A 72,089-nucleotide genomic window follows, 5' to 3' on the forward strand; every position below is an offset into this window, starting at 1 on the left:
ACTGCAGACCTAAATTTTTAACACCAATAGTATTTAAAAAATGTTATTCAATAGTAAAGAAAAACTGCAACTTTTGTCACAGAGTGGTGTGAATAAAATCATTTGCAGGCAGTGCGAAAAAGCGTACACTGGTCAGTCAGGCAGACCTGTGGCAATTAGGCTACGTCAAAGTGAGAGACGCTGGAAATTAAGGGACAAAGATTCAACATTTGCTGATAATCTTTTGACAGAAAACCAGTTGTATGATGTAGAATGTGGAGTTTCACTTTCTGTCAAGAAAGGAAGATAGACGACGAATACTGGAAATCAGCAAACATATGACAGCCTAGTATTAAATGATCAGACTCAATTTCCATTTTCCCTCTTGGCAAATTGTGTTTCCGTTACAAATACTACAGTCAAACTGTAAATTCATCTTATTTCTTACCATCTGCTAAATGTATCTCCACATGAAAACTATGTTTACCCTGTTTTTAGTTAATGTAATTATTTCTATGTGACAAAAATGTAATGTTTTCACATGTAAACAGTCTGTTATTTTTGTATCTTCTGTTCAAATAATATCTGCGTATGTCGTACAAAGATATTGTACGATGCTGCCAGTCTTATTTGTGTGCTTGTTCGCGCTTTGGTCAAACAGCTTCGTCAAATACCTTTTACAGTGTAATACGACCCTTATAGTAACTCCCAGTCGCGTGGTCAAACGATGTCGTATCTTTCCGTCTGTTGGGTAACTAAACGTTTTGTAGTTATTCATAGTATTTGAAGCGTCACACAGTCGTCCTACCAGAACTGCCCGTAGGTCGTTGCTGTTACCATCTGCTGCCGGGACAGAGGCCAATGCAGATAAAAGTGCGAGGCGGAACGTGTAAAAGACGGCGGGGTTTTCTGGTGGCGCAACGCCAAAGGCGGCCGGTGGTCATTGCACGGGCCACAAATAACCGTTACCACACGGCTTACACTCTCGCGCTTTCCTCACTGTCGCTTCGAGGCCAGCCCCTAGCTACGTGAATGCTGTTGTCATCTGAAATCGAAAAAAAAATTTACTTACACGAACTGTTTTACAGTTCAAGGTTTTACCTGTCAACAACTTTAGCCAACAATGCCTCATTACAGTTACCTTGTTTGTTGTATTACATACAGTACGACATTACCTACGATTATAACAGGTGGATACATGTTCCCTAGCGGTATTCTATCAAACACGAGAATGAAAGGAGTAAGTCAAGCAGTTCATGGCTAATCGAATTTCTAAACAGAAAAAATTAATATCATCACTTTGGATACTTACATCGGTAATGTTATCGCACACTCTACACCTACATCTACATCTACATCTACATTTATACTCCGCGAGCCACCCAACGGTGTGTGGCGGAGGGCACTCTATGTGCCACTGTCATTACCTCCCTTTCCTGTTCCAGTTGCGTATGGTTCGCGGGAAGAACTACTGCCGGAAAGCCTCCGTGCACGCTCGAATCTCTCTAATTTTACATTCGTGATCTCCACGGGAGGTATAAGTAGGGGGAAGCAATATATTCGATACCTCGTCCAGAAACGCACCCTCTCGAAACCTGGACAGCAAGCTACACCGCGATGCAGAGCGCCTCTCTTGCAGAGTCTGCCACTTGAGTTTGCTAAACATCTCCGTAACGCTATCACGCTTACCAAATAACCCTGCGACGAAACGCGCCGCTCTTCTTTGGATCTTCTCTATCTCCTCTGTCAACCCTACCTGGTACGGATCCCACACTGATGAGCAATACTCGAGTATAGGTCAAACGAGTGTTTTGTAAGCCACCTCCTTTGTTGATGGACTACATTTTCTAAGGACTCTCCCAATGAATCTCAACCTGGCACCCGCCTTACCAACAATTAATTTTATATGATCATTCCACTTCAAATAGTTCCGCACGCATACTCCCAGATATTTTACAGAAGTAACTGCTACTAGTGTTTGTTCCGCTATCATATAATCATACAATAAAGGATCCTTCTTTCTATGTATTCGCAATACAGTACGTTTGTCTATGTTAAGGGTCAGTTGCCACTCCCTGCACCAAGTGCCAATCCGCTGCAGATCTTCCTGCATTTCGCTGCAATTTTCTAATGCTGCAACTTCTCTGTATACTACAGCATCATCCGCGAAAAGCCGCATGGAACTTCCGACACTATCTACTAGGTCATTTATATATTTTGTGAAAAGCAATGGTCCCATAACACTCCCCTCTGGCACGCCAGAGGTTACTTTAACGTCCATAGACGTCTCTCCATTGAGAACAACATGCTGTGTTGTGTTTGCTAAAAACTCTTCAATCCAGGCACACAGCTGGTCTGATATTCCGTAGGCTCCACCGAGCGAGGTGGCGCAGTGGTTAGACACTGGACTCGCATTCGGGAGGACGACGGTTCAATCCCGCGTCCGGCCATCCTGATTTAGGTTTTCCGTGATTTCCCTAAATCACTCCAGGCAAATGCCGGGATGGTTCCTCTGAAAGGGCACGGCCGACTTCCTTCCCCATCCTTCCCTAATCCGATGAGACCGATGACCACGCTGTCTGGTCTCCTTTCCCAAAACAACCAACCAACCAACCCTAGGCTCTTACTTTGTTTATCAGGCGACAGTACGGAACTGTATCGAACGCCTTCCATAAGTCAAGGAAAATGGCATCTACCTGGGAGCCTGCATCTAATATTTTCTGGGTCTCATGAACAAATAAAGCGAGTTGGGTCTCACACGATCGCTGTTTCCGGAATCCATGTTGATTCCTACATAGTAGATTCTGGGTTTCCAAAAACGACATGATACTCGAGCAAAAAACATGTTCTAAAATTCTACAACAGATCGTCGTCAGAGATATAGGTCTATAGTTTTGCGCATCTGCTCGACGACCCTTCTTGAAGACTGGGACTATCTGTGCTCTTTTCCAATCATTTAGAACCTTCCGTTCCTGTAGAGACTTGCGGTACACGACTGTTAGAAGGGGGGCAAGTTCTTTCGCGTACTCTGTGTAGAATCGAATTGGTATCCCGTCAGGTCCAGTGGACTTTCCTCTGTTGAGTGATTCCAGTTGCTTTTCTATTCCTTGTACACTTATTTCGATGTCAGCCATTTTTTCGTTTGTGCAAGGATTTAGAGAAGGAACTGCAGTGCGGTCTTCCTCTGTGAAACAGCTTTGGAAAAAGGTGTTTAGTATTTCAGCTTTACGCGTGTCATCCTCTGTTTCAATGCCATCATCATCCCGGAGTGTCTGGATATGCTGTTTCGAGCCACTTACTGATTTAACGTAAGACCAGAACTTCCTAGGATTCTCTGTCAAGTCGGTACATAGAATTTTACTTTCGAATTCACTGACCGCTTCACGCGTAGCCCTCCTTACGCTAACTTTGGCATCGTTTAGCTTCTGTTTGTCTGAGAGGTTTTGGCTGCGTTTAAATTTGCAGTGAAGCTGTCTTTGCTTTCGCAGTAGTTTCCTAACTTTGTTGTTGAACCACGGTGGGTTTTTCCCGTCCCTCACAGTTTTACTCGGCACTTACCTGTCTAAAACGCATTTTATGATTGCCTTGAACGTTTTCCATAAACACTCAACATTGTCAGCGTCGGAATAGAAATTTTCGTTTTGATGTTAGGTAGTCTGAAATCTGCCTCCTATTACTCTTGCTAAACGACTTCAAGATTTGCACACGCCTTCTAGCAGTGCGACTCAAACATGTCTTACGAGACATTGTTTCCCACGAACAAACATCATTAGGCGGCGATCGTAATATACAGACAGCCTTCGGTGAATATCGAGATGTGATCGCTGTGGCAACACACTCGCGACTGCCAGGCGCTTTAATCTCCATCGCCTTCAAACAAGCGTTTGACCGCGTCAATCATGCGTTCCTCAGCGCAGTGATGGACCGAATGGCGATTCCTCCGACGTTCACACACGTGATTATGAGTCTCCTTCGTGGAGCAACGTCCAGGCTTCTCGTCAACGGCAGAGCTACAGAACCAATACGGATTGAACGCTCAATACGGCAGGGTTGCCCTTTGTCGACGGTGCTTTATGCCATTGCGATGGAACCACTTCTTTGCGGATTACAGCGACGTTTGACAGGTATTCCACTACGGGATCATGTGTTCCGCTGCCGAGCCTACATGGACGACTTGGCCCTCGTCGTACGTTCAGCGGCCGACGTACAAGCTGCGATGCAGTGGATTACCCGTTACAGGGAGCGCTATGAACGTCGCAAAATCACGCGCCATGAAGATCGGACGCGGCATTCCCGCAGACAGCGTAGTCCCCTTTCAACTGGTGGACACCCTTCGCTGTCTCGGGTTGGTGTACATGCGAGACATTCGCCGCACCTCGGCGATCAATTTTCGAGCGCTACTGCAACGCCAAATTCAAAACCACATACAACGCCCGCTGAATATGTGCCAGAGAGTTACTTTCGTCAATACCCACCTGGCAGCCCGGATACCCCATATCGCGCAGATTCTGCCCATCACTGCGACAATGGCAGCCAGATTACAGGCGGCTTTCGGGTATTTCGTATGTTCTGGACACATCTTCAAAGTCCAGTATGAAGCTCTCGCCTTACCAAAGCGGGATGGTGGCCTCGATCTGGTTAATTTGAGAGCCAGGACTACGACACTTTACACCAATACTATGCTCCGGTTGTGGAAAAGCCAAAAAACTCGCACCTGTTTCGAGACGCCCACCGACGTCTCTGGCATAATCCCACCTCGGATGTCGCATATCGGCCGTTTCTTTTTGGAATTCAGCTACATATGCACCGAGCTCCCCAGGACCAGGAAGACGACCACCCGCGACATCTACCGCCTTCTCCGAAAGTTCCCACCTCGAAACCCCGTCGAAACACGTCACCCCCAGGTTTCATGGCCTACAGTTTGGAAAACGATCCACCAACCATACCACACCACTGACACCACCGCGACGTGGTACCTTCTCGTCAACGGCAACGGCAACGGCAAGTATACAGCAACTGCATCGCATCGCCCTAGTAGACTAACCCCTGTGCCTCAAGTGCAATGTCGAAGATACAGATTTACATCGTTTTGAGTGTAGGCCAGCAGCAGCTGTCTGGACCCTGGTACAGAAGATTGTGGCTTTCTACCTTCGAGTATCACCACATCAGGTGTCTCCTACGATGATGATATATCCCGACACAACCTGCTTTCCATCGTCTAAGTGGCACGCCATCACATGGATCAGTGGCATGTCTATCAACTACCTCTTCCGGGACGACATCGTCGATCCGGCGGACTTTTGGACACGCCTCCAAGTACGTCACCACACCCTTCGCCGACATCGACACTATCGGGCCACTTTGGTGAACTATTTACAGAGTATTTTCGTCAACGCGCCTCAGAGGTGGAATCTCGGCGAACTGTGCCAGCCAAGACCGGATGATCCCAGATTCCCCTCCTAATGGTCAATGACAGAATGCACGTTGTTCTGATGGCGCGCCAAAGAGCATGGCGCGGAAAGTATTCCTAATTTCTTTCACTTCTCTTTTCTCCTCCTCTTCTAAGTTTTATCCCCCTTACACATGTTTGTCCGTTTATCCTTTTCACGCATAGCTCTCTATCTGCAACCTATTTGTTTTCTTCTCCTGTGCTCCCCCGTAAAAATGAAATAAAAAGAAGTTGGGTTGCTGCTGATGGTGAGACTGTATACGCATTTACGTTTAAAAAAATAAAAATAAAATGAAAAATACAAAGATGGATGTTGTGAAAAAATAGCCTACCTATTTATGTTTTACGTTTTCAAGGAATATTGTGTTATTTTATGAAGAACGTCGCCTTTTATTTTCGTACACTAGAGGTCTTTACTTGTTTTCTCATTACCTGTAACTTTTTGCTCATGTAGTAGGTGTTTGTTCCCTTTGAAAAAAAAAAAAAAGGATGGTGGAGGGTAGAGCACTTGCATTTATTTAACAAAAAAGTGAAAAATATAAAAAAAGTTGGTAGAGCACTCGATAAATCGAAAAAAAGCTGGAATAGCACTTGCTCGCGAAATATTTTTTTTTAAAAAAAGAAAAAAAGAGCCTCGGTCCGGCACACAGTTTTAATCTGCCAGGAAGTTTCATATCAGCGCACACTCCGCTGCAGAGTGGAAATCTCATTCTGTGCAGGACGTTCAGCTAGGTATCCACCCTTACAGAATGCATAGAAAATCATATTGGTGTAACGGGGTGATAAGAACGGATGGTATTTGATGGCATGCAACCGAATGCGAAACAGTCTGTCGTGGAAACTTACCGTGAAACTGGCTAACCTAATGCGATAATATGTTTTATGGACACTATAAAACAAACATCCATAGACTGAATTTGTCCCGTGGCTCTATGTGGTATGAATTGCAATGTCACACGCTTTTCAAAGAGGGATAGTTTGCTCTAAAGATGCATGATTTTTATACGCTGACTAGGAATGGAGCAAAACAAGTTATATTTATCAGCTATTGGCCAAAAGCAGTGCTCATATTGTAGTTGTAGTTCTCTTACGCCCACTTTCCCACTATTGCTTGCTGTGATGTAAATATTCCCTACTGCCCTTGCAAAGATCACGCGTATAAGGAGAATCGTAGGGGGCAGAGCACCTCCAACTTCTCGCAGCACAATAAATAACCTTGCAGCCAATTTACCATCCAGGTTAACAGTCGGCATAATTGCATACGAATACGTTAAGGCATGGCTGTTAGTTGATTTTGATACAATTCTAACTCTCCAATTCCCAGGGTTCAATTCAAGTGCATTTCCTCTTCAGATCCGTATTGGTCACGTATTTACATGATGTGCATCATAGCATATATCAGCATCCTTGAAATGCGTGAACACCAGTTTTTGAAAGAAGTGCGCCTTGTCCTCCCTTGAATATCCGTCGTTTTTCTTATGCAGTACACGGTAATACCGCTGCGTACTTATTCGAAATCTGTTCATGATTAAGTTTTTACGATTCTGTGGATGATCTTCCATCTACGTAATTACGTTTGGTGCCCCTTCCTTGGACAACGATTGTCCTTCACTATGTTTCACTGGAGATGGGATTTGTGGCTCCCTGTCCGACAAGGATCATGAACTTCATGTCTCGACACCTGTTTCAGTATCATTCACTTGTTAAGCACATATCGATATCACTGTACTCCTGTTGTACTCGTACATTGTCCGCACAGTCGAGCATATACGACACCACAAATTTCACTGAATCTTCTTGCAGAAACGCTAATATTTCATCTGCCACTTCTTTCTCACTCTGTGAAAGTTCTTGGTTCCTTTCTGACGAAATATCAACTTCGGCAACTGTTTTTGTAGATAGAATGCAATGTTTGCTTTGTTTATTGTTGCCATTTCGCTGCCTTGTATGAGCAACCGAGCGAGGTGGCGCAGTGGTTAAACACTGGACTCGCATTCGGGAGGACGACGGTTCAATCCCGCGTCCCGCCATCCTGATTTAGGTTTTCCGTGATTTCCCTAAATCGCTCTAGGCAAATACCGGGATGGTTCCTTTGAAAGGGCACGGCCGACTTCCTTCCCCATCCTTCCCTAATCCGATGAGACCGATGACCTCGCTGTCTGGTCTCCTTTCTCAAACAACCCAACCCTTGTATGAGCACCACTAGCAGCAGTGTAGCACTGTAGTGAATTACTCACCGACTACGCAGTTCAGCTACGCTTCGCAGCCTAATGCTGTGCTCACCATTGGATACCTCCAGTCACGCCCCTTGTTGCCCTAGCAGCCAATATTGTGGCCGCATGGTAGACAGTGTGTGGGGCGTCGAGTGCCGTAGACACCATTGACCTCTTTCGACGTCGCACTCGCGGGACTCCTTGTAACAGTTTCTTGCTTGTTAATTTTAGTGTTAAAGGTATCATTTCACTGTCACACCTCTGTTGGGTTCGTACTCTAACTTTTCTTTTTAGCATGTTTCTTCTAATCACTGCGTTATTATTTATGTTCTCATATTACTTCTGCTGTCTTTTCAACGATTACTTCTGCCACTTACGCAACTCTATTTCCGAATAAAGTCTATCATTCTTCTATACCTCCTTCCTGCGAATGAAGAGACACGTCGGTTAAGACGCTGGACTCATATTCTGTATGGTTTAAGTCATCGCCAGGCCATCCATATTCAGATTTTCTCTCTTTCCCTAAATGCTCCAGGCAATTACGGATTCTTTCATTGGAAAGGTCACGTACGGTTTCCTGTCCCATCCATATCCGATCTGAGATTACGCCCTCTCTGTCTCTAACGACCTCGACGCTGACATGAGATTTAAAACTAATATTCTTTCTTTGTCTTTCGTGCCTACTTTGTAAACTGTGTAGCCCTCTAAGCTAGTTTCCGTATTTTTTAAATCTGTTTCTTGTGTTATTTACATTGCGATCAATTGGGGATTGTTTTGTAGCTGTCACATTTCGATATTTAGTCTTTGATTAGAATAAATAAAAATACATGTATGTGAATAAAAAAAAAGATCGTAAGATGGTGATGTCTGTGGTTTCGAAACTATAAGAACAATGGTGCTAGACGCCTCTGATAACATTTACTGGTTGACGGCTTTGGACGTATTTGAGATTGGGACTGAAATGATTTGGTAAAGGATGTGATATGAGTATCGGAAAGGGTCGGAAATGGGTTGCAGTTATGTAGGGAAAGGGTGACGTACAACCCCAGCAATTGTATGCACAACCCCAGTTGTCAATCACATCGCGGACCCCCGAGGGATTTCTAATTTTTATTGCTTTTTTATCTTGCTAAGATTTTACATTCTGTAGAGAGTCGTTCCAGCCATCTACAAATGCCAATATATGTTTGTTGAACTGACAGATCAAAGTCATAGGGCAGTACAGAACAATAAGGAGGCGCTGCGTAGTCCTGTGCTGCATTATTGCGTCACCAATCAGAAACAGTGGGGGAGAAATCATGGGCCTGCAGCCCACGTCTGCCTGTTGAGGGATGCTTCTGAGGTTCTCTTCCTCTTGCATACTAGATCTCTTTTCATGGACCTTGGTTGTGTTACAGAGCAGATGGCATTACGCTGCCTGTCTCTGTGTCACTCTTGTGACATGCGTCTGCCGTTTGCTCTGCTATTAAACTTTATGGGATTTGTTTCGTGATTAAAATCTTCTCTCCTTACAACATTATTTGAATTACTCAGCACAGTGTTTTGCTTTCTGTTTGTTAAGTATGAGTTGTTAATAAGGCTATGAGCTTTCGGTACCCATACCTGGCTCGTTAATCTATTGTGGGCTTTCATCTGGACGGTCAGTGGCTGATGGTCCCAGGTTAGCTTTTGATGATGTTTTAGTCGAAGGTATTGTGGAGCTTTACTTGGAGCAACTGGACGATTGTGAATTTCTCCAGTTTTTCATCTTACGTCTTAACAGTGGAATCTTTTTGTCTGGGCTTACATAGTCGGTCACCACTAAGGATTCTCGTGTTGGCTCTATTACAGTGAGGTATCTGTTGCACCACACAGAGTTGGCACGCGCTTCCTCGTTAGCCCCTGCTTCTGGAGCCACCTCTTTCGTTGGCCAGATCCCAACACTCATTTTGCCACACCACGTAGGCGTAGTGAATCGTATGTCACGGTTACGATATAAACAAAAAGGTGTATCTGCAGATTCATTTTCTCGGCACCAATAAACCGTAAGTACTTTAATTTCTATTATCATAGTGGGAAACAATTTACTTGTGTTTATACAACCATATCCAAACCATAAAAATGTAGCAGGTAGTGAAGGTCAAATTTGGCGCTACACGTCGCAAAAGTATTAGAAGTTATAAATTCCAGTTGCGGGGAGTGAAAAAGAAAATGTAAACCACGTGCAATGAAACATGCATACAAAGAAACATGTTGAGTAAGAATTATACATAAGACAAAGTTAGATACCGCCCTGAAAACAATAAGATACACATTACAAAACGTAAGTCCTGAGAAATTATGTGATTTATTCAAATGTTTAGAGAATTGATGACAGTAACAAATACCAGTACAAAGTAACACCTGCATTGTGTCCCACCGGACCTATACTTATAAGTGCAAAGCAAAATCCTCTCCCACAAAACAGAAGTGACTGTCTTCATCCGCCCCATAAACACACCACCCCGTCCTAACAAGTCCCTACGTCCCACTTTCTCCACAGAGAATCTATTTTGTGACAACTGTCCTCCAAAATATCCATCTCACTGAGCAACCCCGTATTCTTCATCTATCACACTGGCTGCCCGTTTCATATTTCACCTGTATGCCAATGCCACGTTCTCCCAGAACCACTGCCACTACACTTTCTCCTGCTTTTATTTAATCCAGCTCCCCCTGTTCCACGCGTAGCATCTCCAGTCCTATAGTATACAATCAGTCCCATTACCCCAGTCCTTGGACGAAATCTGAATCTTTCCTTTCTCCAAGCCCCTACACTAATTCATTTTTTCTACGTTTGATTATGTTCCATGGAATCGTCTGCCCAGAGCTGATCATCAGTCCCTCCTCCCTCAAAAATCATACTACAGCTAGAATAAGGATAACATCATCAGCATCCAGCTTATTATCGCCGCCATAACAATCACTTAATCATCACCACAACTAAATGTGGTTTAGATGTTTCATGTTTATATTTTTCAAGTTTTATGTATGTTTAACTATATAGTACTTTAACAAACTGCACGGCTGAGGAGCAGTTATTCTCTGCTGCGAGCCTCACGCACATTGCTATTCTTTGGCAGGAGGGGGCAGGGGAATGGTTATGAAATAATAAGAAAAGAAGCAATAACCAAATGCGGATAAAAAGACCAGCTCAAGAACATGGTTAATACAATACAATAACTATGTATGGTGGGCTGAATTAAGTCAACATCAGCGAGAAATTATATCTTTAGCATAAATACAAAATCATGTAAACAAAAAAAATTACATTTCACCATAGTTTCCAGACAATGAGCCAAAATAAATGTATCATCTTTCATTGCTACGCTAATTCCCTATCACTTTTCCCTTGAGTACAAGTGCGATCAAATGGGGCTTGGAACAACGCCGCTCCCGAAAAAGAATCAGTTGCTGTAATTACTGCACTGTTAAGACTCGCTCTCTGCTTCCAAATTGTTATCAGCCATAATTAAGCTAAATTGGTAAACTTAGGACGGTAAATAATATGCAAACCAAGGCTAAATCCTTAACATCAACACGAAAGGAAGCCTTCCTGACTGCTGGATGCATCAGTGTTCGAAAATAGTTATGTCAAGATCATCTTCTGTTGTCAGCTTACCACTACTAAGCATCTGTATGATATGTATGTATACGTAACGTCAGTTAAGACCTTCGGCCCATCCGAACAATTAGAAGCATGTCTTTCTTTTCTTTTATCGTTGTCTCATTCCCCTCGCTTCACATGGGCAAAGAGGAGCAACTAGAGGTACAAACATTCACTCTTCAGCCAAACTGGTGTTAAATACAGAAAATGGAAATAACATGATTAAAGAGATGAAACATCTACCTGTAAAATGTAGAAAGACTGTTAAATTGATGTTTTTCACTGATGGAATTTAAAAAAAGTAAACTGCTGAGTTTTTTGTTATGAAGTCCCTATATATAAAAGGCAGTGTCTCGACTGGCTGATTGACTCACTCACTGACTCATCATCGCCCAGCCCAAACCACTAAGGACAAAAATTTGAAATTTGCAGAGGGTGTTGGTATAAGATCAACACTTATACTGTAGGCGTCGTTAAATAAGGGACTTTTCAAAATTCCATCCCTGAGGGAGTGAAATAGGGGATGAGATGCTTTCTGAAAACAAGGCAATTTTGAAACTAGACCTACGAAAATCGGTATTCGATTTATTGGTCAGAAATAAAGTTATACGTGGTTCACAATTTTTTGAAATTTAAACCTAATAGGGGCAAAATAGTGGGTGAAAGTTTTTCAAAATTAATCATTATTAAAGAACTACTAAAGTAGTTTTAAAACTAGATCTACGAAAAGTAGTATTTGACTTCTTTGTTAGAATAAAAAAGTTACATGTTACATTGTTTTTGGAAATTTAACCCCTAAGGGGACGTTTTATGAAATATTTCATTATAAAAGCATTTTTAAAGCTAAATTTATGAAAATCTGAATTTGGCTTCTTGGTAGAAATAAAAAATATGTATTTTACTGTTTTTGGAAATTGAATTCCTAAGGGAGTGAAAAGAGGATGAAAGTTTTTATGGAACTATTTCATTGTACAAGCATATTTGAAGATAAATCTGAACATTTTTATTGGCTTTCCTGTTAGAAATAAAAAAAATACGCATTTCACTCTTTTTCAATACTCAACCCGTTAGGTGGTGAAATAGGAAGTTAAATGTTTTATGAAAATATTTCACTGTGAAAGCATTTTTAAAGCTATATCCATGATAATTGGTATTTGGCTTCTCAGTTAGAACTTAAAATACGTGTTTCACTGTTTTTGGAAAGTCAATCCCTAAGGCAGTGGTATAGGGTCAGACTGGTTCGCTGACTCACCATTGTCCAGCACAAACGGCTAAAGATAGAAAGAAATTTGAAGTCTGGATAGGGTGTGGATCTTGTTATGTAGTCCAAGGCCAGGAGGGATTGAATGAAATTACACTCCTAAAGGGTTGAAAGATGAGATGAAAGGCTTTTTCAGAATACGTCGCTATTAAGGTAATTTTGAACCTAGGACTACGAAAATCGGTATTTGATTTCTCAGTCAGAAACAAAAGAAATACGAGTTACAGCAGTTTTGGAAATTCAGCCACTAATGAGGGAAAACAATGGATGAAAATTTTTAAGAAAATATTTTGTTATATTAAAAAAATGTAAAGATAAATCTATGAAAACTAGTATTTCACTTCTCGATTAGGTATAAAGAAATAAGTGTCAGGGGATGAAGTTTCTATGGAAATAACACCATAAGAAAACAAAAGGAATGATTAACAGAAACCTTGGACCCCACCTACCAAAATCTCTGTTTGGTCAGGAATACTTTCGGCAAAGATCATGCTTCTATGACCTTCTTTAGTGTGAAAAGTTTAGAAGGTGCTGCAATTTGTGAACAATATAAAAATTCGATTAAAGAAAAACAAACAAAAAAAACAAACTTTCAGACCATGCAGTGTGCGCGAGCGAAGCCGTGGGCACTGAGTGAGCAAAAAAGTAAAATGAAAAGATGGCACTGCAGGGAGAAAACCTTGAAAGGAAACGTTTCTGGGAAGGTACAGAGCTAGGAAAGGTAGTTTGGAAGTTCTGTGGGGTCATGGATTGTACGTGGTCAGGTGGGTTGCAATGTAGAGATGAGGATGAGGGTATATTGTGAGAAGAAGGGGGGGGGGCGATCGGGGGTGGATGACAGGTCAGAAATATAGTTGGGGGGATAGGGGTGAGGGCCGCTCCATCGTACGAAGAGGAAGTGGATAGAGAAAGATAAAAAGTGGAGTGGAGAACCCTGATGTCGGGAAGGCTTGGAAAACAATAATTAGAGCTGGCAGGATAGATAAATACTGGAATGAGTTTCATTGTCTGGGAAAGGAAATCGGTTGAAATTTTTTGGGAAAGGGTTGGTTGGTCGGATATCGGCATAAGCGCGGCAGCACGTCAGAATATTAAATTAGAATGATAAGAAGAGAGATACTGAACTAGAGTCCGTGGAAACTATAGGATGTACGTGGATGTTTCACATGAGCGAGGACTGGTGGGAATTCAATGATGTGGCAAAGGATGCATGAGTGGAACGAGAAACGGTTGTTGAAGGGAAGGCCGAGTGCATTGCTTCACGAAGAATGCCCTCGACGTGTCCGGATCGTTTATAGGAACGGATGTCTCACTTTGGAGAAGCGAGTCAGCGACACAGCAGGCACGGACACAGCTGGGATGGCTTTCCGAGAAAGCTGCCGTCTCAGCTGGCACGTCCGGCCTTTCGTGACAGCGTGGTTCGGGCGGTGTTCGCAGAAGAGCGGACTCCTATTCTCTGGAACGTCACGTCCTTGCCAAAAGCGCCAGCTGTCGTTTCGCGTGTACGCATAGCCGCGGAGTGGCAAATACATTACTGTGATACGAGTTGCAATCGTTTTCTACGACTTAAAAACCATTGTGGTGATCAGAACTGCGAAAAATACCATTATTGTGTTGCTTGTTGTGTGACGTAGGGTATTTCTACTTCGAGTTTTATTTTGTTAGAAACATAAAAGCTTTTTAATAAAAGTGTCACGTATACCTACAGGAGGTAGTTGGGGTCAAAACTAGAAAAAGTTGTTGTAACTACACATCCCGAAACCAATTCCTATTGCTATATTGGCCAACCTGTCCTTTAATTACCATCTGTCTGTTAATAGAAATAGATAGCACAGTCCGTGCTGCGTGCGGTTGCCACGCATCCTTACACATCCTTCAGCCCTTCTTCGCAGTAAATAACGCGCTCTTTCAAATAAACGTGGCTCCATTCGTATTGCGTCACACGGATTGGTCACACGCTCCTGTAACGCCTGTATATTGTCAAACAAATGCTTAGTATTTTACTTTTGATCTTTTCCTCTTTGTTCTGCTTGCTGTGGACTAAAACAAAATTTTGGTGTGACTAGAAAACTACAGAAGACTTCAAAACTGTCCATTTCCAGCTACATTATCACCTACTCTTATTCCGTCTGCAACATTTCTATCCAACTGTAAACTGACGAAAGAGAACGCTGTCAATGGACTGTCACCATTTAATGCAGATTGAAATAGTAGTCAATATAATTAGCATTATAGCTTTATATGACAACAAAACTGAGGCCAAATCAGACGTTTTATATTGACAGATGTTTCACCAAATATAAGACCGCATCACACGTCTTTATGAAGACAATACAAAATATAGATATGAAATCATTGAGAACAGATAGGCAACACAATTATTTGCTGCACGTTTCCACACATACCGAGGTTGTCAGCTGTGCGTATCACAAGTCTGAGAGTATCAAAAAAATGGTTCAAATGGCTCTGAGCAATATGCGATTTAACTTCTGAGGTCATCAGTCACCTAGAACTTAGAACTAATTAAACCTAACTAACCTAAGGACATCACACACACCCATGCCCGAGGCAGGATTCGAACCTGCGACCGGAGCGGTCTCTCGGCTCCAGACTGCAGCGCCTAGAACCGCTCGGCCACTCCGGCCGGCTGAGAGTATCGATGGGAGGACGACCAACTCCATATAGCTCAGTGACAGCAAACGGTACGGCGCAAATTACGGACCTACGGTTTAACATATTCTAAGTTCGATTATAACAAATTTCCTTAAGACTGAAAAGTTTCTATCTACAAATCGGTACGCATTTAGAAAGAATCGTTCGTGCAAAGGTCAGCTTGTCCTTTTTTCACATGATATCCTGCAAACCAGGGATGAAGGGTAGAAGGCAGATTCCATATTCTTAGATTTCCGGAACGTATTTGACACGGTGCCCCACTGCAGACTGTTAACGAAGGTCCGATCGTATGGAATAGATTCTCAGCTACGTGACTGGCTCGAATACTTCTTGAGTAATAGAACCCAGTACGTTTTTCTGGGCGATAGATCATCATCAAAGACGATGATATCGGTAGGAGTGCCCCCAGGAAGTGTGACAGGATTGCTATTGTTTTCTGTGGATACGTAAATGATCTGACGGATAGAGTGAGCAGCAGTCTACGACTGTTTGCTGATGACGCTCTAGTTTACGGGAAAATGTCGTTGAGTGACTATGGGACTATACAGGATGACTTAGACAGAATGTGAATATGCTGTGATTAATGGCAGCTCAGCTTACTCTAAGTGTAGAAAAACGTTTATTTAATACAGATGACTTGGCAAAATAATTCTGTAATGTTCGAATATAGTGTTAGTGGTGTGTTGCTTGAAACAGTCACGTCGATTAAATATCTAGATGTTAACGCTGCAAAGCGGTATGAATTGGAACGAATACATAAGGTCAGTAGTAGAGATGGTGAATGTTCGGCTTCGGTTTATTGAAATAATTTTAGGAAAGTGTATTCCAGCTATAAAACAGACAGAATATGGAACATTGTTCGATACATTCTAGATTACTTATAAGGTAATTGGGATCCCCACCATTTCGCATTAAAGGAAGATATCGAAGCAATTCAGAGGTTGATTTGTCACCAGTAGGTTCGATCAACACGCGATTATCAGGAAAACACTTCGTCAACTCAAACTGGAATTACTGGAGGGAAGACGATCTTTTCGCGAAACTGTATTGAGAAAGTTTGGAGAACCAGGCTTTGTGGCTGAAAGAGCACGAAGACAAGATAAGAGAAATTGTATGTCCGAAAATCTGTTGTTTCAGATATAAACTCCATCCCTACCATTCATCTGCTTTTCCGAAAATGATCGACAAGCCTCCGAACATCATCCTCCAGCCGACTTACGAGTACTGAAGGGCCAAGCTGATCATCCAGTTTGGAGAAACAGGCTTTGCGGCCGAACGATTTTATGGCCATCGACGCAAATTTCGCATAAGGAGCACGAAGACAAGATAAGAGAAATCGTTTGTCACTCGCTCCACTAGCGAGTGTAACAGGAGAGGGAATGACTAGTGATAGTACAAGGTACCACCGGAGTGCACCGTTTGGTAGCGTCCATAGTACGTATGTTGATATAGATGAAAATGAGAGAGAGGCATGAGTTGCGCTTCCGACTAGTAGTACGAGTTTATACATTACTCGTTTTATTCCGACGTGGGGGTGACCGGCAGGACGATGTGGACGACCTAGAATTTTTTTTTAACGCAGTGTAGTTTTGAAAAATGTTAAAAGATTGAGCACATACACATGATATTACCAAATTTGAAGATAGCGAAGATGGTTCGCAAAATGAACATTGATGAGCTGGATGATCAGTTTGGCTCATCAGTACTCGTAAGTCGGCTGGAGGATGATGTTCGGAAGCTTGTCGATCAGTTTCGGAAAAGCAGATGAATAGTAGGAATGGAGTTTATATCTGAAACAACAGATTTTCGGACATACTGATTTTTTTAGCCTCCACTTTAACCTGACTGTTAACACCGCTCAAATAACTGGTTTCTGACATAATCGATCTTCAGTTTTTCATTGTTGTTATGAGTATTTCCAGCAATAAATGTAAACTTCGAATGAAGACTGAAAAGTTCTAATGAACGTGAAGGAGTAGGAAGCCTCGGTCGATTATAGGTATATCGATCGAATTTACGTTCTCTTCGAAGAGACATTGTGGATGTTTGCTTCTGAAATGAAGTCACTAATTTCTTATATCTGCTCACACTATTAATTTTTAAAGCAAATGAAATACTGTACTGCAGTGCGGAATGGCAGCGCGGTTGAAGGCGCCATGTCACGGATTGCGTTGTCCATCCCGCCGGAGGTTCGAGTCCTCCCTGGGGCATGGGTGTGTGTTTTGTTCTTAGCACAAATTAGTTTAAGTTGGCTTAAGTAGTGTGTAAGTCTAGCGACCGATGACCTAAGCAGTTTGGTCCCTTAGGAATTCAGACACATTTGAACATTTTGAAATACTGTACTTCATTCCTACTCCACTTCGTAAAATATTTCCAAACTAGGCATGGTGCCATTCTGCAATACAACCAATGCCCGAGAACGACAGTGAGAAACTACTTTACACTGAGGAGAGAGAGAGAGAGAAGTCATGGGATAGCGATACGCATATATACAGATGGCGACAGTATTGCAACAAGATATAAGAGGATGCAGTTGTCATTTGTACTGAGACAGTTCATGTGAACAGGTTTCCGACGTGATTGTGGCCGCACGACAGGAAGTAACAGACTTATACCGCGGATGGAACATCCCATTTCGGAAAACGTTAAGGAATTCATTATTCCGAGATCCATTATGTCAAGAGTGTGCCGAAAATACCCAAATTCACGCATTATCTGTCACCACCGGCAACGCAGTAGCCGACTCCCTTCTATTAACGATCGAGAGCAGCGACGTTTGCGTAAAGTTATTAATAATATCTTCGAAAACCACATAATTGATACACTTCTCAATAGAAATAGCACAATAGAAAAAAATAAAACTGAACAGAAGAGAAAGATAAATAAAATAGTTCCGGCATAAACGGATTAAAATGTAATAGCCGCATACAAAGAACATATTAGGACACTAAAGAGTGACTGGACCCATTTCACATATGCAGAACACGGAATAAAAGAAAATCATCGTCACATTAGAATAAAAACAGGCATAGCAATCTTATGTCATAATAGAGAAAGAAAGGACCTGCTCACTCTCCAGGAAGAATATTTCATACAGAGGGCCATAAATAAAAATATAAATAGATTCAAAGATGAGAACAGAAGGAAAATATTCTCACTAGTTCATCGCTCACCATAAAGGATTAATTAAAATTACAAACAAAACTGAAAAAAAGTGAAACATCAACGCCTTATAACTTAGATGTGCTGCCAGAAAACACTACAAATCTCCTAACGAAATTGTTGTTGGTGCTGTTGTACTTTCAATATGCTCTCCACGCTACTCTATCCTGTGCAAGCCTCCTCATCTCCTAGTAACCAACATCCTTCTAAATCTGCTTACTGTATTCATCTCTTGGTCTCCCTTTACGATTTTTACCCCTCACACTCCCCTCTAGTAATGAACTGGTGATTCATTGAGGTCTCAGAATGTGTCCTACAAATCGATCCCTTCTTCTAGTCAGGTTGTGAAACAAATTTCTTGTCTCCCCGTTTTATTTACTACTTGCATATTAGCGAATACTTTTTACATTAAAGGGAAGAGGCTGACATGTTATGAAACGTCCCCTTAGAAAAATTATTAATGACTGTGGTTAAACTGACACACAATATTTTTAGCGCAACGCAATCTGACTTTCAATAATCCCTACAAAAGAATGGCCCTGACTAACACTAACGTATGCCTTTCACAAATCAATTACCTCACAAAAATCTTCTTTACTCGAACTACTACAATACAGCGAGCGCCACTACTGCCAGCTAAATAAAAGATTCAAACTACTGAAGGCACTAACTACTGATAGGCATAGTTAGCAAATGAAAGATTTCGATAGAGAACAAACAATGTATTTACCTTAATAGGGTTCAAAAGCCATAATATATATAGCAGTTCATGACATCCAGTCTTACAAATTTACTGTCTCTGATAGACACACGTCCAGATCGTCCGCTGTCAAAACTCCGCCATTTCTCTCCTCACATCCACCACTGCTGGCGGCTCACCTCTAACTGCGCAATGCTATGCGCTGTTCACATCCAACTGCCCACTACAATAGAGAATTTTTCAACAATGCGAACCAGCCACAGACTGCAAACAGCACAGTCAGTGATTTTCATATAGAGCGCTATGTGACGTTACCAATATAAAAACCTAAACAGCATACTTACATAGCTCCCATGCTCCCCACAAAAAATTTTACAAATTGTTTTGGGCAGTGGCCAATACAGATTTGAAAAATATTTTTTCATAATTACAATAACAAAGAAATCAAATGCACACACTTATTGATACACTGTTGGTCAAAAGCAAAAATTGTTCTCATAAAGACAGTCCTGATCACTTATCACAATAGTAATTACAATTTTTTCACAAAGTCTCATTAGTAAAAGAAAATGCACACGGAAGTAGTGGATTTCCATGCAGTCTTGAAGAGGTAGTGTTGTCCTTCCAACGGAAGGACAGTGCTGACTCTTGACATGCAGACAGGTAATGGGCCGCAACAAAGCAAACCCACCGCAGAGTCAGTCGAAGTTTTGAAGAATATTGGAAGGTAGGTCATCACAGAGCAGACCCACTGTAGTCCTGGTAGAGATTACGGTATTGGTGGGCCATCAAAGGTACAGGCCCACTGTAGTCCTTGTAGAGATGGGCAGCAGCCATCTGTTGCAACTTTGCAGGTGCACAATCACTATAGAAGAGTCTTTCGGATAATATAGCAAGTCCATGAACCACCACTTGTGCACTCACAAAAAATTTTTTTTTCAAATGTCCTTAGAACCAGCAATGCTGTTAACCAGTCCCTTGCTAAATTATTAACACATGTGCAAACACTAACAGTCCCAACTTCTCACATATTGTGCATATACTATGACCAACATAAACGTGTGCAGTGAAATGAAACTTAATTTGAAGAACTGGTGTCTATACAGTTATAAATTTACAACATAAGAATACAATTACAAAGCTACAATATACATCATTAAAGAACATAGCAATACAGATAACATTTGTTGTAATACAGGCTTTACAAAGAATAGAAATAACAATATACATCAGTGTTACAGGAATTATGACGTAAGTAAATACATAAAAGATCAGAATAGCTTTCAAAAATAATGTCTAAACATCTTTACAAAGTAAATAACATAGTATTAGAAAAATTCTACAACATAACTCTCATCAGATAAACACATAAAGACAGGAAGAACACAAATACACAAGGGTACACAAACACATAGCAGAATAACACAAAAGGAAAGGACAGGGTTTGTTTTACTGCAGTATTTTGCAAACAAAACTTTCTTTACTTCTTGGAGATATCCCTTCGTTCTTCATTATTTCCAAAAAGTCCTATCTATACCTGTTTCCTGTACTTTTTTCGTATAAGTTCTCAATGCATTTCTTCCAATTCATCGCAACTCATTCTCTTATATAGCCTAACTTAAATCTATGAACTCAGATGCATAAACTAAGGGAAGAGGCGATGCAGCAGCACAAAACAATTAACACAAACAGCAATGACAAAAAAATGCAAATTGACAAAGCAAGCAGCAGTATATCTAAATTAGTAAAGCAATTGCAATATTACAACTAATGTAAGGCACTGTGTAGCAAACAAGGAAAATAAATCAGTAGTAAAACTGGCTTAACAGAGTAATACAAATGTAAAATTTAGTAACACTATGCCTGGCAAACAGCAGCAGCAAATGCTATAACTTATACCTAAAAATGACAAAGCTCAAGCAGAAAAAATAGTACACTAAAGACAACAATGCAAATAAGGGAAACGTCTATTCACATCTTAGTGTCTATGTCATTAAAGTGGTGCACCACAACAAGTTATTCTACCAAAAAAATTACCAAGTAGTTGAAAAGATAATTATGTATGCAGTTACTGTTACTAGTCTCTTCTTATTGTTCTTTCCTTTCCAAGTGCTCCTTTTTTTGAAGAATGTGGAGCATAAAATTATTATTTAACAGATCTGTTGACAGAAAGTGTTCACATTACCAAATGCATTTTATTTTATAAAACTAATGATGCAACACATCTGGAAAACACATATCAAATGAAATAAGCAACTATGTAAAGCAAAGCATAAAAATATCTTTCAATAGTCATATGGTATTTCATAAGTTAGTAGAAATTCTCTCAATTCTCGTAGAAAGACACTTGTCATATTTAGGTGTGCAGATGTAAGAATATTTCCCATCAATTCATAAGCATTTCTGTAAGTAGCACAAAGTACGTGCTCCACAGTATAATCATATGTTTCCAAGTAATAGCGTGTCATATTTGCGATGCTTTCTACAAAGAAATATCAATAGCGAGGTTAATAGACTCTTTTTCTCTCCACCTAATTGCTTTTTTTCCAGGCAGCTGGGCACCCACAACGCATTACACCAAGGTCACTTAGGTTTCTTACCGAAATATTTACCACAGCAGTTTGCGCTATAGTGACAGTCTCATACAAAAAAAATTTCACAGGTCGAGAATTTGCGTTACAAATGTGTAGAAACAAAATCCTGTAAACATAACAGTGTCCAACAAATTTTCGCAGGCATTGTGATACATTCACACATACACACACATTTCATAACTCTTAAAGTACGATTCTTGGTTTCCAACATCCTTTTTCGCAAACCAGAGTCCCTAACCACTAATCATTATTCCTCATTTTATTACACATATACATATTTGTAGACACTTCTTCAATATTTCATCATAATAAATACATAGCATAATCAAATACCTCATATAGCATCAGTTTATTTACATAAACATACCTCAACAGCATAATACACATTGTCATTGTAATAATAACATCATATAAACCCAGCCAAATCTCAAAAACGTCGTAGCTTTCTGCAATATTTTCAGAACCTAAAAAAATTCTCTGCTCATTTCAATAGTGTCATCTACCTCAATCGTACTTTAAAATCATGATCCCATACCACACACATCATTCAAAGCTCTCATAGTATCACAATGGTTCCGAAAAAATATGAACAGTTCACAAAGTACAGACAAAATACAATTTCATAAGTGTGAAGTTATCCAACTGTGTTATTCTGTAAACATCTGTCACTGATGTAGTAAAATAAATGTTTGTCTCTCTAAGTTAAATGATCGGATAGCTGTGTAATTTATGTGTTAGAGAAATAGGGTACCGATGTGTAAAGTTGTATAAGCAAATAATATATTAGCTAGGGCTCCTTGTGCTTGCCAACACATGGCACACAAATTAGGCGTGTACCCCCCTGAGGATTAATGTAATTATACCCTCAGCTGTTACAGATTACAGCACTGGAATGGAATGTATCACGGAAAACCTTTGTATCCTTGTAATGCAAAAATCTTTAAAAATAAATGTTTTAAGTACAAAATTAATCACTCAAATACGTGTACTGTTGCGCTAAACTGTGCATCTTGTTCTAAGATAAACTCTGTCATTACTTAAGGGTAAAAATGTAGCAAGTGTCGTAAATATCGTCGTCTGTAAGCAAAGTTCTGTAGAAGTCAATGTACTTACCTCGTAATGAACAAAAGTGAAATGCTATGCGTGTAGATATCGTTGTTATTACGTACAGTACCCTGGTCAAGAAAGTACTATATTGTAACGTATTGTTGTGCTACACAAAAGGCTCTATCATTGTAGCTATACCACAAAAGTTACTACTAAAACATGTTTTACTTTCCAGAAGAATTCAGAAAAACTGTGCAGATATAAAACAGATACAGCACAAACGCAACAATGTAAATTGTGTCACACATTAGTAGCGTCGTGATATAATCGTGTAGCTGTCAAAGAAACCAAATACTAAGTCATGTTTAATCTCACAGAAAGTACTTTAAATCCAGAATGTATTTTCAAGTAAAACCAAAATGTTGCATTAAAATCTCATTAGCAGTACTGGTATATGATTTAAGTATGTGAGCCTTATAGTCGATGCGTAATCGTGCAACTAACATGCAAGAATGTACACACACAATAACACTGTGACGTCTGTTCACTATAACAATGCATTCGTAATTTCTGTTTCAATAAGTTCTCTTGGTTCTTGACTGGGTATTTAACTTCAAACATTGTTGCATGTTAACGGTTTCTAAGTCTGACATAGCATACTAGTAACGTGAAGTGAAAAATTTTATGGCAAAGAAAAAGTTAAAAAGCAGATTATCTCTCAATAAACGGTTTTACATGTGAAATGTGGTGCAATCTTTTACCCTTTATAGTGCACAGACTTTCAACTTCAAAGCAATTATCATGTTGTATACGTCGGTAAGGAATGCTAAAATTTTTATCAAGGTTAGCGTGCATGTCATTTGTAGACTTAGAGAAAGCTTTTGACAATGTTGACTGGTTATGACGGTAGTATCTGTTCCCGAAAGAACAGTTACCGTGGATGACCATGCAGCTTTGCTAGAAATGAAATGATAATTAAATGGACACCATAGCTGCAAACAGGCGTTGATGTACTTCATTGGGGATCTGAAAATGTGTGCCCCGACCGGGACTCGAACCTGGGATCTCCTGCTTACATGGCAGACGCTCTATCCATCTGAGCCGCCGTGGGCACAGAGGATAGTGCGACTGCAGGGACTTATCCCTTGCACGCTCCCCGTGAGATACACATTACCAACATGTCCACACCACTACATTCGTAGTACGCATAATTGATGTTTGCCCATCATACTCATTACTCGTGGCAGATTAGTCTACCAAGTCCCGTACGAGTTTGGGCATAGCGTGTGCGTTCGCACAAGAAGGTCAATGGCCGGGAAGCCATATTTATCTATATATGACGGTAGTATCTGTTCCCGAAAGAGCAGTTACCGTGGATGACCATGCAGCTTTGCTAGAAATGAAATGATAATTAAATGGACACCCTAGCTGCAAACAGGCGTTGATGTACTTCATTGTGTGTCCATTTCATTATCATTTCATTTCTAGCAAAGCTGTATGGTCATCCACGGTAGCTGTTCTTTCGGGAACAGATACTGTCGTCATATATAGTTAAATATGGCTTCCCGGCCATTGACCTTCTTGTGCGAACGCACACGCTATGCCCGAACTCGTACGGGACTTGGTAGACTAATCTGCCACGAGTAATGAGTATGATGGGCAAACATCTATTAGGCGTACTACGAATGTAGTGGTGTGGACATGTTGGAAATGTGTATCTCACGGGGAGCGTGCAAGGGATAAGTCCCTGCAGTCGCACTATCCTCAGTGCCCACGGTGGCTCAGATGGATAGAGCGTCTGCCATGTAAGCAGGAGATCCCGGGTTCGAGTCCCGGTCGGGGCACACATTTTCAGCATGTCCCCAATGAAGTACATCAACGCCTGTTTGCAGCTAGGGTGTCCATTTAATTATCATTTCAATGTTGACTGGAATACACTCTTTCAAATTCTGAAGGTGGCAGGGGTAAAATACAGGGAGCGAAAGGCTATTTACAATTTGTACAGAAATCAGATGGCAGTTATAAGAGTCGAGGGGTGTGAAAGGGAAGCAGTGGTTGGGAAGGGAGTGAGACAGGGTTGCAGCCTATCCCCGGTGTTCTTCAATCTGTATATTGAGCAAGCAATAAAGGAAACAAAAGAAAACTTCGGAGTAGGTATTAAAATCCATGGAGAAGAAATAAAAGCTTTGAGGTTCGCTGATGACATTGTAATTCTGTCGGGGACAGCAAAGGACTTGGAAGAGCAGTTGAACGGAATGGACAGTGTTTTGAAAGGTGGGTATAAGATGAACATCAACAAAAGCAAAACGAGGATAATGGAAAGTAATCGAATTAAGTCAGGTGATGCTGAGGGAATTAGATTAGGAAATGAGACACTTAAAGTAGTAAAGGAATTTTGCTATTTGGGGAGCAAAATAACTGATGATGGTCGAAGTAGAGAGGATATAAAATGTAGACTGGCAATGGCAAGGAAAGCGTTTCTGAAGAAGAGAAATTTGTTAACATCGCGTATAGATTTAAGTGTTAGGAAGTCATTTCTGAAAGTATTTGTATGGAGTGTAGCCATGTATGGAAGTGCAACGTGGACGATAAATAGTTTGGACAAGAAGAGAAAAGCTTTCGAAATGTGGTGTTACAGAAGAATGCTGAAGATTAGGTGGGTAGATCACATAACTAATGAGGAGGTATTGAATAGAATTGGGGAGAAGAGGAGCTTGTTGCACAATTTGACTAGAAGAAGGGATCGTTTGGTAGGACATGTTCTGAGACATCGAGGGATCACCAATTTAGTATTGGAGGGCAGCGTGGAGGGTAAAAATCGTAGAGGGAGACCAAGAGATGAATACACTAAGCAGATTCAGAAGGATGTAGGTTGCAGTATGTACTGGGAGATGAAGAAGCTTGCACAGGATAGAGTAGCATGGAGAGCTGCATCAAACCAGTCTCAGGACTGAAGACCACAACAACGTGTATGTTATTTTTCCCTGAGTCAGCCGGCGCACGTGGGTGCCTGCGAGTCATTGACTGTTTCTTTGTTGGCGCGCGTTGTTATTGGGATTTGGAGATCTAACTTCTACAAATTCACCTTGTCGAGAGGGCCCTGCCCTGTTTGAATCCCGCCAGTTCTGATTGATTCCTGGTCTGTCTTTTTGTCGGTAGTTTACATAGTTTCTTTTTGTCGGTCATGTGGTGGAGAATTTCTCCCGGAATCATAACGGCACAGGGGACCGTTGCGTCTGAAGTTATTCTGTCTCCCATGATAATAATTGTTTTGGTTCCCATATTGTCTGTTTCTCGATTGTCTCTGTGGTAGTCATTACCGCGGAGATGTGATCTTTCGCTGTAATTATTACTACTCTGCCAACGGTTGTCATACGGGTGGTGTCTGTTTTGGTCACGATTTACGTTGTGAGAATAGCCTTGTCGTGTTCAGTTATTATTTCTGTCATTGCGGAATTGTCACGGATGTGACCTGTAATTTTTGTGCTCCTGTTTTCGCGTTCTGCGATTGTCAGTGTCAATTTCCAATTCTCGTAACAGTACCTGAAAAGCTTCAATGTCGTCTTTTCAACTTCCTGCCAAAATAATATGTCGTAAATGTTCAGGCAATTTGATTAAGCAAATGCGGATGAGTTCTGAGGGGCTGTATGGGTTTGAAAGATACTGATTCTTATGTAATGTGTCTTCGAAATATTTGACAAGATTGGAAAATTTAGATTGTTCGAAATGTTTCATCATTATGATGCTATGTTTTACTCGGTCTTGAGTAGCTTGCGACCAATATGCTGATAGAAAGGCATGATAAAATTCTCCTTCACTGTGGTAATCGTGAATGACCGATTCTTACAGATGGTTCATTCTCTAAGTAGCCATACATAAATTCTAACCTGTGCTCCAATGGCCAGTTGGGAGGAAAACAATGAGAGAACTGATGGTTCAAATGGTTCAAATGGCTCTGAGCACTATGGGACTTAACTTCTGAGGTCATCAGTCCCATAGAACTTAGAACTACTTAAACCTAACTAACCTAAGGACATCACACACATCCATGCCCGAGGCAGGATTCGAACCTGCGACCGTAGCGGTCGCGCGGTTCCAGACTGTAGCGCCTATAACCACTCGGCCACTCCAGCCGGCGAGAACTGATGAAGCCATGCTTTTGGATGAATGTCATTGCCAGAATTCTTAAATGTTTTGAATTTACGTGTAGTAATGAACAGCTTATAGTCAAAATCATCGTGTCGGCGAGTCGCATATCGGTCATTGTTACTTCTTTTCGGTGGTTCCATCTCAAAATTCGGTGTACCTTGCCAATTCCTTTCATAATTTCCGAAGTGCCCTGTGTTATTACTTTGTGGCTGTTCCGTATTTCTATGTCCATCTTCCCGTACTGGAGCGTGAGTGTCCTCTGAAATATGTAATTCTTGTATTACCTGCGTCAACTGATCTTGTACTTCCCGGATTTCTCTTTTGTACTGTGTATTGATTTTATTTTGATTTTGTTTGAATTTTCTAATTTGTTCATACTCTTCTGTGTCAGTGAAGGCTACGGGTCTTGTGTCATTCAGATCATCATCTACCTTTGTAGATAAGTTAGGGAACTGATCCGAAAGTTCGGCTACTTTCTCCGATAGTGAACCACGTTTCAGAGTGTCCATTTGTGTTGAAATCGTATCTACTGTGTCCTTTAAGTTTCCTTGAGTTTTTGCAAGATGCGTAACCGAATCGGTAGATGCAACGGAGTCAATTTTAGCTTGCAATGTGTCGTGATTTTCATGAGCGATAGTTTGCAGTTCTTTTATGGCTGCTTCGTGATACTGTAATGCAGTTTCATGACTGAGAAAAAGTAGGTTGAAAATGCTCACGAATTTGTGTTTTTACGTCATTACAGACTTATTGACATTTCGATTCGATTTTAAGTAACTCAGCAGTTAAACCTTCACGTGTTTGTTCAAGCATTTGTTCTACTGAGTCTAACTTTTGAAGCTGTTGCTGTGTTTGTCTCTGATTTTGTTCCATCATGTCTAACTTTTGCTGTGTTTGTCTCTAATTTTGTTCCATTGTGTCTAACTTTTGAATATTTTCTTCCATTGTGTCTAGCTTTTGAAGCTTTTGTCCCATTTGTTGCATTAATTGTAATAACAATGCACTGGTGTCTGAAACATGTTCCTCAGTGCTATTTGGCAGTGCATTTGAACCGCCCATTTTCGCATTTTTAAAAGCAGAAAATGTGTCTTGACTTATTTGAGAAAACGGTGAGGATGCAAAACCTGAATCGACAGTATTTGCAAAATTGGATCCTGTCATTTCGGATTCTTGAGGCGAGCTGTTGCCGACCGATCGATCGATAATGCTTCCCTGTTCACTAATTGTTTCACCTTCTACACCATTACTTGCAGCCCGCTTCATTTCCCTATGCACAATTACTACTTTGAACATTAGTTAATTCATTACACGGTGGCAATAACACACTGCTTTCGTCTTCACTGTCATTTCTCAGTTTACTTTGGAGCCTAGTGTTACGTTTTTCACATGCCATAATTATCACGTATTTCACACGATAATGAGAAAAGCACAATTTGAAGAGCAAAAATAAGAAAACACATTAACATAGCACTGAAAATAATATCCAGTTAATTGCAAGCGCAGCTGCAAAATACTTGGTGCAAATTTACATGCATGCAGCCACAGTTTTACTAACTAACAATGAAAAACTACAACTAAAAGGAAATTCTCTCTATAATTTCGCGCTAGCAATAAACAATAGCTACACTAATTACACAAACTACAAGAAAAAAATCAGTGAGGTATCCTCGGCTAAGAGTCGACATATGAAACGTCCCCTTAGAACAATTATTAATGACTGTGCTTAAACTGACACACAATATTTTTAGCGCAACGCAATCTGACTTTCAATAATCCCTACAAAAGATTGGCCCTGACTAACAATAACCTATACCTTTCATGAATCACTTACCTCACAAAAATCTTCGTTACTCAAACTACTGCAATACAGCGAGCGCCAATACTGCCAGCTGAATAAAAGATTCTAACTACTGAAGGCACTAACTACTGATAGGCAAAGTTAGCAAATGAAAGATTTTGATAGAGAACAAACAATGTATTTACCTTAATAGGGTTCAAAAGTCATAATATATATAGCAGTTCGTGACATCCATTCTTACAAATGTACTGTTTCTGCTGGACACACGTCCAGATCATCCGCTCTCAAAACTCCGCCATTTCTCTCCCCACATCCACCACTGCTGGCGGCTCACCTCTAACTGCGCAATGCTATGCGCTGTTCACATCCAACTGTCCACTACAATAGAGAATTTTTCAACAATGCGAACCAGCCACAGACTGCACACAGCACAGTCAGTGATTTTCATATAGAGCGCTATGTGACGTTACCAATATAAAAACCTAAACAGCCTACTTACAAGGTAAACAGTTTTTATGTCTTCTCTGTCCCCTTTCTTACGAAAGAGAATAGTTACAAATCTGGGAACTGTATTTTTACGAGCCGGCCGGTGTGGCCCAGCGGTTCTAGGCGCTACAGTCTGGAACCGAGCGACCGCTACGGTCACAGGTTAGAATCTTGCCTCGGGCATGGATGTGTGTGATGTCCTTAGGTTAGTTAGGTTTAAGTAGATCTAAGTTCAATGGGACTGATGACCTCAGAAGTTGAGTCCCATAGTGCTCAGAGCCATCTGAACCATTTTTGTCTTTTTACGAATACTGTAAATAATTTTGAAAATTCCTTTGGTATAACTTTTCCTCCGGGTTCTATTGAAATCTCTGTCCAGGCGCGTTTCCTTTCTTCATACGTCGAATGGTTTTGTATATATCTCTGGCATTACTTTCGGAGTCTAATTATGTTCATTATTATCTGTGTTTCTGAGTTCGAGAGATGAGTCAAAAACACATGAAAGTGTTACAAAAATGAAAAAATTATTTAATCGAGGTATTGCAGTTTTGCAAAGTACAGAGAAAGTTTGAACCAGTAAATACATCTACATCTACATTTAAACTCCGCAAGCCACCCAACGGTGTGTGGCGGAGGGCACTTTACGTGCCACTGTCATTACCTCCCTTTCCTGTTCCAGTCGCGTATGGTTCGCGGGAAGAACGACTGTCTGAAAGCCTCTGTGCGCGCTCTAATCTCTCTAATTTTACATTCGTGATCTCCTCGGGAGGTATAAGTAGGGGGAAACAATATATTCGATACCTCATCCAGAAACGCACCCTCTCGAAACCTGGACAGCAAGCTACACCGCGATGCAGAGCGCCTCTCTTGCAGAGTCTGCCACTTGAGTTTGTTAAACATCTCCGTAACGCTATCACGGTTACCAAATAAACCTGTGACGAAACGCGCCGCTCTTCTTTGGATCTTCTCTATCTCCTCCGTCAACCCGATCTGGTACGGATCCCACACTGATGAGCAATACTCAAGTATAGGACGAACGAGTGTTTTGTAAGCCACCTCCTTTGTTGATGGACTACATTTTCTAAGCACTCTCCCAATGAATCTCAACCTGGTACCCGCATAACCAACAATTAATTTTATATGATCATTCCACTTCAAATCGTACCGTACGCATACTCCCAGATATTTTACAGAAGTAACTGCTACCAGTGTTTGTTCCGCTATCATATAATCATACAATAAAGGATCCTTCTTTCTATGTATTCGCAATACATTACATTTGTCTATGTTAAGGGTCAGTTGCCACTCGCTGCACCAAGTGCCTACCCGCTGCAGATCTTCCTGCATTTCGCTACAATTTTCTAATGCTGCAACTTCTCTGTATACTACAGCATCATCCGCGAAAAGCCGCATGGAACTTTCGACACTATCTACTAGGTCATTTATATATATTGTGAAAAGCAATGGTCCCATAACACTCCCCTGTGGCACGCCAGAGGTTACTTTAACGTCTGTAGACGTCTCTCCATTGATAACAACATACTGCGTTCTGTTTGCTGAAAACTCTTCAATCCAGCCACACAGCTGGTCTGATATTCCGTAGGCTCTTACTTTGTTTATCAGGCGACAGTGCGGAACTGTATCGGACGCCTTCCGGAAGTCAAGGAAAATAGCATCTACCTGGAAGCCTGTATCTAATATTTTCTGGGTCTCATGAACAAATAAATCGAGTTGGGTCTCACACGATCGCTGTTTCCGGAATCCATGTTGATTCCTACATAGTAGATTCTGGGTTTCCAAAAACGTCATGATACTCGAGAAAAAAACATGTTCTAAAATTCTACAACAGATCTATAGTTTTGTGCATCTGCTCGACGACCCTTCTTGAAGACTGGAACTACCTGTGCTCTTTTCCAATCATTTGGAACCTTCCGTTCCTCTAGAGACTTGCGGTACACGGCTGGTAGAAGGGGGGCAAGTTCTTTCGCGTACTCTGTGTAGAATCGAATTGGTATCCCGTCAGGTCCAGTGGACGTTCCTCTGTTGAGTGATTCCAGTTGCTTTTCTATTCCTTGGACACTTATTTCGATGTCAGCCATTTTTTCGCTTGTGCGAGGATTTAGAGAAGGAACGGCAGTGCGGTCTTCCTCTGTGAAACAGCTTTGGAAAAAGGTGTTTAGTATTTCAGCTTTACGCGTGTCATCCTCTGTTTCAATGCCACCATCATCCCGGAGTGTCTGGATATGCTGTTTCGAGCCAGTTACTGATTTAACGTAAGACCAGAACTTCCTAGGATTTTCTGTCAAGTCGGTACATAGAATTTTACTTTCGAATTCACTGAACGCTTCACGCGTAGCCCTCCTTACGCTACCTTTGACATCGTTTAGCTTCTGTTTGTCTGAGAGGTTTTGGCTGCGTTTAAACTTGGAGTGAAGCTCTCTTTGCTTTCGCCGTAGCTTCCCAACTTTGCCGTTGTACCACGGTGGGTTTTTCCCGTCCCTCACAGTTTTACTCGGCACGTACCTGTCTAAAACGCATTTTTCGATTGCCTTGAACTTTTTCCATAAACACTCAACATTGTCAGTGTCGGAACAGAAATTTTCGTTTTGATCTGTTAGGTAGTCTGAAATCTGCCTTCTATTACTCTTCCTAACAGATAAACCTTCCTTACTTTTTTTATATTCGTATTAACTTCCATATTCAGGGATGCTGCAACGGCCTTATGATCACTGATTCCCTGTTCTGCACATACAGAGTCGAAAAGTTCGGGTCTGTTTGTTACCAGTAGGTCCAAGATGTTATCTCCACGAGTCGGTTCTCTGTTTAATTGCTCGAGGTAATTTTCGGATAGTGTACTCAGCATAATGTCACTCGATGCTCTGTCCCTACCACCCGTCCTAAACATTTGAGTGTCCCAGTCTATATCTGGTAAATTGAAATCTCCACCTAAGACTATAACATGCTGAGAAAATTTATATGAAATGTTCTCCAAATTTTCTCACAGTTGTTCTGCCACTAATGCTGCTGAGTCGGGAGGTCGGTAAAAGGTGCCAATTATTAACCTAGCTCGGTTGTTGAGTGTAACCTCCACCCATAATAATTCACAGGAACTATCCACTTCTACTTCAGTACAGGGTAAACTAGTACTAACAGCGACGTACTACTCCACCACCATTTGCATGCAATCTATCCTTTCTAAACACCGTCTGTACCTTTGTAAAAATCTCGGCAGAATTTATCTCCGGCTTCAGCCAGCTTTCTGTACCTATAACGATTTCAGCTTCGGTGCTTTCTATCAGCGCTTGAAGTTCCGGTACTTTACCAACGCAGCTTCGACAGTTTACAATTACAATACCGATTGCTGCTTGGTCCCCGCATGTCCTGACTTTGCCCCGCACCTGTTGAGGCTGTTGCCCTTTCTGTACTTGCCCGAGGCCATCTAACCTAAAAAACAGCCCAGCCCGCGCCACACAACCCCTGCTACCCGTGTAGCCGCTTGTTGCGTGTAGTGGACTCCTGACCTATCCAGCGGAACCCGAAACCCCACCACCCTATGGCGCAAGTCGAGGAATCTGCAGCCCACACGGTCGCAGAACCGTCTCAGCCTCTGAATCAGACCCTCCACTCGGCTCTGTACCAAAGGTCCGCAGTTAGTCCTGTCGACGATGCTGCAAATGGTGGGTGAGCTATGCTTTCATCCCGCTAGCGAGACTGGCAGTCTTCACCAAATCAGATAGCCGCCGGAAGGCAGAGAGGATTTCCTCTGATCCATAGCGACACACATCATTGGTGCCGACATGAGCGACCACCTGCAGATGGGTGCACCCTGTACCCTTCATGGCATCCGGAAGGACCCTTTCCACATCTGGAATGACTCCCTCCGGTATGCACACGGAGTGCACATTGGTTTTCTTCCCCTCTCTTGCTGCCATATCCCTAAGGGGCCCCATTACGCGCCTGACGTTGGAGCTCCCAACTACCAGTAAGCCCACCCTCTGCGACCGCCCGGATCTTGCAGACTGAGGGGCAAGCACCCATGTCAGGCTGAAGATCAGTATCAGCGTGAGACAGAGCCTGAAACCGGTTCGTCAGACAAACTGGAGAGGCCTTCCGTTCAGCCGTCCAGAATGTCTTTCGCCCCCTGCCACACCTTGAGACGACCTCCCATTCTACCACAGGTGAGGGATCAGCCTCAATGCGGGCAGTATCCCGGGCAACCACAGTCGTAGTCCGATCGGGGGATGCGTGGGACGAGCTGGCCGTCCCCGACAAACCCCCATCCGGACCCCCACAGTGATGCCCATTGGCAACAGCCTCAAGCTGTGTGACCGAAGCCAACACTGCCTGAAGCTGGGAGCGAAGGGATGCCAACTCAGCCTGCATCCAAACACAGCAGTTGCAGTCCCAAAGTGATACAGGATTCACGCCCTCTTCTCTTATCATTTAAGGCGGTTGCACAATCGTGTATCAGAACGCCGAAGACATTTTACTTCGAATTATTTTTTTCTATTCGTTGTGCCCAGTTCTTTTCCTCCCAATATCTCTGATCTGTCCGTTGTGTTATTCTTACGTTCTTCTATCCTATTTGTATCTAGTCGACGAAACTTCACAGCAATTTACTGATTGCTAATTACTACTCGAAATTGTGTTGTCTTGAAAGATTTTTTTCATGTACGCCAATTTCGTTTATGTCTTCATGAGTTTACGATAGCCAGTCGTTTCTGATTCGTTCCCAATAATCCAAAGTCCAGAATTTCGTGAGCGTTGTTTTCATTCATTTCAATACGAATGAGTAAACTTCCTTTCTTCATTGTGTTTGTCATATATTTTGGGACTTGATAAGCTTCGTTTGATTTGTTGTTCATCCAAATATAGTTTTCACGTTTCCACATTTTAGTTGTATGATTTTCTCCAATATATTTTTTTTTTTGAATTTGAGATCTGCCACCACTTCCCTTAGTGTCAGTTGTGTAAAATATTTGTCTCTTAGCAACAAAATTATGATGTAATATCGCCACTAGCCGAATTAACTGAACGCAGAAAAACACACAATGACAGAGTATTTGGTCACGAACACACAAGACCATGCAAACCGTCAACACCAGCAAAAATTCCAGTGCATATCAGAAATCTGTTCAAATGGTTCAAATGGCTCTGAGCACTATGGGACTTAACTGCTGAGGTCATCAGTCCCATAGAACTTAGAACTACTTAAACCTAACTAACCTAATGACGTCACACACGTCCATGCCCGAGGCAGGATTCGAACCTGCGACCGTAGCGGTGGCGAGGTTCCAGACTGAAGCGCCTAGAACTGCTCGGCCACTCCGGCCGGCAAATCTGTAGGCAAGGCGTGGCTTCGTTCACGATCGAGGTTGTAGGGTAGGCAATGGGGACGGCTCGCATGCACGACCGAACCGCCTGCCTGGGGCCGCGGCGGCTCGGGTACAGGTGGCCGGAGTCCGATGCCTCGTCAGTGGTGGGAGACGTGGTGCCGTCTGCAGCGCCTCGCTCCTGGCGTTATTCTGGTTCCAAGTGAATTTGAACACCCTTGGACTTTTGCAGTTCTTTCTTTGATTGCTTTCCGATTTATCCTCGCCAGTCCAATAATATCATCTAATTATCTGAATCTGTCCACTCTGGTGACCGAAAGTTGACTTCACCATCTTTCCCTATACGAAATTCTGTATCGTCTCTAACGATTCGTCAAAAAACATTTCACGTATAATTTTTTAGTTTACTTTTCTCTGTAAATACACTGGCTGACAAAATTAGTGAAGCACCCCGAAGACATGGACGAATCTTAACTTCGATCGTGTACACGCCATTGGTGGGCGTGTAGGTAATTGAAGTTGCAATTCTGTGTGACCGGTAGAACGACCACCAGAGAACATTGGTCTTGTTTGTGTTCATGTTGTTACCAGGCCTGGTAGAGTATACAAAGGGCGTTAACAGCGCCAGACGTTACGGGGTCACTGTGAAGGACACGGAGATGCCGCGTACTCCTGCGAGGCAGTGTTATCAGCTGCTGGCAGAGCTTAAAAGGGGCTTCATTGTGTGACTCTCTTTTAGCCAGCTGGTCATATCGCGCAATATCAAAGTTTTTGGTGCACTCGAATGTGACAGTGGCCCGATGTTGTACTGCATGGCAAATGAGGGCAGGCAGACTAGTCGTCAAGCTTCCAGTCTGCCACTTCTGACCACCACAAGCGAAGATCGCCAGGAACAATCAAATCGTAACCCCTTCACCTCTGGACCTGCCATCTGAGAATAAGTAATGGATTCCCTGCAACGTTTTGTGTCGCCCCGCACCGTTGGTTAGTGATCAGCAACAGTCCCACGCCTAGGCTGCCTTTAAGACCACCACACAAACGGTTGCATTTGGAGTGGTACCCTGACCGGGAAGCATGGACTGTTGATAAATGGTGGCACTGTGTTCAGTAATGAATCGCGTTTCTGCACTACTGCACATGACCAAGGTGGGCTAGTATGCCGGCTACCTCAGGAAAGACCGCATTGTTCCAATGTCGTAGGCAGGCACTGCTGCGTTACCCCTGGCATCATGGTGTGCGGAACCATCATGTATGACTTCAGGTCACAACTGGTAGAGATTGAGAGATATTTGATGGCACAATGGTATGCCATAGACATCCTGCGTTCTTACGTGTTACTTCTTGAGATGTGGCAGTGATATGCTGTTTCACTGGCCGCATTCATTTCCGAAAGATAACGTTACGTAATCGATTAAAGGAAATAATAATTTGCGCTGGAACACATCCTATACAGGGTGTTACAAAAAGGTACGGCCAAACTTTCAGGGAACATTCCTCACACACAAAGAAAGAAAATATGTTATGTGGACATGTGTCCGGAAACGCTTACTTTCCATGTTAGAACTCATTTTATTACTTCTCTTCAAATCACATTAATCATGGAATGGAAACACACAGCAACAGAACGTACCAGCGTGACTTCAAACACTTTGCTACAGGAAATGTTCAAAATGTCCTCCGTTAGCGAGGATACATGCATCCACCCTCCGTCGCATGGAATCCCTGATGCGCTGATGCAGCCCTGGAGAATGGCGTATTGTATCACAGCCGTCCACAATACGAGCACGAAGAGTCTCTACATTTGGTACCGGGGTTGCGTAGACAAGACCTTTCAAATGCCCCCATAAATGAAAGTCAAGAAGGTTGAGGTAAGGAGAGCGTGGAGGCCATGGAATTGGTCCGCCTCTACCAATCCATCGGTCACCGAATCTGTTGTTGAGAAGCGTACGAACACTTCGACTGAAATGTGCAGGAGGTCCATCGTGCGTGGATCACACGTTGTGTCGTACTTGTAAAGGCACACGTTCTAGCAGCACAGGCAGAGTATCCCGTATGAAATCGAGGAAGTACAGTACATACTGACGAAACTAAAATGAGCTCTAACATGGAAAGTAAGCGTTTCCGGACACATGTCCACATAACATCTTTTCTTTATTTGTGTGTGAGGAATGTTTCCTGAAAGTTTGGCCGTACCTTTTTGTAACACCCTGTATACGTATATGCTTATGTATTCTACAATTAAGTGATGAAGATCGCGTCCAAATCAACCGTTTCGTTCACGAGTTATGTGAATTTTGATTGAGTAGCCCATAAGAATTGAGGGAGGCGGGCAGCAACCATATTCGACCATTGCCACACTGGTGGGTGAGGCGGGTCCGCTGAGGACTCGAGTTATTCACGCGTGTTGAAGCGAGGATCCAAAGAGGGGCGAAAGCAAGGGGTTTCGAATGTTCTGGAAGCTTAGCGTAGGAATACTTCCATCAAAACTAAGAAGTAAGAGGCAGTTTAACGGGAAGACACTCTTTAGCAACGACTGGCTGGAATCTTCCCTGGCCCTAAAGAGTGGGGGGAAAGGAAAGAGTCCACCAAAAAATATATACGCTTTGTAATATACAGAGTAATCACAAAATTATTACAAGAAGGGTCTGGGTGAGTTTTACACATGAAATACAAGTGTGGAGCACTAAATATCAGTATTACTATGTGTATTAGAAAGGTGATGTGTCTGACGTCACGGTCTGTTAAAAAGTTAGAAATAATACTCGCATCTCCTTGTTCTCGCCAGATCGTGATGGTTGCTGGCTGAGCAACCTCTTCCGCGAAGGCTCCATGAATTGTGCTGCGCTGCACATATATCTTTGATTTGATACTGTTACTGATTACAAAAACTTAACTGGATCTCAACAATATAGTCGTTTACCAGACGCGTAGGATACTTATTTGCTGTCCAACCTACCTCTTCCACCGCCTCTATTTTAATTCAAAGATGGCGTTCGTGCTATCAGTTGGAATGCAGTGTCAGCACGAGTGCAGACCAGACACGACAGGTAGGATTTAACAGGCTGTAGCGACGCTGATGCGGACTGGGTTGTAGGAAGCGTCAGGGAGATCCTCTGTAGCGCTATGTCACGTGCATCTGTTATTCCACCAGTTGTGGCTGCAGAGGATGGCTGCACAAGAATGTTGAATGCTTTTGTCCTTTTCACAAGTCTATCAAAAAACGATGCACAAATATAAATTGACAAGGTGAAATACGCTACACTCTCGGGCGACAGTATCGTGGTGCCATTTGGTCGACTGTGCATGGCACGTTATGAGCTATCTGCGTGATGTTGAGGTACTGATGTTGTCAGCAAAATCCCCACATCTGTTGGCAATACTTGTGTGTGACCAGCAACGGCTTTATAACACCCTTTACAATCTAATCAGTGGATGTGTCCAGGCTAGAGCGGGCGCAAGGTTACACTTATAAGTCGGTTCGAACTGTTCTTTGTACATTTGACTCATTTTTTAATATCACTAGCCCTCTCAAACGGTGAAGTTCCATTTCCTTCCTCTTGTCCTTCTGGGTGCTTCACTTTTGTTGCCAGGCAGTGTGCACTACCTTAAAATATGATATTTAATTGATCACTTCATCTTTGAAATCTTGAAGAAACCATATATTACGTTAAAAGGAACATCTACGGCTTGCTGCCTCGCTGTATACGGACACAATTTTCTCTGTAAAGCCTTTTCCTTCTTTCCTTGAAACTCTCTAAGAAAATGTAGGATCACTTGCAAAATATTTATGCGCAATGAACTGAATGACATCTCTAAACTGTATTCCGGAAAAACGGGTTCTCGGAATGGTTCTCGAAATGGCTCTCCGCCCCACTTCTACAGTACACTGTGTGGAGACGGAAGAAGTCACGGAGAACACGGAGAAAGAGATAACCACTGTCTATATACGGTTTACTGGTGCACTATCGGGGAAAGTAGGACGAATATGGAGGAAACACCGAGTAGGAACTGTCTTTTACCCACCAAATAAAACGCGAGCATTATTGGGAAGTGTCAAAGACGATCTCGGTTTCCGGAAGGCCGGCATATACCAGATTCCGTGTCAATGTGGGAAGACTTATATTGGACAGACAGTGCGCACCATCGAACATCGTTACCGAGAATATCAGAGGCACAATCGACTTGGGTACACCAACAACTCGGCGGTCGCAGAGCACTGTTTGATCGAAAAATCACGAAATGGACTACCAACATACCAGGGTCTTGGTACAGACATCTAAATACTGGGACAGTGTCGTTAGAGAGACTATCGAAATTCGTACCAGGGACGGACTCATCAACCGAGATTGCTGCTACAACCTCAGCAGGTCATGGGAACCAGCACTGAGTCTAATTAAAAAGACACTCAGCAAAGGAAACGAACGGGCGACCAGGGCGAACGAGGCAATTACAACGACGCCACCACAGACGCCGACGCCGACGCCAGCGTCTCAGCGACCGCCGACGCGCGGCCGCGGGCGCGGAGAGAACGCCTCGCAAGGGAAGGGGATTTAAGATGGCCGCCCGCCCTCAGGAACTCAGTTCGTCAGCGCACCTGACGATGGCGACATGTGTGATCGCCGAAATATTGTGCCCGTTGGACACTATGAGCCGGCAGTATACCCGTGGACTGTTCGAACAACTGAATGACAGGTCTCATCAAATGTGGCAAATGTAAGAAGATGCCGAAAAACAAGAGAAAGAAAACGACTGATCTGATTTTCTGGTGCTTATCACATTCACAAAGTACCTAAGTCTAATATTGCTAAGTGTTATGAAATTGAATAGACAAGTGAAATGAATAGCAGGGATGGATAATGAAAAACCTATTCTGTTCCGGCGTAACAAGGGGCGGCGGCACGAAGATGAAGAACGGAAGAGTAGAGGATGCTGTGAGACGACGTCAGCCATTAGCCCGCTGACTAGGACCTCACCACGACAGGAGGGGCCTCTGGAAGAAGAGAATATAAGCGCCGCTCCTGCCAGCCTCGGCGGACAGTAGAAGACGGACGCCAATAGAAACCACGCCTTAGAAGAGAGCACTACGATAGCTGTTATTAGTGATCCACAAACTGTGTGACAAACTTGCATGAACATTGTGTACAGCAGGGGACACTGATCGATTGCATGTCGCCCATCGCTTGCTACACGCTCTCGTAAATCAAAGTTAAGACTTATCAATCTTCTTTATTGTAATAAAAACTATTCATGTGATCTGCTTGAATTATTGTATAGCTATCCGAGAAGGCAGCATCCTTTGGGCGCCCTGTAAGAGACGAGTGGGCTGGACTCGACATATTCTTTGAGACAATTCCGGGAAAGTGCAGTTCCTTTTTTAAGAAAATTACTTGTATTGGTTCGAAGTGCACTCAGTTATGTACCGTGGCTTTAACAGAATACACGACGAGGCAGCTAAGACGGGAAACTCAAAATCAATCATTGACTATTAAATACTGGGTGTGGCCAAAAATATGGAACCACCAAAAACACTACATATTACTGTATCAAATACGGCGTACGAAATCCGTTGGCATTCAAACCAGCTTCCGGGTGTTTCGGAATGAATAAATACAAGTCGTGAATTGTTTTTAAGAGAATCTTAAACCAGTCCTCCTGCAAAATGGTGGCAAGTTCAGCTGACAGTGCTGGAAGTGGGTAGCGGTCGTGCACCCTTTCCTCCAAAGTACACCACAGAGACTCAATAGTATGGAAACCTGGTGACTATGGCGGCCAGAGGAGTTGGAACAAGTCATGCTCGTGCTTACAAAACCAGTCCTGGACGATGCGAGCTGTGTGAGCAGGGGTCCTGCCGTCTTGGATCGCATCACCACCATTGGGAAATGAACATTGTACATGACATGACATTGACATTATCAGCCAAAATAATCACATAATCCTTGCCAGGATAAAAATGACATTCAAAATATTGAGTAAAAGTTTGTGATCCTGTTCGTATAGTGTAATGCATTTACGTATAAGGACAATTACAATTATTAATCAATTAATCACCAGCGCATACAGATAGCACAACACTTGCCAGACAATTACAGTGTCACAACATTGGGGTCAGTGAGGGTGGCAGCAATCTGAAACAGGGAACTGTGGCCACGAAGTGTTCTGAATTGTGTCGACTTTAACGATCGGTTCTTGCGGTTGGGCGACCAACTTCTCGCGCCTTTATTACAGCTAGAGTTTTGAGTGCTCATAGCATGATAATTTATGTAGGTTACCCATTAATAATACACTCTAAGACAAGAAAAACGACGCACCACGAGGGCATTATCCGAATGGGACGGAAACCAATATATGTGATGTTCATGAACGGACAAACAAAGGATTACAATTTCAGAAAAATTAGATGATTCAGAGATGGAGAAAAGAGCTTCACAATTTGAGCAAGTAAATAACACGTTGGTCCACCTCTGCCCCTTTGCAGGCAGTTATTCGGCTCGGCATTGCTTGAGAATGTTATAGGATGTCATCCCGAGAGACGTCATGCCGAATTCTGTCCAGTTGGTGCGTTAGATATTCAAAATCCCGAACTGTTCGGAGTGCCCTGCCCATAATTATCCAAATCATCTCAACTGGGGAGGCATCCCACGACCTTGGCGGCCAAGGTAGGGTTTGGCAGGCACGAAGACAAACAGTAGAAACTCTCGCCGTGTGCAGGCGAGCAATATCGTGCTGAAATATAAGCCCAGGATAGCTTACCGTGAAGGGCAACAAAACGTGGAATATCACTGACGCAGCGCTGCGGTGTTAGAATGCCGCGGACGAAAAGCAAAGGTGCCCTGCTGTGGAAAAAAATGACACTCCAGACCGTCACTCTCGTTTGTCGGGCCGTATGGCAGGCGACATTGGGTTAGTATTCCACACCTCTCTTGGACGCCTTCAGATACGTCTTCGCCCTGGAGTCTCATTGACTGGAGTACAGTTGCCTTCAGTGACGAGACTCGCTTCCAGCTGAGCTCCACTGAACAGCGAAAACGTATCTGGAGGCGCCCCCAATACGGTCCCACTACCGGGAGTGACGCACTGGGATGCCATTTCTTTTAATAGCGGGACCCCTTTGGTTGTCATCCGGAGTAACTTTACAGCACAGTGGTGGTACGTCGACGATATTCTACGCTCCGTTTAGTGGCCCTTGAAGGCAAGCCATCGTGGGCTTACATTTCAGCAAAGTAACGCTTGCTCGCACACGGAGAGAGTTTCCACTGTTTGTCTTGAAGACTGCCAAACGCTACCTTGGCCAGCAAGGTCGCCGATCTCTCAACAGAGCGTTTCGAGCATTATGGGCAGAGCGCTCCAGCCAGCTGGGGAATTTTGATGATCTAACGAGCCAATTGGACAGAATTTGGTATGATATCCCTCAGGAAGGCATCCAACAAGTATATGAAGCAGTGCTTAGCCGAATAATAGCTTGCAACGGAGACAGCCGTGAACTAACGCGTTATTCACTTGCTCAATTCGTGAAGGCCTTTCTCTTGAATAAAACATACATTTTTTTCTGAAACTGCAACCCATTGTTTGTCTGTACATGTACGTCACATGACCAATTTCCTCCCCATACTTCTTTTTAAGGATGTGAGATCGGTACATATACGTTTCGGCATAACTCCCACAATATTAGTATTGGCTCTGGAGCAAAAATTTTGACGACCACTGGTTGCAGTTAGCCTTCTGCTGCCGAGCAGTGTGTCAGCAGTGCTCAAGTAGCAGCATTACTGAATTTACTAGGCAGTCTTGTATTTTATTAACCATTTAAATTTTGTGTCGAATTATTTGTGCTCTCTGTAGATTATTTTAGACGTTCTTTGCTCAACAGTATTTAGCATGGATACGGACTGCGTCTGCTGTGTTCGGATGCGGGCTGAGTTGGCATCCCTTCGCTCCCAGCTTCAGGCAGTGTTGGCTTCGGTCACACAACTTGAGGCTGTTACCATTGGGCATCACTACGGGGTTCCGGATGGGGGTTTGTCGGGGACGGCCAGCTCGTCCCACGCATACCCCGATCGGACTACGGCTGTGGCTCCCTGGGATACTTTCCACATTGAGGCTGACCCCTCACCTGTGGTAGAGTGGGAGGTCGTCTCGAGGTGTGGAAGGGGGCGAAATACAAGCCGGTTTGGCGCACAGTAACCAACACTGCAGTGTGGTCTCGTAACACATCATGCGTTGAACATATGTGTGCCACGTGTCGGTGACCTGTTGTCGACATTCAGGGTCCCACAGTAGCGTGACGTTGAGTTTCCAAGGTCCTGCGATGCGCCATACAGATTGCCTACGCAGGTTCATGGTACAGATGTAGATGTCATGATTCGAAAAGGCAGACGGCCAACGTTCCGCGTCGAAGAGAACGGATTTTAGAGCATCAGAGATTTATATTCTATCGAGTCGGCTGGCGGAGTGGCTCGTGATGTGTGTATACCCCGGGCGGTCGCCGTGTACCACTCTCCAAGTGCCGAGGAGACGAAGGCGGCGGACGAGGAAGCGAAGTTCCGAACATGTGGTGAAATGAGGGTATTGGTCTGTACGCTTGAGAACACAGTTGAAATCTCCACCAACGATGAGACGATCGTATCTGCCGAGGAATAAAGACGTGATACGTATCCATAATACCCGGACCAAGTTGCTGTCCTCAGTTCTTGTAACAGGGCGATGTCGATGTCCGCTGCTCTTAGTGTGTCACGGAGCAGTTGAAGTTTAACGTGGGAGCCGATATTATTAGTATTGATAGTAGCTATTCGGTACGCCTGATGGGGGATCCGTGCTGTTGATAGGTTTTTAGCTCGTGAAGATTGTCGTGGTTGATGTCCATAGAAGTCGCAGGAGTCGTCGTAGGAACATCCCCCATTTTAGTGCTGGTCTAACGGAGCAACGATCTCATTTCCGCATCAGATGGATGTGGTAAATCCGTGTCATCCGCCCATGAAAAATGTCCGTCAGTTTTGACATCGGTGAGAGGTGGCAGCGCTGGCCGAGTCGGCTCAATTGCGTCGGTGACGACGGGCGTGCTATGTTCCATGACTTCTGGGCGCGGGGCTTGCTCACGATCTCATTTAGGCGGCTCACCGTCTTGTGCATGACGCGTCTCCGTGGCAGAGAAGAAAGAGTTATCATGTACTCCGTCAGAGTTATGTGCCATCTCTTCGTCCTGCGGCGGAGGGGGCTCAATGGTCGATTCTGATGTCTTGCGGCGTTTTTTCGTCGTTTGGGCGACTTTTACTTCCGGCAATGAGTTTCGGTGTCTGAGGAAGGAAGAGATTCACGTCGCTCCGGTACAAAAGCCGCGGGTGCTGTGATGCGGTCTTCATTCTCCATAACACTCTCGCTAGTGTGATCTGCTAGTGTGGGTGTGTCCGGCTGTAGGTTATGTTCACGGGCGGCATTGCCGGTGTCAAGGTGCTGGGACGCCTCTGGGTGTATCGGCCCACAGAGACGCTCATGAATGGCGTCGTGTGAGGGCTGGACGTGCAGTGTCGCCGCATAGGTGATTGGAAGGGTGGTTGTGGTTCTGTCGGTGTTCGTATCGTCGTGCCGTAGTTGTGTGATGCGGCGTTGCAGGCATTCATTACGGACGTGGCCGTCTTTGCCACAACCGGAACAAGTTCGCGGTTGTCCATCGTAAATGACCACCGCACGACAGCCGCCGATAAAAATGTACGATGGTACGTGCCGTTTGAGATCTATTCGGACTTGTCTCACACCATTAAGCACCGGATGCGTCGTAAACTGTGCCCATGTCTCGGCTACGTGACTCTGGACTTTTCCGTACGAGCTTAGCGCCGCGATGGCTTCATCTTCATTCACCTCGAAAGGCAGTTCGAATACACGGATCGTTCGAAGGCCAAGTCCTGCATGGTCGACATCCACAGGCCCGACGTTGCCGTCTGAGTGTCGAAATTTTAGTCCATGTCGCGTCTGTTGAATAATCACGTTGCAGGCAGCGTCGGAAGTCATCTTAACATAAACGACGCTGGTAATGATCGACAGGTGTATGCCGATGAGATCGTCACGGGGGATCTTCACATCTTCGCGTAGGAAGCGTTCGACGGACAGTGCTTTGGGTCGTGCGTATTCATTTGAGAAGGTGAACTTAAGAGTGTTCTTCCTGTAAGAGTTGGCCATTATAGCTCGTTCGACTGAAAAGCGCGGTGTCGGGGAAGTAAACAAACACTCCGCGCGCGCAGCGGCGTGGACGGCCGAGCGCGGTGCGCACTGCTGCCCTGCCGAAGGCACACTGCGACTCGAACTCGCGACCTTTGCCTTTCGCGGGCAAGTGCTCTACCACTGAGCTGCCAAAGCACGACTCACGACCCGTCCTCACAGCTATAATCTGCGCCAGTACCTCGTCTCCTATCTTCCAAACTTCGCAGAAGCTCTGCTCCACAGTTTGTAACTCCCAAGGGGTCGCCTTCGAACTTGATCACTATGGCGTGCCATTTTTCATTCACTGTTCATGGAGCAAGTTAATGGCTAGTTTTGAACATTTCTTGAATGTCGACGATGTCCATTTTGTGAAGTGTAATACATGCATTCCATATAAGGTTGATCTCTGCACCTCCTGGAAACTCATTTTCTGTCGTCCTCCTGATGCATATGATGAGTCAATAGCGGCTGATATTTTTCCTCAACACAACTCTTCCAAATGAGCCTTACTAAAAATTGAACTTGCGACTTCGCACTCAACGCGTTCCTTGTTAGTAAAATGACTGATATGAGGGAAACTGTAAGTGGAGATATAAGCTACGTACGAAATTAGAGAATTGAACATGGCGACAACGTTAAACTGAAAACGACCGCGGAAAATTATTGAGGACAGGCTGGGGAGTCGGGGAAAGTAACGACTAAGTATTCTAATTACAGCAACCGTATGCATCGCCAGTCGTGGACGCAACGATCTTTTCAATGATTAGTCAGATAAAATAATCGGAGGTCGCCCACTATTTGATTCATTGTTAGCGGTTCCGCTCGTCAGACCTAAGCATCATTAGATATTGACCAGCAAACTCCCTATTCCTTAAAGAACCTAACTTCCATGTATAAAACAGCTTCAAATTTCTCATTACAAATGAGTTAATGTATGAGGTAACTGACGTTAAGCATGTAAACGAGAAAACTTTATAAGAGAATTTAAATTACTTTTAAAGTTTGTTGGAAGACGCTAAGTGCTTTCATTCTCAAATACTGGGCGAATTTAGTCTTTGTGTTTGCACACGGTGAATTACATTGCCCCAAGATATATGCACGGTTTATATAACTACTACTTGACTTAATGAGTAGATTATGAGAGCATTTTAAATTTTTAAATTCGGTCACTGTTTATATGAAGTTTTGAAAATGTAATTTTTGTTGCTCCTGGAAGCCGTTAAATAGCCAACCTGCAACAGCTTATGCTCCGTCTCTAATGACTTAATCGTCGTCGGGACGCTAGAACCCATTTATCCGTCCATTTTGTCTTTATATAATAACCCCGCTAACGAACTTCTTGTATCAAGAATCTGTGGCATATTGTCGTCATTTGTTTCAATGTACTGCAACATATATGGAGGTTATTTTCCAGCTCATCAAATCGGAAAACCAAATTATAGATACCCGCTTAAGTAATCCACCCCTGACACCGTCGGAATATATTCTATCGAGAGAGCATACAAGGGCTTAACGGGACCACTCACACACTAACCATATTAACGTGAGAAAAAGTAAGTTTACCGACGAAAACGCGACCTAATTTAACAGGATTATTGCTTGTAACGAGAAGACTACTCCAACGAAAATAACTGTGGAATTAGATTTCCATCAAGAGAGCACAGTGTCAATAAAAGCTGCGTGAACTATGCAGTTATCCCGCACTAAATGCACATAAAAGGCTGCATCAGTGCAAGAAGAACAAAATCGGGACCAATGACTAACAAAATCATTTCATGTGGTCTGCTTAATCAACATCTTCGTAATCATAGAGCCTATTCAGATATGGAAAACACCATGGGCTGCCTACAATACAGAGAGTCTGTTTCCGTCTGTGAAGCATGATAGCGGGTTGCAGTGGTTCCGGCGAGAGTTACCCATGGTTTCTACATCTACATCTACATCTACATTGATACTCCGCAAGCCACCCAACGGTGTGTGGCGGAGGGCACTTTACGTGCCACTGTCATTACCTCCCTTTCCTGTTCCAGTCGCGTATGGTTCGCGGGAAGAACGACTGTCTGAAAGCCTCCGTGCGCGCTCTAATCTCTCTAATTTTACATTCGTGATCTCCTCGGGAGGTATAAGTAGGGGGAAGCAATATATTCGATACCTCATCCAGAAACGCACCCTCTCGAAACCTGGCGAGCAAGCTACACCGCGATGCAGAGCGCCTCTCTTGCAGAGTCTGCCACTTGAGTTTATTAAACATCTCCGTAACGCTATCACGGTTACCAAATAACCCTGTGACGAAACGCGCCGCTCTTCTTTGGATCTTCTCTATCTCCTCCGTCAGACCGATCTGGTACGGATCCCACACTGATGAGCAATACTCAAGTATAGGACGAACGAGTGCTTTGTAAGCCACCTCCTTTGTTGATGGACTACATTTTCTAAGCACTCTCCCAATGAATCTCAACCTGGTACCCGCCTTACCAACAATTAATTTTATATGATCATTCCACTTCAAATCGTTCCGCACGCATACTCCCAGATATTTTACAGAAGTAACTGCTACCAGTGTTTGTTCCGCTATCATATAATCATACAGTAAAGGATCCTTCTTTCTATGTATTCGCAATACATTACATTTGTCTATGTTAAGGGTCAGTTGCCACTCCCTGCACCAAGTGCCTATCCGCTGCAGATCTTCCTGCATTTCGCTACAATTTTCTAATGCTGCAACTTCTCTGTATACTACAGCATCATCCGCAAAAAGCCGCATGGAACTTCCGACACTATCTACTAGGTCATTTATATATATTGTGAAAAGCAATGGTCCCATAACAAAAAAAATGGTTCAAATGGCTCTGAGCACTATGGGACTTAACATCTGTGGTCATCAGTCCCCTAGAACTTAGAACTACTTAAACCTAACTAACCTAACGACATCACACACATCCATGCCCGAGGCAGGATTCGAACCTGCGACCGTAGCAGTCACGCGGTTCCGGACTGCGCGCCTAGAACCGCTAGACCACCGCGGCCGGCGGTCCCATAACACTCCCCTGTGGCACGCCAGAGGTTACTTTAACGTCTGTAGACGTCTCTCCATTGATAACAACATGCTGTGTTCTGTTTGCTAAAAACTCTTCAATCCAGCCACACAGCTGGTCTGATATTCCGTAGGCTCTTACTTTGTTTATCAGGCGACAGTGCGGAACTGTATCGAACGCCTTCCGGAAGTCAAGAAAAATAGCATCTACCTGAGAGCCTGTATCTAATATTTTCTGGGTCTCATGAACAAATAAAGCGAGTTTCCAGTCGATCGGCACTGAAGTGAAAGGAAATATGTTGTAAAGTAGTAAAACCACTTGGATGAAAACGTCCTTTCAATAGCGCGACCACCGTATCTTTCTGCAGGTTGCAGTTTCTAAGTCCAACAAAATTTCTCTTGGCCTTCACAATTGCAGGAGTTGAGTAGTGTCAACGCATTACAGTCTGTTAAAAATCTTTCTTTGCTCTCCACCATCATGTGCCTTGGAAAATTAACGGTTTCTTTGAGAGAATGTTAATAAATTCTATTAACCACACATAGATACTAGGCTGTTTTGGATGCTGTCATGCAAAGTGGCTTTTCATATTTTTTTGTACTGTGAACATTTTAAAGCTTTAATTTTTCCTTGCACACTAGCGATTATCTTGCGACAATATTCCTGGAATGCATGTCGGCAGCGACAGTAGAGGTGATACATTTGGATACCGTCTGCAAAATTTGTTGCGAATAGAATTTAGTAGTAAATAATAAATGAAAACTTCATGTTGAACTTTTGCGTGAAGAACAGCGGAAATGTAGTAAGCGATAAATTATTTTCCTTCCATCACTCTGTGGGGAGGGACCGGGGCCAGAGAAAATTTTTTATAAAGGCTTTAAATTATGTTTAGAATTCCCTAAATAATGAATGTGTCTAGATAATTTGGACGTAGTGACTTAAACTGCGTCAAGAAAAACACACTGTTTGTAACTGTAATACTTCCTCTAATGTGTTACACTCTTAACACAAGGTTATTTCCCTTAATGAGCAGACTATGAGAGCATTTAAATTTTCAAACTCGGTCAATAACTACGCGAAATATTGAAAATTAAATATCTGTTGAGTTGGAGGCAGTTACGTAGGCAGTCTGCAGGTGGTACCTGTTTCTGGGTTGAGGGACAGTCGCTTAGTAATCTACAGCCCGACCAGGCCGTTGCACGCGCAAATTCAAGCATCCTGCCAGAGATGGTGTCACCAAAAGGGATCTTCGTTTGGTTTCCTGAGCCGAACAAGGTATCGATACAAAAATTGGACATGGGGCGGTAGTAAGGACTGAACCCGAGCCACGGGCACTATGAGAACAACTGACGCTAATTGTATCTGGCGGGCCGCATGACTTCGCAGCGCAACAGCCTGATTGGCTAACTTCAGTGCTCATTAACTTGGAAATAGCGCAACGTATCGAATTTTTTCTTTACAGTTACATCTGATCATAGCCTGTCCTGCATCACCCTTGCAAGCTTATCAGACTGTTTATGACTACCCTGTAGATTACATTTTAGTGTCTTAGCAGTTCGTTATCATCGTAACCATGTACAATTTTTTGCGCAGGAAAATATCGACCCTGGGTTTTGTTCGACACTGGAGTTAATGTCTTCCTTTTTTTAAATTCACCTATTACATGCAATACAGTTGTTGCCGAGATATATTTCTCCGATAGCGAATACCACGGACTTGGGGTTAGCTTGATCTTACTTTCCATCTCTCGTCACGGCAATCCAGAGTAATCCTGAGATGTCACTCATCATGCAAGTACATAATTGTATGAACCCATAATGACTGTCGGGAATATTCTCATTTCCTTAGTTTATCACGTGTGCAGTCCTGTAGGTGATTTTCTCTGTTGCAGATCGCAGTATTATAATTTCTTACTATTTATAGAGGCGCTATGCAGAAATCGCGGAGAAATTATCTAACTGTCGGTCAGTGGCGGTTGTAAAAAGTATCGTTACTTTTCAAAGTGCGCTACTTAAGACCAAGGACCGGTCAGTTCTGTGCCGATTCATGATGGACACTAGAATAGAAGAATACTTTATGGGTGTCTATCATGGATGAGACTCGGAATTTGCTCTGCGCAATATCTTGAAGACTGATGTAGCTGTTTTCGTCAGGTGCTGATAACTGTCATCTTGGTCGTGTTCCCTGTCTGTACTCCTACCAGTATTTGACGTCATCTATAGCAGCTCTTGTGTACAGGAAATGCCTCGTGATGACTGGGTGTTATGTGATGTCCTTAGGTTAGTTAGGTTTAAGTAGTTCTAAGTTCTAGGGGACTGATGTCCATAGATGTTAAGTCCCATAGTGCTCAGAGCCATTTGAACCATTTGTGTACAGGAAAACAGAAACTTCAAACTGGATCACACTCACAAATATATTTTAAATCAGTCACACTTGAAAAAACTGAGAAATCACAGGCGCTCCAGTGTTTTTACTAGAGATAAAAGGAAAGTCTCCCTACAGACTTGGATTCGGATTGGTCGTTCCATCATGACACTCTGCAGACAGCAGTGTAGTAATGGATCAGTTCTGCAAAGCCAACTACATGGAGAGCATAGAATGTAGGCGCGACTGCACCTTATTTATAGATTATCTGTTCGATTTTAAAAACATTGTGAAAGACCTAATCTGATTTTGAAATGAGTGCGATATTGTTTGTATGCTTTACATACCATTTAACTTTTTTTCTAAATAATGTTTTCCAACTATGTGGCTTCCTGTTGCGAAGTTTTTCGTTTTGTCCTTGTGTCAAACGGGACCGAATTAAATAAAGAATGGGCCAACGTTCGCGAATGGTAAGTTTTTCTCAGGTCTCCCCAATATCAGTGTAACGGTTAACATCTTCCCCAAATCGATCTGTCGTCGAGTACGTAAACTATAAGTGATTGTAGTGCTGAACAGCATGTTTCAGCTAGTGGGTCATGTTATGTAAAGGAAATGAATTTAGTCTGTCGGCAGTAGCGCTGCACGCCTTTTCCTCTATTCTCCTCCAACACCCAGGGGGACCGCACCTTACTTGTGCATTCGCGATAAGAAAGTTTAAGCACGCGTAACGTTTCGCGAGATAGTGTTATCACGTTCGGTGGAAATGTGAGGTGCGTCTGTTGTTAACACAGCCCGCATCATTTTCTCGGCAACTGTTTTCGCTGACCACGCGTACCTGGAAGCCTTCAGTGAGACAAGCGCTTACAAGATACACGGAAGAGCCAAAGAAACTGGTATACCTGCCTGATACCGTGTAGGGCCCCCCGTGCGCGCATAAGTGCCACAACACGACCTGGCCTGGACTCGACTAATGTCTGAAGTAGTGCTAGAGGCAATTGGCACCATGAATCCTGCAGGACTGTCCATAAATCCGTACGAGTACGAGGGGGTGGAGATCTCTTCTGACCAGCAGGTTGCAAGGCATCCCAGATAAGCTCAATAATGTCCATGTCTAGGGAGTCTGGTGTCCAGCGGAACTGTTTAAACTCAGAAGAGTGTTCCTGGAGCCACTCTGTAGCAATTCTGGACGTGTGCATTGTCCTGCTGGAATTGCCCAAGTACATCGGAATGCGCAATGGACATGAATGGATGCAGGTGATCAGACAGAATGCTTACATACGTGTCACTTGTCGGAGTCGTACCTAGACGTATATCAGGGGGTCCATATCACTGCAACTTCGCACGCTCCACACCATTACAGAGCCTCCACCAGCTTGAACAGTCCCTTGCTGACATGCAGGGTCCATGGGTTCATGAGGTTCTCTCCATACCCGTACACGTCCATCCGCTCGATACAATTTGAGACGAGACTCTTGCGACCAGGCAGCATGTTAGCAGTCCTCGACAGTCTAATCTCGCTGTTGACGGGCCCAGACGAGGCGTAAGTCTCACACTTGTTGACGGCCCAGTATTGAAACCTGCAGTAATTTGCGGAAGGGTTGCACTTCTGTCACGTTGAACGATTCTCTTTAGTCGTCGTTGGCCCCGTTCTTGCAGGATCTTTTTCCGGCCGCAGCGATGTCGGAGATTTGATGTTTTATCGGATTCCTGATATTCACGGTACGGTGAAATGGTCGTACGGGGAAACCCCCACTTCATCGCTACTTCGGAGATGCTGTGTCCCATCGCTCATGCGCCGACTATAACACCACGTTCAAACTCAAATAAATCTTGATAACCTGCCATTGTAGCAACATTAACCGATGTGACAACTGTGCCAGACACTGTTGTCATATATAGGCGTTGCCGACCGGAGCGCCGTTTTCTGCCTGTTTACTTTTCTCTGCATTTGAATACGCATACCTGTACCAGTTTCTTTGCCAAATTGTTTTGGTCTGTGTACTGATGGGGCGGCAGGAATTATGAAGGGGTTCGTGGCAAGACTGAGTGCTGTTTCTTCTTCTGTAAAACTGCGCGATAGACAGGGAGGCACTGGTTTTGAAAGTAGTACAACCAGAAGCCAATGAGTAATGTGCTACGCAGTCGGTGTTGTAAATTTTGTGAGAGCACAAGCTTTAAGCAGTAGGCTGTTTTCGATTGTTTGAGAGGAGATGGGGTCTACTCACGATTCGCTTTTATTGTACACGGAGGTACATTGGTTGTCTCATGGTACAGTTCTTAGTCGCGCCGTGAAGCTGAAGGCAATTATCTAAGCGAGAAAGTGCTTGCGTCTGAGGGAAATCTTGGTCTTCCGAAAACACAAATCGAGAAGAGTAACGGCGAGATGTTTTCTTGTCTCAACGATTTCATCCAGGAAAATGAGTTGGATGTAGATCATATTAGCAGAATTGGCGTTGTACATCTCGAAAACATTCATCAATAATTCGAGGATAAATTTACAGAACTTTCATCTGAGTACGACTGGATCCGCAGTCCGTTCGATACGATTGTAACGGACCACTTGTCAACCATAGAACAGGAGGAGCTAATGAAACTCTCTAAGTGATGGAACACTTCGAAACGAATTTAAATCAAAGTTTCTTAAAAATTTTGGGTGCAGACTCGAAATAAGTATGGTAACTTAGCAAGGAGGTCAGTGGACGTTAATCAAGACGAAATAAAGGTCTCAACTGCAGTGTGGGGGGGAATATCTGCTTTCTTCACAAATTCAAATACAATCATCACACTAAATGAGAAAATGTCAGATAATTTCCGAATTTCGAACCGTGTGCACATCTTTATTCTTGTTTATTTCCTTGTTGTATGGATGATCAGTCTGAACATAACAATTTTCGTGAATTGGCATTTAAATGGTGACTATTGGTCTGTCACCATTTTCACGTCATGACTTTTCAAGTATTAGAACATTCTAAATGAATTAATGGCAATATAGATGCAAACTGCCGAATTTTGCCACTTGTGAACAAATTTGTAAAAAAACTATGTAGTGAAATACACACATTTCCTCAGTTCCAATAACTGCACATGCAGCAGTGGTTATTTATAAACTAGCTGTAATTCTTGAATTTCACAACCTTCGAATAATAAAAATATACGACAATTAAAAAAATTAATTCTCACGTACTCGATTCACAGTCTCTTATCATTATTATTATTTCTTTCTTGTCTCAGACGTTATGTCTGGTTAAAAATGGAAGGTAACGCGGACCTTGATCAAGCGTGACTTCCTTTTAACTGCACGGTATATGTTACATTGCATTTAGGAACTTTCGGGTAATTGAACATGTGTCAGTAATTACAGATTTCTGTAGTTGTATATATACGTTTGGATGTTGCTGTATTGCATTGATGTACTGGTGGATATTGTGTGGTATGTCTCCTGTAGTTGATAGTATAATTGGTATAATGTCAACTTTATCCTGATGCCACATGTCCTTGACTTCCTCAGCCAGTTGGATGTATTTTTCAATTTTTTCTCCTGTTTTCTTTTGTATATTTGTTGTATTGGGTATGGATATTTCGATTAGTTGTGTTAATTTCTTCTTTTTATTGGTGAGTATGATGTCAGGTTTGTTATGTGGTGTTGTTTTATCTGTTATAATGGTTCTGTTCCAGTATAATTTGTATTCATCGTTCTCCAGTACATTTTGTGGTGCATACTTGTATGTGGGAACATGTTGTTTTATAAGTTTATGTTGTAAGGCAAGCTGTTGATGTATTATTTTTGCTACATTGTCAGGTCTTCTGGGGTATTCTGTATTTGCTAGTATTGTACATCCACTTGTGATGTGATCTACTGTTTCTATTTGTTGTTTGCAAAGTCTGCATTTATCTGTTGTGGTATTGGGATCTTTAATAATATGCTTGCTGTAATATCTGGTGTTTATTGTTTGATCCTGTATTGCAATCATGAATCCTTCCATCTCACTGTATATATTGCCTCTTCTTAGCCATGTGTTGGATGCGTCTTGATCGATGTGTGGTGTGTTAGATGATACGGATGCTTGCCATGTAGTGTTTTCTTTTTCCAATTTACTTTCTTCGTATCTGTTGATGTTATGTGATCTAAAGGGTTGTAAAAGTGGTTATGAAATTGCAGTGGGGTAGCCGATGTATTTATATGAGTGATTGCTTTGTGTATTTTGCTAGTTTCTGCTCGTTCTAGAAAGAAGTTTCTTAAATTGTCTACCTGTCCATAATGTAGGTTTTTTATGTCGATAAATCCCCTTCCTCCTTCCTTTCTGCTTAATGTGAATCTTTCAGTTGCTGAATGTATGTGATGTATTCTATATTTGTGGCATTGTGATCGTGTAAGTGTATTGAGTGCTTCTAGGTCTGTGTTACTCCATTTCACTACTCCAAATGAGTAGGTCAATATTGGTATAGCATAGGTATTTATAGGTTTTGTCTTGTTTCTTGCTGTCAATTCTGTTTTCAGTATTTTTGTTAGTCTTTGTCTATATTTTTCTTTTAGCTCTTCCTTAATATTTCTATCATCTATTCCTATTTTTTGTCTGTATCCTAGATATTTATAGGCATCTGTTTTTTCCATCGCTTCTATGCAGTCGCTGTGGTTATCCAATATGTAATCTTCTTGTTTAGTGTGTTTTCCCTTTACTATGCTATTTTTCTTACATTTGTCTGTTCCAAAAGCCATATTTATATCATTGCTAAATACTTCTGTTATCTTTAGTAATTGGTTGAGTTGTTGATTTGTTGCTGCCAGTAGTTTTAGATCACCCATGTATAGCAGATGTGTGATTTTGTGTGGGTATGTTCCAGTAATATTGTATCCATAATTTGTATTATTTAGCATGTTGGATAGTGGGTCCAGAGTAAGGCAGAACCAGAAAGGACTTAATGAGTCTCCTTGGTATATTCCACGTTTAATCTGTATTGGCTGTGATGTGATATTATTTGAATTTGTTTGGATATTAAGTGTGGTTTTCCAATTTTTCATTACTATGTTTAGGAACTGTATTAATTTAGGATCTACTTTGTATATTTCCAATATTAGTAGTAACCATGAGTGGGGTACACTATCAAAAGCTTTTTGGTAATCAATGTATGCATAGTGTAGCGACCTTTGTTTAGTTTTAGCTTGATATGTCACCTCTGCATCTATTATCAGTTGGTCTTTGCATCCTCGTGCTCCTTTGCAACAGCTTTTTTGTTCTTCATTTATAATTTTGTTCTGTGTTGTGTGTGTCATTAATTTCTGTGTAATGACTGAAGTTAATATTTTGTATATTGTTGGTAGGCATGTTATGGGGAGATATTTAGCTGGGTTTGCTGTGTCTGCTTGATTTTTAGGTTTCAGATAAGTTATTCCATGTGTAAGTGTATCAGGGAATGTGTATGGGTCTGCAATGTAACTGTTAAATAATTTAGTTAGATGTGAAAGTATTGAGGTGAACTTCTTTAGCCAGAAATTTGCTATTTTATCTTTTACAGGGGCTTTCCAATTGTGAGTAGAATTAATTGCTTGGGTGACTTCATGTTGCAAAATTATCACTTCAGGCATTTGTGGTATCATCTTGTACGTGTCTGTTTCTGCTTGTATCCACCGTGCATGGCTGTTATGTTGTACCAGGTTTGACCATATGTTGCTCCAGAAGTGTTCCATGTCTATTATGTTTGGTGGATTGTCTATTTTAATGTGTGTGTTATCTATTGTCTGGTAAAATTTCTTTTGGTTTGTGTTGAATGTTTGGTTTTGTTTCCTTCTATTTTCACTTTTTTTGTATCTGTCGTTTGGCCAATGCTTGTAATTTCTGCTTCTTTTCATCTAATTGCTCTATCACTTCTTGTTGTGAGATTTTACCTAACCTTTTTCGGTTTTTTTCTGTTATTTCATTTCTTATAAATTGTGTTAGCTGTCCGATGTCTTTTCTCAGTTTTTCTATTCTGATCTGTAGCCTGTGTTGCCATGCTGGTTTTGTGGTTTCTTCTGTGTGTTGGTTGGTTATGATCTCTGCCTAGTGTGTATATTTAGTGTAGTGAGTGCTCGTACATAAACCAGTAGTTGTAACTCTTCCATAGTTGTGTTTTCATTTATTTTGTTGTGTATGATTGTGTTGATAGTTTTTATTGTTGTTTCGACTTGTGGGTTATTTGGCGGTCTATGCAAGAATGGTCTAATGTCTGTATTTGTGTCTTTGTATTCTATATATGTCAGCTGAAATTTTTCTTCTATATCTAAAATGTGTCACTTCGTGTTCTATTTGTTCTTGTTCTGGTGGCTGTCTTGAGATTTCGTTTTCCTCTGATTGTTTAATTGATGCGTGTTGGTCTTTGTTTGTTTGCTCTGGGATGTTTGAGTCAATTACTGTATTTTCTTCTTCTTCTGATTGCACACTATTTTGTTCCAGTATTTGTTGTACTTGATGTTTGATGTTTTCTAATTCTGACTGGGGTATCCTGTTATTTTTGATTATTACACGGATCTGATCAGCTAATTGTTGTTCTGTTAAAAATTTTAATTCTGGGTATCTGGTAATAAATGTTGTGTATACTGGTGATCTGTATCCAGTTGTGTTGGTTCCTAGGTTTGTTGCTTGGTAATAACAGAACATGAGGTGTCGATTAACTTCATCTGACCATCTCATCCTCTGTATTTGTTTTCCTTCTAGAGTGGTTGCAGGAAGCATATCCTGCAAAACACCTCTATTTGGATTTAAATCATTGTCCGTATGGCTAGCAGTGTCGTTACCATTGTGGACGGGCATGGGGTTCAAGCGTCGTCCCCGACCATGACAGCGCTTGTCCGAGGCTTCATTAGTTCTGCCTGAACCAACTAATCACACTAAAAGGGGGGTTAGCCCTATTAGTGGTTTGTTCTTTTCGTCGCCTTTTACGACTGGCAGAACATACCGGAGGCCTATTCTTTTCCCGGGCCTCCACGGGAATTATTATTATTATTATTATTATTATTGTCACTGACAGTTGCAATGTTTAGACCGAAGTAAATATATACATTGCGAACAGTTTTTGTGCCAAGCATGAGAAGTGCTGAGGAAGGAAAAAAATAGAAAGAAGGCTGTGGTGCAAAGTAATTTATGTCTCTGAAGGAGGGTGTGACGGGAAAAGTTTGAGAACCCCTGAGCCATGAAATGCAAATTGCTATTCAGATTATGCAGGTAAAAACTGTTAGACCCTCTGATATTGCAAAAGACTTGATGCAGCACAAGAATGTGTTATGAACTCAATCCCTTTCCGAAGGCAGTTATCAATGTGTAAGAATTGGGGGACGACGTGCCTTAATGAGGGAAGAACAGACTTGTCTCCTTCGGACTTAACGGCCTTTCCAAGATGAACTCATTCCACATACTCGATAATCTCTTCATTATTGGTCTACAGAACGAACAGTGTAACTAATCTATTCTCTAGCCTGGTAAACGCTTTATAGAATACTCGTTCAAGGATGGTTTTGTAGATTTCCATCATTTTTAAGGATGAAATTCCAAAACTTGAGATACTGTCGCGTAGAAACTACAATCAGACCCAAATCCGAAGGCTGGATCGGCAATGCTGTACGGCACAGACAAGGAAATATCACCATTTCGACCTTACACACGTGCAAGATGTCGGGCCCAGAAATCGATGCCGGGCGAAAATTTGGGCCTTTACTCTGGCAATACACAATTACGACCTTCTGAAGGTACTGTTTTTAATCACGAGTGCGTATCGCTTGTTTGTCACTCGCTCCACCCCACTCTGCCCGCCTATTGCCCGAGAACGAACCGCTCTGCACTAGTCATAAATTGAAGAATAGCGCTACTCCCGCAAAAGTATGCAGTTTAAGAGTGTCGGCTTTACATCCCAAAGGAAATAACGCACATCAGCGGTGTTAATAATTAAATGGCGCTTAGTACTTCTTTAATGACACACTCATTCGTTCATTCATTTGCACTGCATTTGTGAATCGCAACATAAAAATAGTGAAAAGATATTGTCACTGGTACCAGGTATACAGCCTGTTAAATAAGATCATGGTCGGGTTAATCAGTAGAAAAATGTATTTGACAACAAACTAAAACATGCCATACATCATACAAAATAAAAAAATGCAGTTACGCGTCTCCGAGGCATGTCTGAAACCAAGTTTTCCGCATATTCACCTGGAAGAGACCTTCAAATGCATCGAATCTGCGTTGACAACTGATTCAAGGTGAATTTTGCTTGCTCTTGACGCACTGTTTTCCCGAAAAAAAAGGTTAATAATAATTTTTTCCGCTTTTGGAGACGCTTTACCAATTGAGCCACATTCTTCAAAATCATCCACGTTTTCAACCGATTTACACGGTATTACCCACTTTTGTACAAATGACTGATTTCCTCGCGTATTTAGACGCGGCAGCACGGCTCATTTTCGGACCTTTTGTGTGGCTACAGAGAAAAACAGCCTCAAAACGCGACTCGCAAGCTGGACTCGTACGTCTTCTTGTGTATCTCAGTAAAGAATTTGCTTTATGGACGTTGAATGAAGGAAAAATGTTGCGTCTATTGGACTGTGAAAGAACTAAAGCGATCTCTTTTACGACGTGTATCTAATGTCGGCCACCTTCTTACTTAACAGACTGTACTTCAGAAACCGCGCAGCTTGCACAATCAAACAAACACGTTAGCAATGTCCAAACAATATTTCCCTGGATATTGAAAATGATCTGGCGGTCACTGGTGTAGCCGCTTCGATGTCAAGCACACTGAAAGGTTGACCGATATGTTGTTGCACACAACTGCCTCTAAAGAAGAGACAGCATTTGAAGGATGCTGTTACACTGCCCGAAGTTCATATCGACGCCCAGAAGTTGTGTAGAGTTGGTAAACCTGTGGACCAAGCCTCTGAATATGCGAAAGCCAAATACATGCAGTATCTTGTTCCACCGGCTGATGTTGTCAACACAGAAACTGCAGTGTCATCTTCTCCATTCTCTTCATGTACTGACAAGCTTTTGTTGCCGGAAAATGAATCGGTGATTAATACTGATTTACTGTCATATTGTACGATCTTGCTAAACATCTTCTGTCGTCACATTCATAAGTCCAACATGGAATTACAGTTTTGTAAATGTTGAACTTGTACTTAAAGAGGAGAGTTTATAACTGTGCGCAGCAAGTGACGCTTTACTGTTCAAAGGCAGTTGTAAATATTCGATGCATTCCTGTGACAATGGATTGTATAAGGTTAAGGAAATGTTATTATGATTTTTGCAATAACGTAAATTAAAGTTACATATGTCGTTGTTCCGATCAGTCATCTCCCTGAGCTATCAAAGAACCCACAGTTATGACTGGACGATTGTAGATTCTTCAGGTCATAACAGTCTGCATGAAACAAACTTTGTTTTTATTTGCCACCCAAACGCCCTGGTTGGTTATTTTAAAACTACAAACAGAGGTGACAGACAGCAAGTGTCCATCATAAGATACTGTTGGCATCATTGTATAGCTATGCATGTTGTTACTGATGGACTGCACTACTGTGCCGACATCTTTCGTCCCTTTTTTTGGCAAGAGATCTACCGGTCGTGATTTCCAAATCAATACCACTCTGGTCCATATTGTACAAATTCTGTCTACCGACATTTTCCACAATACCTCTGGAGTTAGCGATAAACTCTGCACATGCAATAAGTAAGACTGTCCCGTTTTCCGGCTTTTTAGTTGTAGCAATACGGGTTATTTTTCGCAACGCAATACCATCTTTCTTCTTTAAAGTGCACACCCGTCCAGCAGGTGCTTTAAACGTTTCTAGTCCCATCTCAATTGAGGCTTTAATGCCACATTGCAATATATTAACATCGTGGATCGTCATCCTTCTCATGAATGCGTTATTAAACTTATCTACACAGATTGTATTCACCTTGAAAAGCTTTTGTTAATGCCGGCCCTAGTTTTCAAGGTATGTGATTCAGATGTACGGAAGCCCTTTTTAACAATTTAAAACTCATCTAGATGGTCTTGAAAGACAGATTCGCCTTTTTCCACTTTTAGAAAAGGTGTCAGCTCGTTTCATATACTCCTCTCTTAACCCTAGATTACTAAACCCTCGCAAAATTTACGCTTCCAGAAGGATGTAAAAGAGGACATTTTGTTCTTAACTTGGAATGTAACGTACCATTGGACATCTAATAATTGTAATTCATTAATGCATAACTATAGATCATGTTAATAAAAGCCGGCCGCTGTGGCCGAGCGGTTCTAGGCGCTTCAGTCCGGAACCGCGCGACTGCTACGGTCGCAGGTCCGAATCCTGCCTAGGGCATGGATGTGTGTGATGTCCTTAGGTTAGTTAGGTTTCATCTACATCTACATGATTACTCTGCAATTCACATTTAAGTGCTTGGCAGAGGGTTCATCGAACCACAATCATACTATCTCCCGAACCACAATCATACTATCTCCCGAACAGCGCGCGGGAAAAACGAACACCTAGACATTTCTGTTCGAGCTCTGATTTCTCTTATTTTATTTTGATGATCATTCCTACGTATGTAGGCTGGGCTCAGCAAAATATTTTCGCATTCGGAAGAGAAAGTTGGTGACTGAAATTTCGTAAATACACTCCTGGAAATGGAAAAAAGAACACATTGACACCGGTGTGTCAGACCCACCATACTTGCTCCGGACACTGCGAGAGGGCTGTACAAGCAATGATCACACGCACGGCACAGCGGACACACCAGGAACCGCGGTGTTGGCCGTCGAATGGCGCTAGCTGCGCAGCATTTGTGCACCGCCGCCGTCAGTGTCAGCCAGTTTGCCGTGGCATACGGAGCTCCATCGCAGTCTTTAACACTGGTAGCATGCCGCGACAGCGTGGACGTGAACCGTATGTGCAGTTGACGGACTTTGAGCGAGGGCGTATAGTGGGCATGCGGGAGGCCGGGTGGACGTACCGCCGAATTGCTCAACACATGGGGCGTGAGGTCTCCACAGCACATCGATGTTGTCGCCAGTGGTCGGCGGAAGGTGCACGTGCCCGTCGACCTGGGACCGGACCGCAGCGACGCACGGATGCACGCCAAGACCGTAGGATCCTACGCAGTGCCGTAGGGGACCGCACCGCCACTTCCCAGCAAATTAGGGACACTGTTGCTCCTGGGGTATCGGCGAGGACCATTCGCAACCGTCTCCATGAAGCTGGGCTACGGTCCCGTACACCGTTAGGCCGTCTTCCGCTCACGCCCCAACATCGTGCAGCCCGCCTCCAGTGGTGTCGCGACAGGCGTGAATGGAGGGACGAATGGAGGCGTGTCGTCTTCAGCAATGAGAGTCGCTTCTGCCTTGGTGCCAATGATGGTCGTATGCGTGTTTGGCGCCGTGCAGGTGAGCGCCACAATCAGGACTGCATACGACCGAGGCACACAGGGCCAACACCCGGCATCATGGTGTGGGGAGCGATCTCCTACACTGGCCGTACACCACTGGTGATCGTCGAGGGGACACTGAATAGTGCACGGTACATCCAAACCGTCATCGAAGCCATCGCTCTACCATTCCTAGACCGGCAAGGGAACTTGCTGTTCCAACAGGACAATGCACGTCCGCATGTATCCCGTGCCACCCAACGTGCTCTAGAAGGTGTAAGTCAACTACCCTGGCCAGCAAGATCTCCGGATCTGTCCCCCATTGAGCATGTTTGGGACTGGATGAAGCGTCGTCTCACGCGGTCTGCACGTCCAGCACGAACGCTGGTCCAACTGAGGCGCCAGGTGGAAATGGCATGGCAAGCCGTTCCACAGGACTACATCCAGCATCTCTACGATCGTCTCCATGGGAGAACAGCAGCCTGCATTGCTGCGAAAGGTGGATATACACTGTACTAGTGCCGACATTGTGCATGCTCTGTTGCCTGTGTCTATGTGCCTGTGGTTCTGTCAGTGTGATCATGTGATGTATCTGACCCCAGGAATGTGTCAATAAAATTTCCCCTTCCTGGGACAATGAATTCACGGTGTTCTTATTTCAATTTCCAGGAGTGTAGATCTTGCCGCGACGAAAAACGTCTTTGCTTTAATGACTTCCATCCCAACTCGCGTATCATATCTGCCACACTCTCTCCCCTATTACGTGATAATACAAAACGAGCTGCCCTTTTTTGAACCCTTTCGATGTCCTCCATCAATCCCACCTGGTAAGGATCCCACACCGCGCAGCAATATTCTAACAGAGGACGAACGAGTGTAGTGTAAGCTGTCTCTCTAGTGGACTTGTTGCATCTTCTAAGTGTCCTGCCAATGAAACGCAACCTTTGGCTCGCCTTCCCCACAATATTATCTATGTGGTAATTCCAACTGAAGTTGTTCGTAATTTTAACACCCAGGTACTTAGTTGAGTTGACAGCCTTGAGAATTGTACTATTTATCTAGTAATCGAATTCCAATGGATTTCTTTTGGAACTCATGTGGATCACCTCACACTTTTCGTTATTTAGCGCCAACTACCACCTGCCACGCCATACAGCAATCTTTTCTAAATCACTTTGGAACTGATACTGGTCTTCGGATGACCTTACTAGACGGTAAATTACAGCATCATCTGCGAACAACCTAAGAGAACTGCTCAGATTGTCACCCAGGTCATTTATATAGATCAGGAACAGCAGAGGTCTCAGGACGCTTCCCTGGGGAACACATGATATCACTTCAGTTTTACTCGATGATTTACCATCTATTAGTACGAACTGCGACCTTCCTGACAGGAAATCACGAATCCAGTCGCACAACTGAGACGATAGCCCATAGGCCCCCAGCTTGATTAGAAAACGCTTGTGAGGAACGGTGTCAAAAGCTTTCCGGAAATCTAGAAATACGGAATCAACTTGAGATCCTCTGTCGATAGCGGCCATTACTTCGTGCGAATAAAGAGCTAGCTGCGTTGCACAAGAACGATGTTTTCTGAAACCATGCTGATTACGTATCAATAGATCGTTCCCTTCGAGGTGATTCATAATGTTTGAATACAGTATATGCTCCAAAACCCTACTGCAAACCGACGTCAATGATATAGGTCTGTAGTTCGATGGATTACTCCTACTATCCTTCTTAAACACTGGTGCGACCTGTGCAATTTTCCAATCTGCAGGTACAGATCTATCGGTGAGCTAGCGGGTTTATATGATTGCTAAGTAGGGAGCTATTGTATCAGCGTAATCTGAAAGGAACCTACTCGGTACACAATCTGGACCGGAAGACTTGCCCGTATCAATCGATTTGAGTTGCTTCGCAACCCCTAAGGTATCTACTTCTAAGAAACTCATGCTAGCAGCTGTTCGTGCTTCAAATTCTGGAATATTCCATTCGTCTTCCCTGGTGAAGGAATTTCGGAAAACTGCGTTCAATAATTCCGCTTTAGCGGCACAGTCGTCGGTAACAGTACCATCGGCACTGCACAGCGAAGGTATTGACTGCGTCTTGCCGCTTGTGTACTTTACATACGACCAGAATTTCTTCGGATTTTCTACCAAATTTCGAGACAATGTTTCGTTGTGGAACCTGTTAAAGGCATCTCGCATTGAAGTCCGTGCCAAATTTCGCGCGTCTGTAAATTTTAGCCAATCTTCGGGATTTTGTGTTCTTCTGAACTCTACATGCTTTTTCCGTTGCCTCTGCAACAGCGTTTGGACCTGTTTTGTGTACCATGGGGGATCAGTTCCATCTATTACCAATTTATGAGGTATGAATCTCTCAATTGCTGTTGCTACTATATCTTTGAATTTGAGCCACATCTCGTCTACATTTGCATAGTCAGTTTGGAAGGAATGGAGATTGTCTCTTTGGAAGGCTTCTAGTGACACTTTATCCACTTTTTTAAATAAAATTATTTTGCGTTTGTTTCTGGTGGATTTGGAAGAAACGGTATTGAGCCTAGCCACAACGACCTTGTGATCACTAATCCCTGTATCAGTCATGATGCTCTCTATTAGCTCTGGATTGTTTGTGGCTAAGAGGTCAAGTGTGTTTTCGCAACCATTTACAATTCGCTTGGGTTCGTGGACTAACTGCTCGAAATAATTTTCCGAGAAAGTATTTAGGATAATCTCGGAAGATGTTTTCTGCCTGCCACCGGTTTTGAGCAAGTATTTTTGCCAACATATCGAGGGAAGGTTGAAGTTCCCACCAACTATAACCATATGAGTGGGGTATTTATTTGTTACGAGACTCAAATTTTCTCTGAACTGTTCAGCAACCATATCATCGGAGTCTGGGGGTCGGTAGAAGGAGCCAATTATTAACTTAGTTCGGCTGTTAAGTATAACCTCCACCCATACCAATTCGCACGGAGTATCTACTTTGACTTCACTACAAGATAAACCACTACTGACAGACACAAACACTCCACCACCAATTCTGCCTAATCTATCTTTCAAAAATGGTTCAAATGGCTCTGAGCACTATGAGACTTAACTTCTGTGGTCATCAGTCCCCTAGAACTTAGAACTACTTAAACCTAACTAACCTAAGGACATCACACACATACATGCCCGAGGCAGGATTCGAACCTGCGACCGTAGCAGTCGCCCGGTTCCGGACTGAGCGCCTTAACCGCGAGACCACCGCGGCCGGCAATCTATCTTTCCTGAACACCGTCTGAGACTTCGTAAAAATTTCTGCAGAACTTATTTCAGGCTTTAGCCAACTTTCTGTACCTATAACGATTTCAGCTTCTGTGCTTTCTATTAGCGCTTGAAGCTCAGGGACCTTCCCAGCACAACTACAACAATTTACAACTACAATTCCGACTGTTCCTTGATCCAAGCACGTCCTGTATTTGCCATGCACCCTTTGAGATTGCAGCCCACCCCGTACTTTCCCGAGGCCTTCTAACCTAAAAAACCGCCCTAGTCCACGCCACATAGCCTCCGCTACCCGTGTAGCCGCCAGCTGAGTGTAGTGAACTCCTGACCTATTCAGCGGAACCAGAAACCCCACAACCCTATGGCGCAAGTCAAGGAATCTGCAGCCAACACGGTCGCAAAACCGTCTGGGCCTCTGATTCAGACCCTCCACTCGGCTCTGCACCAAAGGTCCGCAATCGGTCCTGTCAACGATGCTGCAGATGGTGGGTGAGCTCTGACTTCATCTTGTAAGCAAGACCGGCAGCCTTCACCAAATCAGATAGCCGCTGGAATCCAGAGAGAATTTCCTCAGATCCAAAGCGACACACGTCATTAGTGCCGACATGTGCCACCACCTGCAGCTGTGCTCTTCATGGCATCCGGAAGGATCCTTACCACATCAGGAATGACTCCACCCGGAATGTACACGAAGTGTACACTGGATTTCTTCCCCTCCTTAGCCGCTTTATGCCCTAAGGGGCCCCATTACACGCCTAACATTGGAGATCCCAACTACCAATAAGCCCACCCTCTGCGATTGCCCAGACCTTGAAGGCTGGGAATCATCCTCTGAAACAGGGCAGGCAGCTGCACCTGGGTCAGCCAGAGACAGTACCTGAAACCTGTTTGTCAGACGCACCGGGGAGGCTTTCTGATCAGCCTCTGGGGCGTCTTTCGCTGCCTGCCATGCCTTGGAACGACCTCCCAATCAACCACAGGCGAGGGCTCAGCCCCACTGCGGGCAGCAACTGGGGCAACCGCAGCAGCAGACCGATCTGGGGACAGATGGGACGAGGTTGACATCCCCGTGATACCCAAGTCCGGCTCCCCACAGTGGTGCCCATTGGCAACAGCCCCAAGCTGCGTGACCGAAGTCAGCGCCGCCTGCAGCTGTGAGCAAAGGGATGCCAACTCAGCCCTCATCCGAACACAGCAATCACAGTCCCTGTCCATTCTAATCGATGTTGAACAACAGTTACTGAAACACGAGTCCATGCCCAGATAACGCAAGGGAAACACGCAAAGAATGTATGAACTAATCTGTACAAATGCCTAACGACTGCGCTACAACCTGCCTGAATTTACAGTTACAGTAACTAAAACTCGAAATTACACCTCCTATACGAAACTCACACGCAATTTAAGTAAAAATCTACGAAGGTTTAAGTAGTTCTAAGTTCTAGGGGACTGGTGACCTCAGATGTCAAGTCCCATAGTGCTCAGAGCCATTTGAACCATTTTGTTGATAAAATGTGGAGCAGTAAACTATGTGATGGTTTAGTAGCAATGTAGATCCCCCCCCCCTCCCTTCTCTTTAGTGTTCCAAGTTTAAGGACAGGGGCAACTGGTATCAGACGATATTACATCCTGAAAGCAGGCTTCGTCATCACTTACTTCCTCTTTTTCGCATCTCCGTCCCGTTGTACCAATGACGCTGTTCGACGTATGCGACTGTGGTGAAACGTCAGCCGTATTATCACCATCGTCATTCTCTAGTAAATTATTCCTGCAATGAAATTGAAAGATACAAACAAAAAGGGCAAAATAAGCCCCATAAGCTTTCGTTTGCCTTGCATAAAAGCTAGTCGAACAGCCACGTGTAATGATGCTACCCAGTCACGACTTTCAGGAGCTGTCGTTCTTTGACGTTTAAACGTTGCATTTTTGCTGTCATTCCGTTCCGCTGCTGGAGCTGTCGCACCATCGCTTGTTTGTTCACCGACATTATAAAAACAAATCTCTCTTACCCAGTCCACAGAACAGTATATCGCGCACTGGCATTAAGCGGGCGCAATGGGACGGAGAGACTACTAAACAGGCGATGCGCGTGCATGATTTAAAGCTGTACTTTCAGAAGATCATAACTCCCCACTATCAGAATAATAGCCCAAATTTTCTCACGCGACCGATTGCTGGGGCTGATGTGCTGTACGTGTGCTTTTTTTTCTCTTTAAAATAGATCTAGTTGGTGATGTATCCTTTTCTAGAACTGAAAGCATATTTATTAATGGCACCAACGTGCAACCAGAACAGAACCGACTTCCTGTACAAGGAGTGCAGATACTTATGCAAACATCGAATATTCCAGATAACACGAATATCACAAACATAATGTTTCAAGAAGCTCCCAGAAATGATAAATACTTAACAGCAAATAACTGCGTGTGATAGGGTTTGAAATTGACACCCCCAACACCACACTGTATGAAAAATATAGCCCATAGTTGAATACGATTGAGTGGAAATGTAGGTGAGTATTATGTAATATGATTTAAGAAATACACGGAAGAGCCAAAAAAAAAAAAAAAACTGGTTCAGCTACCTAATATCATATAAGGCCCCGCAAGCACGTGGGAGAGCCACAACACCACGTGGCATGGAGTCGACTAATGTCTGAAATAGTGCTGAAGGGAACTGACGCCATGAATCCTGCAGGGCTGTCCCTAAATCCGTAAGTGTACGAGGGGGTGGAGATCTCTTCTGAACACCAAGTTGCAAGGCATCCCAGATATGCTCAATAATGTTCATGTCTGGGCGGTTTGCTGGGCAGCGGAAGTGTTTAAACTCAGGAGAGTGTTCTTGGAGCTACTCAGTAGCAATTCTGGACGTATGGAGTGTCGCTTTGTCCTGTTGGAATTGCACAAGTCCGTCAGAATACACAATGGACATGAATGGATGCAGGTGGTCAGACAGGATGCTTACGTACTTGTCACATGTCAAAGTCGTATCTAGACGTATCATGGGTCCCATATCATACCAACTGCACAGGCCCCACACCATTATAGATGCTATCACAGCTTGAACAGTCCCCTGCTGACGAGCAAGGTCCATAGATTCATGAAGCTGTCTTCGTAACCGTACACGTCCATCCACTCGATGCAATTTGAAACGGGACTCGTCCGACCAGGCAACAAGTTTCGAGTCATCAACAGTACAATGTCGGTGTCGACGAGGTGTAAAGCTTTGTATTTTGCAGTCATCAAGTGTACACGAGTGAGCCTTCGGCTCCGAAAGCCCATATCGATGATGTTTCGTTGACTGGTTCGAACGCTGACACTTGTTGATGGCCCAGCATTGAAATCTGCAGAAATTTGCGGAAGCGTTGCACTTCTGTCACGTTCAACGATTCTGTTTAAGCGTCGTTGGTCCCATCCTTGCAGGACCTTTTTCCGGCCGCAGCGATGTCGGAGATCTGATGTTTTACCGGATTCCTCATATTCACGATAAACTCGTCAAATGATCATATTGCGAAACCCCCACTTCATCGCTACCTCGACATGCTGTGTCCCATCGCTCATGCGCCGACTATAACACCACGTTAGAACTCACTTAAATCTTGATAACTGGCATTTTATCAGCAGTAACCCATCTAACAAGCACGCCAGACACTTGTCTTATATAGCCGTCGCCGACCGCAGCGGCGTTTTCTGCCTGTTTACATCTCTCTATTTCAATAGGCATGCCTATGCTAGTTTCTTTGGCGCTTCAGTGTAGTCAACACTTCATACAGCGAAATGTTGGTTGCTTTCCCAGTGCTTACAGTATTTTATCTGCCTCGGTACTGCATCACTGCATTCGGTGTATTGTGGTTCTCCATCCTCACTGATCCACGGCAGAAGAATCTCTTTCCACAAAAGTGTGTTCCAACTTCGTCTTCCTTAAAGTAAACAGCTATGATAATGAACAGAGCGTGAAGTTAGATACATAAGAACTGCTTGGATTTAACACCAAATCCAGCGTTGATGTAACTTCTTGTTTAATTTTCTATTATAGACCGCTTCTTCCTTGTTTGTAAATTTGATTTGGCTTTCAAAGTGTGGCATTTTATTTCTGACCAGAAATATTATCACCTATAAAACTGACCAAATATCCTATGTTTTTCGACAGGTTTGACTGAAGTGCAATCGACGGTTATCTATAAAACTGAATGGAAATCAATTCTGGATTTCCTTTTGTTCGTAGTGCTAGGATCTATATGTCTTCCACCGATGGTCCATGAGTTGACTTGTTTCACATAACCGATGGCATTACATTGTTAAAGACACCTGCAATGTTCTCAAAGATAGAGAGAGATACCGTATTTACCGTGCTTTAGTAGACGTAAGACAAATTACTGGGTCCAAAAAGGAAGTGCAGTCCGCTTGATATTAATAACTAATGAAAACTAAGTAATTACATCAAACGTAAAACGAAAAGTAAGTCAGTCGTATTATGAAAACGTTGCTGTGACTGTTGTTACAGACAGTTGGTATACACCACCATGAATTGTGGAGCACGCGCACTTCAATTTTTTTTCTGCTCTGTACTGTCAAAACGTCGCACGAATGTTCGTGACGTCTTAGGCGGTCTCGACAGCCGTGTCATCCGTGTAGACTGCCCGTAGCATTCATCTGGAGCTACACCACCTCAGCACTGCACCAGTGTGCTGCGAGAAACAAAGGCAGGCTAATAGCAATGGCTGTGATTCTTTCTGTTGATAATTACGAGGGTCTTCAATAAGTAATGCCCCACATTTTTTTCTTACAACATTTTTATTGTTAAGAGTCAAAATTTGGTGACAATGTACATCAACATGTCTTGCCCATGTCCTGTTTTTCTACGTAGTCTCCACTACGTTGTATGGCCGTACGCCAGCGTTGTGGAAGAGCATGTATTCCCTGCTGGTAAAAGCTCTTGTCCTGCAGGCGTAGCCATGTTTTCACTGCATGACTGACGTCCTCGTCATCTTCAAAGCGTGTTCCCCGCAGAGAATCTTTAAGTGGCCCAAAGAGATTGAAGTCCGACGGTGACAGGTCTGGACTATAGGGTGGATGAGGCAACGATGTCCAACCCAGTTTGGCATTGTGTTCCCGGGTTCTCAGACTTGTGTGTGGGCGTGCATTATCGTATTGGGAGCAAGGCTTCTGCTGGCTTCTTGTCCGGTCGTACCCTTCGGAAACGGTTCTTGAGTTTACTTAGAGTCTTCACATATACTTCTGAATTGATTTTTCATCCTCTTGACATCACATCCACGAGAATGACGTCATCCCAATCCCAGAAGACTGTCACCATGAATTTTCCGAAACAGGGGTTGTCTTCAATTTCTTCTTTCGCGGTGAATGAGGATGATGCCACACCATGGGCTGCCTTTATTTTTACGGCGCAAAGTGATACACCCAGCTTTCATCCCCCGTAACGACCCGTGACAGAAAGGCCTCTCCGTCGGTCTCAAAACGCTCCAACAATTCAGATGCAATGGCCTTTCTTTGAATCTTGTGGTCCGTTGTGAGCATTCGCGGAACCTATCGCGAGCACCTCTTTGAATATCCGAGAATCTAGATCATTTGAGAGGCATCTTCAATGCTGACCGACAACAGTAGAACGAATTGTCGAGTTGTGATGCGCCGCCCGGCACGAATAATGGCATCCGCACGATTCAGCAGGTCTGGAGCAATGGCTGTGACAGGACGTCCATAACGAGGCTGATTATGGAGCTCTGTTTCTGCATTTCCTAAAAAACAGGTCGTAACCTTCTTTACCTATCGCCCAATTGTACTTCTATCAACTGCAGCACACACAAACGTTTATGGATGTTTACCACGGTTTCTTTTTCTGCACACAAGAATTTAATAACAACGATGCTTGTAACGTGAGTCGTTTGTAGACGCCATTTTGACACTGTACTACGGCTCTGCCATCTGCCAGAACGGTTCGAAACTTCACTGGTTTTTTATCCCGCCTGGAAGGCGGCGCGTGGGTTGGATCAGGAAAAGGTAAAAGACGTCGGTACTTCTGTATGAATTTAAATCCCCTTTACTCAAGCAATAAGAATACGTAACTTGGAATGAGGTGCGAAGCTGAAGCGAAGTGTCCTGGCTGGCTGCACCTGATGAAATAGGCTGAAGCAGTCGCGGAGCTCGTAGACTTCGACAGCGCCAGCTAGAGGGTGCTGTCGTCGGTGTCTCACGTAGTGCCAACCTAGCAGAGCGGAACTACGTTGTGGCATCGTAGCTATCGATACCACACCCGGCGCACAGAACAAACATCAAATCTGAAGCACCTACAAGGACGTTTGTCTATGTATATTAACGGCTGTGTGCTCTTAGGCTTTGCCAGCGAATTTACTGTTTGTACTGTTCTCGGGTCTCCAGCCGGGTGCAGTCGTTTTCAAACCACGATATTTCGACAGCGTTCCTTGCCGTCATCTTCAGGTGATACCTGCAGACTGAGCGTCTCCGCTGAATCTCCTCCCCTTTATATTCTGATCGCTCCCCACCCCTTCCCCCGCGGCCTGCCGCACGCGGCGCCGCATGGAGTGGTGGTGGGTAGGGGCGGGCTGCTGGCTGCTGGATGCGAACTGTGGACCATCAGATGTCCTGTGGCCTTCGTCGGCGCGGAAGTCGCTTTGGGTCGGCGCTGTGCTTTTTACTTGGCTCAGTGCTGGGTCCCAGGCTTTGCTGAGGTTGAACCCGGCGTCTCTGTTGATCAGCCCATCAGCTACACGTATTTCAATCGCCTCCTTCAGAACACAGTCTCAAAAACACGAGGCTTGCCGTAAAACTTCCGTTTTCGCGTACTCCATAATATCTCCTGTATCCAAGTAATGTTCCACAACCGCAGATTTTGTAGACTGCTTCAGTTCACTGTGCCTTCTGTGCTTGACGGTAACGCTATGCTATAGGGCGCCTTATTTCCTTATTGCATTGGTGTGCCATCGTTAGCCTCTCGCAACTCCGTCAGTGATATGCTACAAGTTTAAAGTCGCATACCTACCCTAAAATAATTCTAAAAACCCGCTAAAAATCTCATTTCTTTAAAATTATCTTGTGCATCTAGAATATTGCTTTGTTTCTTTTCATGGATAGCTATCTCGAATTCCTCTAGTAAATCAAGTTTCCTCCCTTTCTTTTCTACATGCAATATTTCCACGTTATCTTCTATGCTATTAAGGGGATGGTCTGTTTCATATATATGGTTCGCAACAGCTGATTTGTCATAATTTCCTAACCTGAACGCATCTTTATGTTCTTTATACCGGATCGCGAATGATCTTCCTGTCTGCCCTATATATTTTGCATCACAAGTTCTGCACTGAATCTTATAAACTCCCGATCTTTCAAACTTATTTCTCTTCTCGCCAATATCGTGCTTAAGGCT

The 72,089-nt window shown here is 43.2% G+C and overlaps 1 non-coding gene across 1 annotated transcript; it reads left to right on the forward strand.

Annotated features, from left to right (window-relative positions):
* Positions 1 to 24,472: 24,472 nt before the first annotated feature.
* Positions 24,473 to 24,547, forward strand: Trnat-ugu (transfer RNA threonine (anticodon UGU)). Its single transcript has one exon. It is a non-coding gene; the product is annotated as a tRNA-Thr (tRNA).
* The last annotated feature ends 47,542 nt before the right edge of the window (positions 24,548 to 72,089 follow it).

The sequence above is a fragment of the Schistocerca serialis genome, chromosome 9 (assembly GCF_023864345.2).
Source record: "Schistocerca serialis cubense isolate TAMUIC-IGC-003099 chromosome 9, iqSchSeri2.2, whole genome shotgun sequence".
NCBI lineage: Eukaryota > Metazoa > Arthropoda > Insecta > Orthoptera > Acrididae > Schistocerca > Schistocerca serialis.